This window comes from Notolepis coatsorum (assembly GCF_963971535.1).
Source record: "Notolepis coatsorum genome assembly, chromosome: 3".
Classification (NCBI taxonomy): domain Eukaryota; kingdom Metazoa; phylum Chordata; class Actinopteri; order Aulopiformes; family Paralepididae; genus Notolepis; species Notolepis coatsorum.
The window spans coordinates 37,108,237-37,180,325 of NC_140167.1; the positions used below are offsets into that span (position 1 = coordinate 37,108,237).

General features: G+C 46.3%; 2 protein-coding genes across 2 annotated transcripts; one reads left to right on the plus strand and one right to left on the minus strand.

The window, feature by feature from the left end:
• Positions 1-261: 261 nt before the first annotated feature.
• ap5m1 (adaptor related protein complex 5 subunit mu 1) lies at positions 262-16,383 on the minus strand. Its single transcript, XM_084311606.1, has 8 exons — positions 16,187-16,383; positions 15,370-16,030; positions 14,889-15,116; positions 14,380-14,519; positions 13,878-13,963; positions 4,998-5,110; positions 2,628-2,724; positions 262-2,526 (listed from the first exon to the last, which is right to left on the minus strand). The coding sequence occupies exons 1-8, from the start codon at positions 16,252-16,254 to the stop codon at positions 2,444-2,446; spliced, it is 1,476 nt and encodes a 491-aa protein (XP_084167732.1). The 5' UTR covers positions 16,255-16,383; the 3' UTR covers positions 262-2,443.
• Positions 16,384-16,474: 91 nt separating this feature from the next.
• exoc5 (exocyst complex component 5) lies at positions 16,475-33,345 on the plus strand. Its single transcript, XM_084311605.1, has 18 exons — positions 16,475-16,644; positions 17,053-17,147; positions 21,413-21,560; positions 21,735-21,929; positions 23,313-23,377; positions 23,581-23,609; positions 23,764-23,873; positions 24,179-24,223; positions 24,729-24,869; positions 24,957-25,039; positions 25,791-26,000; positions 26,882-27,029; positions 27,912-28,020; positions 29,234-29,354; positions 29,451-29,537; positions 29,883-29,991; positions 30,544-30,759; positions 31,305-33,345. The coding sequence occupies exons 1-18, from the start codon at positions 16,618-16,620 to the stop codon at positions 31,491-31,493; spliced, it is 2,127 nt and encodes a 708-aa protein (XP_084167731.1). The 5' UTR covers positions 16,475-16,617; the 3' UTR covers positions 31,494-33,345.
• Positions 33,346-72,089: the final 38,744 nt, after the last annotated feature.

Below are 72,089 nucleotides of genomic sequence, written 5' to 3' on the forward strand. Positions count from 1 at the left end.
CATGCTCCATCCACTCCTCCTCCGTGTCAAGGAGGGTTGGGCCCTTATATCATCAAGGGCTGGAATTAGCTAAGTATAGAAAATCTGACAATGCTGTTTAAAACAATAGAATATAAGACTTCATACCAGAGGCAATGACTTCAGACACGACTCGACAAAATCATAACTTGCAACTCGACTTTGACACCAAATGCCTCGTGACTTGAGCCTCATGACTTGAAACTCTCCCCAAGACAAGAATGTTAAATAATTATGCCATAAAAAGTTTAAAGCGAATCAATTTAATTTACGCGATTACAGTTCCACTTCAGACCAATCGGCCAGCCGCCAATCACTTGCGCGAGCAGAGAAGGAACTTATGGGTCATCTAAAATTAATAAACTACTAACTATTACTAACTTACTATTTAACATTTTAAATGCCATTACATTTGGAAAGAACACATTAGGACTTGTTTAGGTGACTAGAGATTTGCCTGTCTTGACTTGGGACTTGAGTGTAAATACTTGAGACTTACTTGGAACTTGCAAAACAATGACTTGGTCCCACCTCTACTTCATACATTCAAAAATCATGAAATAAAAATCAATAACCAGACTAATGTCAACTTTATCCAACACTACCACTGGGTGTCATTATTGGCCTAAGGTGAATCTGACATCTACAGTTCTGAGCATTAGTTGCAATCCTGCAACATTTATAGTGATGCAAGTAATTTAATAAGGATCATTATAAGATGGCACATTTGTAGTAGTATGGTGTAATTTTCTACTCCATCCTTAGTTTTTATTATGCATGTACTTATTAGTAAGACTAAGCATAATTCCACAAGAACATTTATTTTGTTTACAATAGAAAAGGTCCAAATGTGTGGGCGCAAGGCATTGGAGCAGAGAAGCACATTAAAACGAGTCCATCTACTTGCAGTGAGCCATTTGATCAACAAGGCAAATTGTGCCAGTGAGAGACCAGTGACTGCAGACTTCAGGAGCCAGACTGGGGTACTGATGAGATTTAGAGCAGCCTGGCTCTTAAAAAAAAAAAAAAAAAAATCTCCTTTTCCAGTTCACTAGCCACACACACTGGGTCTTAAAGCCAAATCAGCGAAGAGGGGGGGGGCAAGCCGAAAGGTCCCCGTGTCTGCCACTCCATAGAGCTACATAAATAGAAGGTGAGGGATGCCGTGTGAGCAATTGGTTCCAATTGACAGAGGATTGGTCATGGTCAGCCTTCTGGGTAGAAATCCACGTGAGAATGTAGCGTTGGACCAGCAAGGGGGGCGCAAGAGGCCAGCGGCAGACAATGGAGCACTCAGAGGAGTCTGGCCACGGTGGAATAGTGGAAGGCAATCTCCTCCTTGTTTAACCCTTCATCGGCCAGTTAGTCGCAAAACTCTCATTACACTGTAGCACCGCTATACGGCTCCTCACAGAAGACATCGCTTCAGATCATCTTGAAGGGGCCAACCTGTTGTGGGGGAAACTTCTGGGTCTGAAGGAAACTTCTGTAATGAGAAGTGCCCCATTTAAACAATGCTCACTACTCTGCTAATGGTGAATGATACAAACAATAGTAATTGATTTATGCTGCTAAATCAATTGAGAGTTAAGTGAAAGCGCCTGCCAATATCTCAAAAGGCTGCCCAACCCTTACTGTTATTGTAACGATTTCTCCCCAATTAGCCTCGTCTTGCTAGCTGATTGGAATGGGCTGCTTCATTGTCACAGAGGGCAGGTCAGTGCTCCATCTCGGTCCGGCTGGAGAGGTTGTGTTTGAAGTAGCCACTGGCTGTCAGGCAGGGAGTGGGTGGGGGTCAAAAAGGGGGGGGACCAGGGTCCCCTGCCAGTTCTCAAGAGGGGCCCTTTGTAGCCAGGACACTGGCCAGAGCAGCCTGGCCTTTCACAGCCCGGGGCCCCCCTCTCCCACAACAGCTGATGACAAGGTCCCAGCTGCTAATTATCCGGCTGATGGAGGGCCACTGAAGTGGGACTGTCAGAGCGAGGGGTGGCCCTTCTGTCTAAAGAGATGGGAGGCTATGGGGTACATTTGAGGGCGGATCAGGCCAGGAGATGAAAGAAGTTGAAAATACAGGGGCAGACTTTAACAACCAGAGGTTCTATGGAAAACATTGTACACTTGCATGCAATTTGAATGCATCAACCATACATTTTTCTCTATTAGGAAATGCTGCATAAGTGAAAAACAGTTGTACATATTATCTATACAGCGATAAGGCAAATTATTATTATTATTCTTTTTTACACCTGACATGGATGTTGTAAACATCAACTACAACTATTCTCTTTTGATGTCATTTTGAAGTACTTTGATAATTTCTCTATCAAAGCTCTCTCATTCACAGGCCCCTTGGTAACAACAGAATAGTAACACATGTATTTTACAGTATGTCACATGTATGTAGCATCTTCTCAACATGTCCACCCTACAGCTTCATATGGCCAGAGGACACTGGAGCAGAACCTGTTGAATTCCAGACGAAGTACTCTTTGGATTGAAGTTCCCGGGCTGCAGACGACACAGAAACTGAATTTAGCTCCAGCAGACATTAATGTACGCCTTGGCAACAACAGATATCTGAATTTGAACACAAAACATTAAACACTTACACGTCACAATCCGTGGCTTGGCAGAGGAATAGACCTGCACTGAATGCTGATCCACACAGCAACCGGATAGAGTCAAATCTGGCACTTTAAAATACAACTGCAAAGGAAGAATGATGGTGAGGTTAGATGAAGTGCTTGACGAGAGTTTCAGGGGATGATAATTGATAATAGTTGCTTATTGATGACATGGCCTTTCCAAGGCTTACTAAGCTACTAGCTGTTGCCTGCAAGGAAACTATAAAAGAAGGAAGGGTCATTACATCACTGAGTAGCGTGTGAACACACATTGGTGCCAAGTGTGGAAACCTTCAGTTCGGTCGACATTGAGTTCAATGGGATCAGCTATCTCCTCGTCATTTAAACAGGTAATTACCTCGGATGTCAGAATAATCTGCAATTTGTCCCATTGTTAACTAGCTAACGTTTGATATATTGGTTGATGTTATTTCCTCAGATACAGTAGCTTGTATATTTCGAATTTTAATACAGGCTACAATAGAACTGGCAAAGCATAAAGCGCTGGTATTCTGACGTGATGACCCTTCCTTCTTTTATAGTTTCCTTTGTGCCTGAAGCCTCATGCATGCCTGAAGCCTCACGAGAAGGCCTGTTTTCATGCATTGTCAGACTTCCATAAAACACTCCATAACCAAAAACAGCAGTGTCACATACTGTACCACAATATCGAGCACACATGGTGTAAAAGGTACACGTATCCATACCGAACCGTTTCAGACAGTGTGTACCGTACCGAACGGCTGTGTAGTGTACCAAACGAATACAACGGTATGTTAACCACTAACGACCGCCCACAAGGGCTATTTTTTTTCACAATCGAATATAATTATTATTATTTTATTTTTATTTATTTACAAGTCGATTATTAATTTCAATATAGAATATTTGTTGACAGCCCTACAAGTACAATTAGTTACTGCACACTACATCACCCCTGAGTGGAACATGGAAAGCCAAACTTTCCCCCACTGTACCGAAAACCCGTACCGAACCTTGACTTCAAAACCGAGGTACGTACCGAACCGTGGTTTTTGTGTACCATTACACCCCTAGCACACAGACATTATTTTTTTAAAGAATACTTCACCCAAATATTGTATTTTGTATCAATTACAACCTGTTACCCTGTGATGCCTTGAACTCCTGAAGATTCTCCTCGCATGCCTTCACGGTGAACACAGAATCACAAAAGAATGGTAGCCATATTTGATTAATTGAAGTTACTGGGGGCCAATTTTAACAACAGCAAAACTATATCAACTATACAAACTCTCAAACACATCGTGCTGTATATTCCAACTGTCATTTTTCCAGTCATATATACTCAGCATCGATGAAACTCATCCGGCAGTCACATCTCGTTACGGGACTCCCGACAGACACTATGTACATAATGGATCGCTTTCTAAACTTAATAATCGATATGATTTCGCCATTTATTGCGACATACAAACCAGAAATGGACCTAGGCGATCGGCGTCGTATAATTGGGATCTTTCACCGCCAGTCTCATTGGCCCACGGTAAGAGGAATATAACGTTATTTTCAACCCGATTGTGCGTTTCCTCGTTTGCAAACCATCTGATCAATATATCCACCCAACCTACATAAAGCATTTGCTGATGATCGGGGAATTATAAACGACCCCCCCCTTCCTCCGCGCATGATGAGGCATAATGTATACCGAATTACCGATCATATACATTTGAGTTTTTTGGTGTAGCGTGTATGGGGGGGGGGACGGCAATCGATAATCTATATAATGTGTTTGGGCCTATAACTAGCGTTTTTGGAATTACAGCAGAAAAGATTAAAAACATACTTATATTCTAAAAGGTATTAACACAACAATGTATGAATGAAAAAGTACAATGTTCCCACATCCTGAACGATAGATAATCGATGTTGAATGGGCCATAGTAATGTCAATATAGCAATAAAATGTAAAAAGTTATAGCCCTGCAAAGAAGGTAAATATCTCCATAGGCTTACAGCACTGGCAGAGAGGGGCATGAGATGGGCATAACCCCCGGCGGGCAATGTGTTAAGCAAGATGCTCCATCGTCAGAAGCTATATTTCCAACTATATTTAGACTGTATCTGGTGGCTTGTTTATTAGTCATTATCCACATTGTGCCATGGCTGTGAATTAACAAAGCAAGCAACACAAACAGTCACTCCCAAAACTCCACCTCCTTTTTGGCACAATCATTCTGGGGGTTGTACAGGTTAGCCAATAGCTTTGAGTTATGAGCACAGACAAAAATCTCGACGCAAACCCTGCTGACTCATATCCTGATTTGTGACTGTGGACAGCAGGCTATTGATTTGGCACCTCAGCAGATCACTCACTTTGATGTAAGCTGTAAGTTGTGTGCAGAGGGAGTCTGTCGGTCCAGCCAGCGGCCCCGTGAAGCTGATGCTGCCCTCCATTGTGACCTCACGAGATCTGGGAAACTTTTGGCCTTGACGGTGGACAGAAAATATGGTTGCTTCTTAAAAATAATTGAATGATAATAAATGTATTCTTATTTAAAAATATATATTTTACAGTACAAAGTGATGGTGTGTGTGTGTGTGTGTGTGTGTGTGTGTGTGTGTGTGTGTGTGTGTGTGTGTGTGTGTGTGTGTGTGTGTGTGTGAGAGTGAGAGAGAGACTACATCGCTTAGCCACTGGGATTTCCCCGGTTGTTGTGAAGGATCAGATTAAACCGAATATATATATTTATTTATATATATATATTTAATTGTATTTGTATATCGTTTGATATCCCCTGTATATTCCTTGTACAATATGCATTGAATATCCCTTTAGTCTACTAAACAGCCCATAATAGTTTCATTCTACCATTGGACGAGAACCTGGCGCCAGGTTGCCATACCCCTAGGTCCAAGTTCAATCGTGCCGCCTAACATGTCGTGGCAAGCCCCGGTTCCGCGCAGGAATATGTCGGGCGAAATACGAATGGTACTATTTGTTCATAGCGCATATATATATGGCGCAAGTAAAGTAGAACTTTCTTTTAGTCCAGTTCTTTACCCTCCAACAGAGTGACAGACGCAAAGCCTCCCCACGACGCACGTGTGGTGTAGTAAGGCCTACTTGGCCCAGAATAGGCATTGAGATATCGTGTAGATTAATAGTTGAATAGTCATAGTTTGGCACTATACCGTCGAGTTGGACGTATTCTATTAAGCTAATAATAGTCTATTTATGTATGGTGCATCGTTCGGTTAGAGTTCTAAAGTTATCAGTACCCCCATCGTTCCTGACGTTATCTGGACGCTTAACCAGGCTGAGCAGACCCCCAGTGGTGCTTGCATCCGAGGAGCTCCGGGCCAGGGCGACCGGACCTGTATATTGGATTACTCTACCCGGACGACGGCGAGCCTTCCACGGCTTGGATTATGCTTTGGGTGCTTTGATTATTCCATGGATAAAGGCCAACACTGCGGAGTGTTGGAACTACCCCCCGGAGAGGACTCCAGGTGAGACGGCGCTCTACACCAGTGAGGTCGCCTCACGTCTCTCCGTTGTGGACCGGCAGCCACCGTCCACAGAGGGTCCAGCTGTATTCGTCTGCGGACCGAGGTTCTGTGGGCACCGTGTCCAAGACTTTGGATTCTCCCAAGACACCGTCGGCCAGATGGGATACCGCCAGCGGCTTCTCTAACCCCCCCCCTCCTACTGTCTTACAACCAGCGGGACACCCCCCCCCCCCCCCCTTAGTGTATCCAGCTATAATCATTTAAGTACCATCGCTATCGTTTCCTAAATATTCCAGGTTGTATACTTACTCCCTGCGTAACCAGAGATTGGACATTCAATGTTGATTTACCTACGAATACTCATTTGCCATAAAAGTGCATATTTCATATTTCAAATCATAAATGTAATTAAGTGAACGTTGTATATACCTTTTGCTATATTAAACCTTCGATTTGGTACATTTGTGTGGATTCGTTTCATCAGGTGGGAAAGTGTTCATCATACTTATATCATGTACTGGATGGCCAGAAGTTAAAGTACAAGAGGTAGTGGTATTAAATATCATATCTAACAATACAGTCAGGGAATTGTACCCCTCAGTTACAATTGGTCCTTCGAGCCGGAGGGTAACTAGTGTAATATTAATATAGTGTTATTAATATCGAAATGGCCTATGATGAACACTCCACGAAACGATCCTCCTAACCTAGAACGCCCGCGGCGCAGACGACAGACACCTCAGTACTTAGAGGCTTACACTGTCAGTCAACTACCTAGCCTTCGACAAACGGTAAACGCGGTAAAAGTAGAAAGTAAAATTATGTCTGACCTTAACGACCCGGTTTCCCCGACCACAGAGGCCCTAGTAGGTCCTAATGTAACTGACCAAGCTCACGGTGGGGACCAGGAAGGAGCTGACATGCCTTTACCCCCCGCCACTACCCAAGAAGTAGTCCCCGAGCAGCCCCGGGAGGAAGACGACCCTACAGAGAGAGAACTCTGCACGGAAGAAGAGGAGGAGAGCGCCGAAGAAATAGAGCTCCAGGACTCCCCAACGAGTAACCCCAGGAGCGGCTCACGCAGGAGCGGCTCACCTCCACAACCGCCTTCCCCCGGCGAAGCGGAGAGGGTGCTACAACAGGCGTTCCTCGTCAGCCTGACAGCCTCTACCGAACGCGATCGACTTCAAGCGCAACAACGGAGCGAAGAAGAGCGCATACGCCTGGAGATGAGACGCCTTCAGACGGAAGAGAATATGGCAAGAGACCGGGCAGACACCCAGCGTGCCGCTGCCGGTGCCCAAAGAGACGCAGAGCGCGAACTCGCTCTCATCCAGCGCGAAGCCGAGCGCGACAGACTACAAGCCGAGCGCGACAAGCTACAAGCGCAGCTAATGGAGCAGCTGATCCGCAAGGCAACACCCTCTCCCTCCGCCAGGGGTTCAAGGAACTCGTCGAGACAACAGTCAAGGGCAGCGTCTCCTCAACGAGCAAGCGACCCTGAACTTGACCAACAGACCGAGTCTAGACCCCCCGCAGACCCCCTTCCCAGACCGGTCCAAGCGAGACCCAGCTACAAGGAAGGAGCGGCATACACTGCGGAGAAGCTAAATAAACGATTACAGGATCTGGAAGATCTGATAGAGGAAGAAGAGGGAGAGGAGGAGAACCAAGCCCGACGACAGCACAGTACTCCACCGGACCAGGAGGTCCCATACAGTCCAGGCTATACCCCCGCGGCGCTGCGCTACAGACCCCCGACTCTATTCACGGGTGAGCACGACGCACGACCAGCCCCGAGGAACAGCACCTGGACCAGCGGGCCATGGTACCCTGCCAGTACCAGCCCACAGCGAGGCGCAAGAGGGGACTCGCCCAGGAGGTCTCTCCCCCAACGCTCGCCGATGTATCAGCCATCCACGGCGTCATACAATGCCACGCCGTCATTCCCAGACTTCGCCTATGAGAGTAGAACACAGTACACGGAGCTCCGGATGTGCTTAGAGACAATGATGGTGGATGTCGCTGATGAACGCCACAAGTATGCAATACTACTGAAGCACCTGAAAGTACCGCGAGCGCACAATATAGCGCTAGCCTATGCCACCTCTTCGACACCATACACAGCGGCCCTAGCGGCGCTGGACCAGAGATATGGACGTATATGGGATTACGTAATCCAAGAGATAAGGCATATTGATTGCCTACCCCCAGCCACAGACAATCGCTCACTAGACGACCTGTCAATCAAAGTGCAGTCCCTGGTGGGGATGCTGGGAGCGCAACGGGAGAAGGGCATGCATGAGCTATACGCCAACTCTAACGTCGAGAGGATTTTGGAGAAGCTGCCACCCGCAAGACAGGAGCGCTTTAGGAGGCAGAGAGATTACCGGGACCCCAACGGCCCCGAGCCATCCCTCCTTGATCTAGCCGACTTCCTGGCGAGAGAGGTCAGCAGCTTACGACTAGATACATTCGGGCGGAGCACGCCAAGCTCCAGAGAGGGACCCAGGAGAATAAATGATGGAAGAAGATCGGTGACTGTCATGCACCAATCAGAGTCAGTACCGAGCAGTAAGAGTCACAGCACCCCCTCGAGAAAAGAGAAGTGGAAGATAGCGTGTCCCTACTGTGAGAAAAAACACTGGCTGTCACAATGTGACCTATTCACAAAGATGAATGCAGAAGAAGTGAGTCAATGGATAAAGTCCAACCGGCGCTGTTATCGATGTGCGCGGCCCCACATGGCAGCCGAATGCCGCCTAAAGAAAAGGTGCAGCCGGTGCGATGGAGCCCATCTAGATATACTACACGATAGTAACGGAAGACGGCCTACACCTGCACCACGGAGCGGCACCAAGGCAAGTGTCATGTACATTGACCCCGCCAGCAGCAGCGGAGCCCAAGTGCTCTTAAAGGTAGTCCGTGTGACATTGAGCTACCAAGATAAAGTCATGGACACCTACGCCGTCCTTGACGACGGGTCAGAGAAGACCCTTCTGCTCGCGTCCGCTGCAGCCCAGCTGGGACTGCGGGGGAGCAAGAACGAAATGACGATTCGGACAATAAGAAGAGATTTAAAGACGATAAAGGGCGAGAATGTCTCCTTCACCATCGCAGCCAACGGGCAGCCAGAGCGACGGTACAAGATTACAAATGCTTTCACCAGCCAAGAAATAGGACTATCGCAGTACACCTACCCTGTCACCAAGTTGATGGATAAATATGTGCACCTGCGCCAATTACCTATCCCGCTCATAGACGGCGCTACACCGACCCTGCTGATAGGCTCCGACCACGCAGAACTCATAGTCCCGATCGACCGGGTCCATACAGGCCCCCGAGGCTGTCCTGCAGCAGTCAAGACCCGCCTAGGGTGGACCCTACAAGGCCCCCTCGCTAAATCTCTCAACCGAACAGCAGCCACTAGCTGCTTCCACTCCAGAACGACAGAAGAAGACACCACTCTCCTGCAGCATGTTGAGAGGCTATGGACCCTAGAGACAATGCCCCTTAAGAACGAAAAGAAAGATATTCGTTCTAAAGAAGACATTTACGCCATCAACCTACTCGAGCAGGGGACAAAGAGAGTCACAGTCGGCGGAGTGATGAGATACGCAACTCCACTCCTGAGGCGAGAGGGAATGCCCACCTTTCACGCAAAGAAAGACGCCACGGAGCGCTATCTATTGAACACGGAGCGGCGCCTAGCCAAAGACCCCGCTCAAGAGAGTGTGTACCGCGCTGAGATTGAGAAGCTAATCACAGCGGGACACGTAACAAAGATTGACATTAAAGAGGCCGATCAGACGACCGAATCATGGTACGTGCCGCATCACAAGGTCCATCACAATGGCAAGGATCGCATTGTGTTTAACTGCAGCTACCAGATCGGATCCCAAAATCTGAATAAAGAGCTCTTGCCCGGTCCCACACTCGGCCCCCTCCCTACTAGGCGTGTTACTGCGCTTCCGCCAGGACAAGGTGGCTATCAGCGGGGATATCAAAGGGATGTTCTTGCAGGTGAGACTAGTAGAGGAGGACAAGCCTCTGCTGCGGTTCCTATGGAGAGAGAGGATCGGAGATGAGAACCCAGCCATCTACCAGTGGGAAGTACTCCCCTTCGGAACCACATGCAGCCCGTGCTGTGCTACATTTGCACTACAGAAACACGTCACAGAGGACCCAGCAGCAGATGAAGAGGTCCAACACAGTGTGAAGAACAGTTTCTACGTGGACAACTGTTTACAAAGCGTTTCGACTCAAGAAGAAGCCGAGGCTCTCCTAATCAAGTTACGCGCCTCCCTGATCAAAGGCGGCTTTGATCTCAGGCAGTGGGCCAGCAGTGACCCGCACGTATTGCGCAGCCTCTCCTCCGCGGACAAGGCTGCCAGCAGCGAGACCTGGATGGCGACAATCCCAGGAGAAGCCCAAGAAATGACACTAGGACTAGTCTGGCGCTTCAAAACAGACTCGCTCCACTATAGACACAAACCCTTGGCTCCAGAGCAGGGAAGGTCGACGGCGATACCGACCACCAGACGGAGTGTGTACAGAACACTCGCCAGACAATATGACCCGTTGGGATGTATTCTACCTTACACCACCAGGGCAAAGATGATTGTACGAGCACTATGGGACAAGGACCAGGGCTGGGACGACCCAATACCCGCACACCTTGCCTCAACATGGAGAGAGTGGGAGACGGAACTCCGCTCACTCCCAGGCGTCAATATACGCCGCAGCTACTTCCCATCCACAGTGAGGCCAGAGACATGCGAGATTGATCTACACGTCTTCAGCGACGCCTCCGAAGTAGCCTACGGATCGGTGGCCTACTTGCGTGCCCAAGAGAAGGGAGGAAAGATACACACTGCTTTCATCCTGGCCCGCTCAAGAATAGCCCCACGTAAGCAACAATCTATCCCACGTCTAGAGCTCTGCGCAGCCCTCGCAGGAGCGCATCTAGCCACGTTAATCCAACGTGAACTCACCATTCCGGTGCACAGAACAATCTTGTGGTCAGACTCCACGACAGTACTCACATGGATCAAGTCTGATTCATGCAGATACAAAGTCTTCGTGGGAGTCAGAGTCACCGAGATTCAAGAGTTAACCGAAGAAGCAAGCTGGCGGTATGTGGACACCAAACACAACCCAGCTGACGTCATCACCCGGGGAATGTCTCTGGATGACCTAACCCGTCGCAACATCTACAGTGACGGACCAGAATTCCTCAAGCTCCCGGAAGGAGATTGGCCTACGCCCACCCCGCGGGAAGCAAGTAACGAGGAGGCTGAGAACAAGAAACCTATGTTCTGTGGACTGAGCACTGTCGCCTCCACAGACCCCAACATAGATGACTGCATTACCCTAGAGAGTGCGCAGCAAAGAACATTCCTGCGGCACCACCCAGAGATTCAGTCCACCACTGACATGTCAGCAGCTGACTACGAAGAAGCAGAACTTCTTCTACTACAACGAGCCCAGAGAGACTCGTTCCCCGATGAGCTAGACTGTCTACAGGGAGGAAACCCCGTCCCATCAGACAGCAGACTGATTCACCTGGCACCAGAGAGTGACGCCCATAATCTCATCAGAGTGGGTGGTCGCCTGCGGAGAGCCCCCGATCTACCAGATGACATTAAGTACCCGATCGTCTTGAACAGCCGACACAAGGTCACAGAGCTGATCATAAAGAAATACGTCTCCAGTGATGTAGCAGATGTCGACCCAGTCACCCCCAACACACTCCTAATGGGGCGGCTGGACCCCGCGCTACCCCAGACAATGTACAGGCCTGAAGAAGCGAACGGCCGAAGAATGTGGAGGTACAGCCAAGTACTAGCTGACAAGTTTTGGAGCAGCTTCCTACTTCACTACCTACCGTCTCTACAGACCCGCCAGAAGTGGGTAAAAGAGAGAGACAATTTGACAGAAGGAACAGTCGTCATGATTATTGACCAGTCACTACCCAGAGCTATGTGGCCGGCTGGCCGCGTAAGCAAAGTGATCACCGGTGCCGATGGCAAGGTCCGAGCAGCTGAAGTACTCGTCCAGGGGCGCACTTACACACGTCCCGTGGCGAGGCTCATAGAACTGCCCCGACTCCCAGATACTATCGATGATGACCATGACCCCATGACTTTGTGAGTTGACTGACCCTTACAGCGGACCTTGAGTGGTAGACAGTGCGGTTAATCTGTCTCTGCTTAGCTAATTAGGTGGGACTAATTAGGGGGCGGCTGTTGTGAAGGATCAGATTAAACCGAATATATATATTTATTTATATATATATATTTAATTGTATTTGTATATCGTTTGATATCCCCTGTATATTCCTTGTACAATATGCATTGAATATCCCTTTAGTCTACTAAACAGCCCATAATAGTTTCATTCTACCATTGGACGAGAACCTGGCGCCAGGTTGCCATACCCCTAGGTCCAAGTTCAATCGTGCCGCCTAACATGTCGTGGCAAGCCCCGGTTCCGCGCAGGAATATGTCGGGCGAAATACGAATGGTACTATTTGTTCATAGCGCATATATATATGGCGCAAGTAAAGTAGAACTTTCTTTTAGTCCAGTTCTTTACCCTCCAACAGAGTGACAGACGCAAAGCCTCCCCACGACGCACGTGTGGTGTAGTAAGGCCTACTTGGCCCAGAATAGGCATTGAGATATCGTGTAGATTAATAGTTGAATAGTCATAGTTTGGCACTATACCGTCGAGTTGGACGTATTCTATTAAGCTAATAATAGTCTATTTATGTATGGTGCATCGTTCGGTTAGAGTTCTAAAGTTATCAGTACCCCCATCGTTCCTGACGTTATCTGGACGCTTAACCAGGCTGAGCAGACCCCCAGTGGTGCTTGCATCCGAGGAGCTCCGGGCCAGGGCGACCGGACCTGTATATTGGATTACACTACCCGGACGACGGCGAGCCTTCCACGGCTTGGATTATGCTTTGGGTGCTTTGATTATTCCATGGATAAAGGTCAACACTGCGGAGTGTTGGAACTACCCCCCGGAGAGGACTCCAGGTGAGACGGCGCTCTACACCAGTGAGGTCGCCTCACGTCTCTCCGTTGTGGACCGGCAGCCACCGTCCACAGAGGGTCCAGCTGTATTCGTCTGCGGACCGAGGTTCTGTGGGCACCGTGTCCAAGACTTTGGATTCTCCCAAGACACCGTCGGCCAGATGGGATACCGCCAGCGGCTTCTCTAACCCCCCCCTCCTACTGTCTTACAACCAGCGGGACACCCCCCCCCCCCCCCCCCCCTTAGTGTATCCAGCTATAATCATTTAAGTACCATCGCTATCGTTTCCTAAATATTCCAGGTTGTATACTTACTCCCTGCGTAACCAGAGATTGGACATTCAATGTTGATTTACCTACGAATACTCATTTGCCATAAAAGTGCATATTTCATATTTCAAATCATAAATGTAATTAAGTGAACGTTGTATATACCTTTTGCTATATTAAACCTTCGATTTGGTACATTTGTGTGGATTCGTTTCATCAGGTGGGAAAGTGTTCATCATACTTATATCATGTACTGGATGGCCAGAAGTTAAAGTACAAGAGGTAGTGGTATTAAATATCATATCTAACAATACAGTCAGGGAATTGTACCCCTCAGTTACACCGGTCATTAGTGTCTAATTGACATGCAATGTATAATCTAATCTCTCTATGTCAAGTTCCACATGAGGTAATGGAGGGCGAAGCCTACCGAGGACCCAGACCAGCAGGTTCTTCTCCTTGGAGACCTCTAGTTGCCCAGAGCTCACCTTTAGGTCCACGCCACCCATCTGATCCCTGTAAAGACACACACACAGAGCCCAAAGGTATACGACACATTAGGGCTGCACGATTCATCGAAAAATAAATCGCGATCTCAATTCATAGACCTATGCGATTTCATTTCAAATATATATATATATATGTTTTTTGTTTTTACTTTTTACTTTTTACTTTACTTTTACTTTCTACTTTACTGTTATGACAAGCTTTGGAATTTTGCAACGAGAGCTATACATTCTTTTGTAAGTCAAGTAAATGTCACATCGCACATGAACAGACATATCAAAGACAGACCATATACCATAACCTGTGTCCAAAGAGGACATCTCATGAAATGAATAAACACATGAATATAATAACAATAATAAAGACTATGACGAGAAAGTGTAATTCTTCCCCTAGCATGAACAGAACCTACAGTGTTGGTTTACCTATTAAAGAAGGGTAGATGTGCCTCACAATACTCAAAGCTATTCGTCACACTTTCATGAAGTTTCAGAGTCACTCCCACACGCAGATGGTTCTCTTCCTCCTTCAGCTGATAGGAACCCAAAATCGGTGGTACGGGGACCTACAGACAGACGGGACATTTTAAATCACAGCCAATCAAGAATGTTTCAAGAATCAAGAAAATTACGCAGTGAAGAGTCTTATTTCTGGCGGTCCACCACAATAGAAGAATACCTAAATAGATTTTAAACATTTCTGATTTGATGTATTCCCATCCGCATCCCTCGGCTGCTCCAGCCTGCCACCACCATAGGTAATATTATATTGTATATTCCTCTTTTACTTAGTTTTTTACTGTATGAAGCACACTCCCAGGGGCTCATACAGAACCAAGCATTTCACCGTAAAGTACATGTATTTTATTGTGACAAATAATAAACAAACATGAAAACTTAATCTAAGGACCTGTGGGGAAACCACTGTTTAATACCTGGGATGTATAGCTGCATAGTCTGAAGGGATCCAGAGGAGGGGAGAAGGGGAACTTGTAGGGGCCGGAGAAGGCCGAGCCGTCGCAGTCGTCCACACTGTTGGACGTCAGAATACTGGGGTCCAGTGAGGTCACACAGGGGTGAACCAGGATGTCCTGCAGCGGTGAGCCATTCGGGGGCAGCGTGAGGGTGACTGTCACGTTAGGGAGCACCCCCTCCACCTCACACTGGTGGCAGGGGGAGGACGAATGAGGGAAGAGATAAGAGAGCATGATCAGGCCACTCACAACATCTATTATTATTACAGTTTGAATGTATGTATCGCCTGCTTGCTGCGAGTCCTGTATGTCCTTCTACTACATCCTTGTATGTCCTCGAAATATAATTGGTGTGCCACTGCACCATGTGCCGAGGCAAATTGCAATGTTGGCAAGTGCCACAGTTACTATATGTCTTTGGCTTTACACATGGTGTACTTACTTTGCAAGTCACAGTGCCATAGACATCCCAGAGGTCCTGCCTACTGCGGTTCCCATATTGCATGGAGCGTACTATCTCTGTCAGGGCTACGTTCACTGTGGCTCGCCCCCGGTGCAGTCCCGTCTTCCAGGCCGGCTGTTTCTGGGTCCCTGCAGGAGTGGGCACTGCTAACGCAGCAGGGGTGCACAGTTGGGGGCTGTCCAGGGGAGTGCCAAGGGGACACATCTGCAGGAGGATGGAGGGCATTATGACCAAGCGAGAGGCCAGGCCCTCACTATCAGGCTTACCCCCAGAGCCACAGAGGAAGGCATGTAAGCCTGCCAGCAGTGTGAGGCCCTGGGACACAGAGAAAAGACTGGCCAGAGGTGGCCGTGGCTCAGCAGGGGCCTCCACCAGAGGCAGGCAAGCCAGGATCAGTGGCCCCTGGGAGACAGCTAACACTGGCCAGAGGATTCCTCCTCCAGGGCCCTCCACATGCAGCTCCAGGGCTGGGGAGCGCTGATGGTGGAGGCAGTCGTCCCGCAGGGCCACATAGGGTTTGTCCGAGTCCGCCAGTCCCAGCTCAGTGAGTAAGAGCTGTAACACAGTGATATCATCTGGCACCGTCACGTGTAAGGAACCTGCCAGGCTCTTTGCACGGTGCTCAACTGTAGGGAACCTCCTAGAGAAAAAGTCGTAAGAAAAAAACAAAAAGAACAGAGGCAGTGTCAGAATGAACATTGGTACAATAATAAATGGGTAAATACAGAGAATTCGAATGAAAGGGGGAGTGTATAGTCATTATACCACAGAAATACAAGACATTAGAGTTACAAACCTTGAAAAACGCACGGATACATTTTCTCCCTTCTCGTGAGAAATAATCCATAATGCACGCACACTCATTTGGTCGACAGCACTGGCGATGTGCTCAAATGACTGCTAATTCCCGGACATAGACAGTATGAGTAAAGTCATGTTGTGTAGTTGTTGCAATATTTGTTGCACAAACGTAGCTACTTCCTATTATTGTTCCATCATGTGACAGCCACAACAACCAATCACGCGCCTTGTACGCCCCACCCTGTTCTCCCGACCAGACAGGAAGCGGGACAGCGAACTAGCGCTAGGAGCTAGCTGGGAGCTAGCTGTCAACAAAGGACAAAACTGCAAAAATTCGGGAGATCGAGTTGTATGTCGGCGTTATTGCCGACTCGCAGTGCCCCAGCCTAGATTGTATTTGTCCACATCGCTGGCTGAACAGTGAACATGGCAACGACTGCTCAACTGTTCGAGGTAACGTTAATAAAATGACTGCTGCAGTAACGTTACTGGAGAAGTGCTGTGTTAGCAACCTAGCCCGTAACAACGTTTAGCTTGATATGTTTCCTTGACTTGTTACTTGTTTGTCTTCTGCGTGTGTTGAGGCTCATCGGCATCTGTCACGAAAAGCTGAGCAGCTTGTTTGCTCTGTACGGCAAACCAAGATAGCAGGTAGCTGTCGTTACCAGCTCGTTTGTTTTGGCTAACGTAAACTGTACCGTTATTGTGTTCACTTCACCGGCTGTCTAGCGTCTAGATGTGTTATTATTCTACCGTTAGCTAACGGTACCGTTTAGATGGCAAGTGTTGCTCGTTGTTTACGTGTATTAAAACGGGATCACCGGTTCGTCATCGTTGACACTTTGTTCAATTGTCGTGCAGGAGCCCTTTGATGCAGACGAGTACATCGAGAGATTGGCCTGGAGAACACCTGGGGGAGGATCTAAAGGAGGGGCTGAGGCCTTTGACCCTAAAAGGTAGTTATTATACCAGAACATTAACTTGTACTTTATTAATCCCCACAGGGAGATTATTGCTCTGCATTTTATTTTGACCCATCCTAACCACAGAGGAGCCTTGCTTGGCCACAGACAGGCACCAACTCCATTTGTAATACCAGTACCTTGGGGTCAAGGGCAATGGCAGAGGTGTACCTATCATATCTTTGGTGGGGGAGGAAATCAGAGTTCCCGGAGGAAACCCACACAAACACGGGGAGAGCATGCAGACTACACAGAAAGGCCCCGTCTTGGAGTTTGAATCTAGGGCCTTCTTGCTGTGAGGCAACTGTCAGCCGCTGCAAATCTACTATAATAACTATTTATAATGACTAATAACAAGAAATGAGCTTTCCTATAAAATCGATATATCACTGACATCTTCATTACGCCACTGACATCCACAGCACACATCTCAATTCCTCAGATCTTTATGGTAAAGAAAAGCAAGTCAACCAACTTCAACATCATGTTCCAATTCCTATCCCTGACTTTGTTGATATCCTTGAGTGCCATAGTCTCATATTAATTTATATTCAAACCCGTTTGCTACCTTACAGACAATATTCTTCACAATATTGGATATGACAATAACAATGAATGAACTGGGGATGCACCGATACCAGTACTGCTGTCAGATATCGGCCTGTATAATCTTCCCCTAAACTAAAATCTTGACACCAAAAGCGACATAACCTGACTTTAAGCAACTAGACTTTTAGTATTTTGGCACACAGAAAGATGTTAGGTATATCGTAATGGTGAAGAATTACAGTACTGTATATCTCATCAATCATTTATAATCATATAACCAAAGACCCCAAACTAATGGTCTTATTCTGTACTGTTCAGTGAAAGTAATGGATTGGACTGTACTGTACTAGGTATGAGCCTATCATTTTAAAATGTATTCAGAATTGGTGTCTGCAGTATAAAAGTAGCATCGGTGCATCCCTGTAAAAAATTTAGACCTGACATTTCTCACCTGAAGACAAGCAAACAACTTGATGTTGAACTTGATGTTGAACTAGATCAGGGGTGTCAAACTCATTTTCACAGAGGGCCACATCAGCATTATGGTTGCCCTCAAAGGGCCAAAGACCGTATAAATGTTAATGTAATGTAAAATAAATGTAGCTACTCATTTACATATTGTTAAACATGTTGTTTCTGTATTTATTACTTATTCAAGTTATACATATTGCATATGCATTTGCATAGATGTAAAAATATATGTTAGCTTATGTTATTTTAACAAATAATTTTAGTTTATCAGAACCCCATATTACTCCATCAATCAATGATCAAACCATTCAAGTAAATAACAAAGAAGAATATCATCAAATACAAGCTATGACATTAAGTTTGTTCAAAACCTTTTTGTCACAGTCAAGAGGGGCAGAACTAACACCTGTGAGCTGCAAAGAACACGTGGGACAGATGTAGCAGATGTTACAAAAACAAATGGCTGCACACAACCTTGCAGAGGCCATACATCCAACTAATGGAAGATAGTTTAATTAACTTTAATTAACAGATTGCAGAATGGGTACAGTACAGTACAGCTCAATACACACAATTGTTAAGGGGATGCAGACCAGAGAAAGACTTTCGACTTGTTTACATCAGGGTCCCCCATTTTCAATTCGTAATGAAATTGCTATTATGTGTCTGCATGAACACACAACTGTAACTGTACTCAAAAATAACAAAATAAGGGTTGTCTCAGTTCACAACTATATTGGTCAAGTTTTGGGTGGGACTTGTTTGCGTCCCTACAGCTTCTTATTCAATTGAGCGAGATGCTCGGTTATGTCACACAGCCAGCTTGCATCTGACAGTTCAGACAATATTTCTTCAACCCTTTGTTACCTATTCCGCCTGGATCTTTTTTGTATTTTGGGCTGTAAAATTGTCAAAGAATGTCTGAGGAGTAAGTGCTTTTGGCTTTTTTCCTTTGTTACTTCATCAATACCTCAGATGTTCAACACACATGTATGTGTAATAACTAAGGCTGTCAAAGCTTTATTAACGCATTAACCCACAATTATTTTAACACCGCTATTTTTTAACCCAAGATTAATGTAAAACATTTTATTTTTAATTTTTTTTATAAACTAGAGCTCTTGGGGGGGCCACATCAAATGACGTGGCGGGCCGCATTTGGCCCGCGGGCCGTGAGTTTGACACCTATGAACTAGATGTTCTGCCAATAAAAACCATACTTCTCAGATTACATAGTTGTATTTTAGTTTTGATCGTCAATGTAACTTTTTATGTCCTCCGATTTATTTATTCATTCATTCAGTTGTGCTAAATCAGACTAATACAGTGAATCCAAGGGCATGAAGATGGCCGCCTCCTGGTTTGACTTTATTCAGTTCTCCCAGCCCATAATGTAACATGCACACGATAGGCTACTTGTTCTGTTTTTCCAGCTCCCGTTCCCCATTCACTGTCAGTTGATGAAAAGAAGCTTGAACTTGGCGTCTGGGTGGCGCAGCGGTCTAAGCGCTCGTCACCAACGCAAGAGACACCGGTATCGAATCCGGCTGTCAGCGTTGCCTCCGGCTTGGCCGGCCGTCATACTGGCTCAATTGGCAGAGTCAGCGGGAGGGAAGCCAGTGGGGTGGTATTCTGGTCGTTGTAAACAGCGACTCCTACAGGTCGGTCAGGGCGCCTGCACAGCAAAGAAGGAATATGGTGAAGGTAGTGTGACCTCCCACGTGTTACACTTCACCAATGAGAGTCCGCGCTGGCAGGTGAAAAGAGGTTGCTGGCTGTCTCCTATGTGACGGAGGAAGCATCTGATAGACTTCAGGACTCCCTAGACCGACCAGTGGGGGGCACATGCGAGCAACGACCAGGAAGGGGAGGGGGGAATTGGCATAACTACTCAATTGGGATGGGAGAAAATCAGAGAAAAACAGGAGGAGAAAAAGTGGATAAAAAAAAAGAAAGAAAAGAAGCTTGAACTTGTGGGCCGCCACAGTCTAGGTAATTAATGGGAAACACTGCCACCCGCATTTCACTGTATGCCCTGGTATGTATGTGACAAATAAACCTCTTGACTCTTGAATCTTATAAATTGAAATGCTTATTTACATTTAGTCATTTAGCTGATGCTTTTATCCATTTTATGAAGCCCAATGTCTGTAGGAACTGTGACAATCGGCTTACATGTTCATATACACAAAACAAGTGATTTTAATTTAGTTTTGTGACACAAAACAAACAAAATAAGCTATAACGCTAAGTCTCAAATAGATTTTGGGTTGATATTCCATTTGAATCTGTGTGATCAACATTTATTCAGATTTATTAATTTTGTTACCAGGATCCTAATTGAAGTAATAATCCCCTGTGTGAATAATCCCCTGTGTGTGTGTGTGTGTGTGTGTGTGTGTGTGTGTGTGTGTGTGTGTGTGTGTGTGTGTGTGTGTGTGTGTGTGTGTGTGTGTGTGTGTGTGTGTGTGTGTGTGTGTGTGTGTGTGTGTGTGTGTGTGTGTGTGTGTGTGTGTAAAGAAATGTGGCCTGCTTTTAATTTCCTTTTACGTGGATTTCAACAATATTGCTTGGTCTTGTGTTTACATTGGAGGACCAACTTGTGTCTGCTAAGCACAAACGGCATACAGTACAGTAGGTCCTTAAAAAAAAAAAAAAAAAAAAAAGCCTAACTATACTGTAGATCCATCCGGTCTTTATCTACTTCCTCCACAAAACTGTCGTCCACAACCTCCTCGCAAGCTCTTATTTAAACCTCGGCGAGGAGTCGTGAGACAACCTATCTTTGGAGGCCACCATACTGTGAGTTGCCAGCCAGGGAACGAGTGTGTGTTGGGGAAGGGATGGGAGATGTCCTTAAGCTGTAGCCAGCGCCGGGGGAATTAGTCAAGAGATTATATACTCATCATTTTGGGACGTTTCCTACTCTGAAATGTGGTGCTGACTTAGAACATTTGCTCTGCTGTCCTGATGACACTTAAAATGCAGCTGACGAAGCTCCCTAGTTTTCAGAGCTCCTTAAAGTCTGGGGACCCGGGAATTAAGCGCTAACTATTAGCAGTAAGCATGGGGTCAGTGGGACAGATTTAACCCTGCATTTCCCCAATTACTGTCCCATAACTAAGGTACTATTTTTAAAAATATATATATTTCTTGGTGTGCTTTACCTTTAGTTTGTGATTGCTCCTGGTTTTGTAGACCAATGCAGAGTGGCTCATAAAGCCTCTTTGCTCTTATAGGCTACTGGAGGAGTTTGAGAACCACATTGAGGAACTGAAGCTGCTCGACGAGAAGATCCAGCGGCGGGTGGAGAAGCTTGAACATCAGTGTCACCGCGAGGCCAAGGAGTTTGCCCACAAAGTACAAGACTTGCAGAGGAGCAACCAGGTGAGATGTACTCCCCAATGCACAGTGTGTCACCTACTGCACATCCGTCATCCATCACATCGCTGGCTATCTAATGGACGACTGATGAATTCAAACCCTGTGACATACAGAGGTTTTTCTCTAATTTGTCACTCACTTACAAAGTGTAGTTTTTTTCTCTTTGTTTCCACGCAGGTCGCTTTTCAGCACTTCCAGGAGCTAGACGAGCACATCAGCTATGTGGCGACCAAGGTGTGTCACCTCGGCGACCAGCTGGAGGGGGTGAACACGCCTCGGCAGAGGGCCGTGGAGGCTCAGCGTCTCATGACCTACTTCAACGAGTTCCTAGACGGAGAGCTCCGCAGCGACGTCTTCAACAACCCAGACAAGGTCGGTAAACACCGTTCACGTACCCAACCGCGCACACTAACGTTAGTGTATGTAACCGCTAGCCACCTGGCAGCCCCTCCCACACACTGCTGGAGGTAAAGTGTGAGCGAACAGGATTACAAAGTAAACCATCCATATTAATTTGTCAAGTTTATCCCTTTAGTTGGATCCCTCAGCTAATTTGGATTAATAAACTGTCATTTGCGTTCTGACAATAGCTGGCTGATTGACTAGCATGGGTGTCAACATGCTCATGTCAGACTTAATTGCATTAATTGCAGGGTGTCTGTGAGGGAGAGTTTGTTTGCCGCCGCTGGTCCTCATCTTAGATTACAGCAAGAGGGAGCTTGAAAAGACTGGGTTTTTAGAAGGAGATAAGTGTGTGCATTTATTCCCCACCTACACGCGGGCCAAGTTGATATTAGACAAATTACCCTGAAAGTTTGATAGTGCAATATTGTAATTGGTTGTGGAGAGATCGGGATGCTCCAGATGAATTTATGTTAGTGGGAACATCATTAGTGGAAGCGGAGCGGGGAGTCTGGGAGGTCAATCCCGGCGACGAGAGCCGGAGACGGGCTAGGCTTCAGGAGAGGCGTGCGGGAATATGTGGCCAGATTCCTGTTCCTGAGCATACCTCCAGACGAGGGGGAAAGAGGAAAGCTGCGAGTGAATAGCTGAAGGGGGGGAAGGCTCTGCTAATCCTTCTGAAAGGGAGGGCTGGGCCGCCAGCGAGGAGACAAGTGCTGCTAAACCCTGACTGCAGGGAGACGGCTACATTACTTACATGGGATTTAGCTAATCTTAGCTGGGGGACAGATACTTAGAAAACCTTCGCCGAGCAGAAAGGCTGGATCCTCCTCACGGGAGCAGAGTAATGATGTTAGCTGAGGCAGGCATCTGCGGGAACAGAGGAGTTGCGGACGGCGGGCCTTTCGTAGGTCTGGGGCTTTTTCAGCCGCCGTGTATGTCAGGGGGAGGGGAGTGGGGGGTTCTCGACAGGGCCCCTTTTTTAGACAGATATCCCTGGCCGGACAGATTATTGAAGGCGATTTAGGCTCCTGTGGGATTACAGCCCATTCAGAGGAGGCATGCCAATAAAGAGTTGGATGTGCTGCTAAGTCAGGGCCGCTGCTGCTGCTGTTACCGACACTCAGGTGAGCGGCTGCTTGTTATCAGCTCCATGGCCAACATGTGGAGGCGGAGGAGGAGGAGGACGGGGGCTCTAAAATGATGATCCCCCCCCCCCAAGTGGAGACGCTGCCGGTGGGCCTACCTGCTCTCTGTTTGGATGTCCATCTCTCATGGTCCTCTCTTTTTCCCTCTCTTCTCCACATCTCTCTATGTCTCTCTCTCGCTCTCTCTCTCTCTCTCTCTCCTCAGATTAAGGAGGCTGCTGATATCATTCAGAAGCTGCATCTCATTGCCCAGGAGCTGCCGTTTGACAGGTGAGTCGGCCCTCCTGGACGCAGCTTTAGACAAGAGCGCTATCATGCATGGGAAAGGTGAGGCGCAGGGAGACGGTCTAGTCCTCACAGTGTAATCTTGTATCAAGAATGCTTCAGTGTTTCTTGAGAGAAAACATGCACGCAGGCTATACAATTCAACGTCCACTGTCTCCTTAATGAATTATTATATTCTTTCCTGACAGGTTTGCAGATGTTAAGGCAAAGATTGCAAGTGAGTCATGATATTCAAACCTATGTGCCCCCGATACTATCAGCACTTAACATTTCAGATTACAAGGACATTAGAATGCTCATCAACAACATGTGTGTGTGTGTCTGTGTGTCCATGTGTGTGTCTGTGTGTCCATGTGTGTGTGCGTGTCCAGGTAAGTACCATGACCTGGAGAGGCAGTTGATCCAGGAGTTCACGGCTGCCCAGCGCAGGGGTGAGATTGGACGTATGCGGGAGGTGGCAGCGGTCCTGCTACATTTCAAGGTGACCCAGAGACACCCAGCACTCCCCCCTCCATGCACTACATTAGATACATTTTAGTTTGAAGTACATGAAGTGTCCAGTCATTTCTGCACATTGTTTTGTTTTATCTGGTTGTACACTCGGCAGTTCTGTAAATGAGGTGGCCTCACCTCAGAGCTCACCTGAGTATAAATAAAGGTTTGAATCAATCAATTTCACGCAACATGTACTAACGTCAGTGAAATCAGTTTGTTGTCATTCTTGAGATGTCGCATCATATTTGCACAGACGGAAGTGATGCGACCTTCTGTCTCTCTGTGTAACAGGGCTATGCACACTGTGTGGACGTCTACATCAAGCAGTGTCAGGAGGTGAGGAAACACTATTCAACTTCTTAATTCATCAAATCCTTTTATATACTCCTTTCTCTGGACCAGTAACTTCCACAGGATTAAAGGGATAGTTCAGAGTTTTGAGACTCCTAACCCTATTTGCCCACTTTACCAATGCTGTTGTTGACCGGTAGAATCCTTTCTCGGCACATGCTGTTCCTCATACTACCTCCAGCTGGTTATTATAGAATAGAATAGAAATACTTTATTCATCCTGAATGAAATCTGGCACTACAAATCGCTCAGAGTAAACAGTAAACATTTAGGTAGACAAAAACAAAAAGTCACAAATAAAAATAAGCCTACGAATAAAATATGGCCCGGGATATACATTTCCTATGTTACATTATGCCCTGTGATGTAGATTTCAGTTACGTTCAGTCAACTAGCCGGAGGTGGTATGAGAAGCAGCATGGATTGTGCTGACGGAGGACTATATGGTAAATCTGAACTATCCCTTTAAACATTTTGTTTCTGTGCCCAGGGGGCGAACTTGAAAAACGACGTGTTTGAAGACACTGCGGCTCTCTGCCAGAGGGTCAACAAGCAGGTGGGAGAGGTCTTCAGCAGCCCAGAGGCCGTCATGGCCAAACTCATCCAGAACATCTTTGAGAACAAACTCCAGGTGTGTCTGCTGCTGTCCATTCCTCTGCGCCTCTCTCTGTCAGCTCTGTGTTGTTCCTGTCTGACTGACCTGCCTCTGTGTCTGCAGGCCCATGTGAGAGAGAAGCTGGACGAGACGCGGCACTCTGATGTGGAACAATACCTCAAGAACCTCTACGACCTTTACACCAAGTAATTCACCGGCTCCTCCCCTTCTCTCCCTTTTATTTTTTTTTAAAGAAAATGGTTAATTCGTCAAATACAGTGAATGCACAGGAATCGGTCTTGTTGACAATGATTGTGTGACAGTTCATCGCACAGTATTCCAAATACTATCTTATATCCTGGTTATGGTTCTGGATGGTATAAGGGTGTTTAAATAATCTCGTATATCCTGGTTATGGTTCAGGATGGTATAAGAGTGTTTAAATAATCTCTTATATCCTGGTTATGCTCTTGGATGGTATAAGGGTGTTTAATCTCTTATATCCTGGTTATGGTTTTGGATGGGATAAGGGTGTTTAAATAATCTCTTATATCCTGGTTATGGTTTTGGATGGGATAAGGGTGTTTAAATAATCTCTTATATCCTGGTTATGGTTTTGGATGGGATAAGGGTGTTTAAATACTATCTTATATCATGGTTTGGGATGGTATAAGGGTGTTTAAATACTCTTAATTACAAGCATTTCCATACCCCAGTCACTAATATCAATAGGAGTAAACTGATAATTATACGAGTTACCATGGAAAACGGAACTTAACTTTGTTAACAGGATATGATGTTTAAATGCGGCAACACGGAATACTTGAATATGCTGAATATCAACTGGATGTTGATCTGCCCGCGTGAACGCAGTCATCGGTGTAAATACATATCAACAACTTCCCGCGGTATACCCTTCATCCCGACCTTAACACGTTGTCTTTTCCTCTCCTCCAGGACCACGTCCTTGGCTGCTAAGCTGACAGAGTTCAATCTGGGCTCAGACAAGCACACCTTCCTGTCCAAGCTGATCAAGAACATCTTCTCCTCCTACCTGGAGAGCTACATCGACATGGAGAGAGAGTACCTCCGCAACCGCAGTGCCCTGATCCTGCAGCGCTACTACGACTCCAAAAACCACCAGAAACGCCCCATCGGCACTGGAAGGTGAGGATATTATAGACAAGGCGACAATTAACACGCACACACACACACACACACACACACACACACACACACACACACACACACACACACACACACACACACACAGTGGGTAGTGGTGTTGCCTCACGGGGGGTGGCTTTCTTGCCGCACCAAAAGACACTATCCTGCCTCTCTCCTTGACAAAGGTACTGGCATTACAATTGTAGTTGGTCCCCAGCGTCCGTCTGTGCCTTCCCTCTGCTCCTAAGTGGTTAGGATGCGGTCAAATGCAGAGGAATCGTTTCCCCCGCGGGGGTTAATGAAGTATATTTTAACTGGACTCCCAAGACCTTTTCAAAGAGGTCCGTGTGCAGAGACTCGGGAACATGGCAGAGTGTCTGTTCTCTCCGAGATGTGTTCCTGTGCTTCTTTATTGCACAGCAGCAATTAAGAAATGAATGTGTTTCAGCACTTGGCCTTCCTCAGCATTGTCCCTGTGCTGTAAGGCATTCTGCTCTGCATATATGAAGCATACCTGTGAGTGCGGGCAGCGCGTTTATTCTCTTAGATGTAAGTTACACCCTCAGTTCCTTTCCTCTGTTTTCATCATGTAAAGTTGAATGCATCGTTTATATATAGATACTGCAAACATCTGCTCATTTAACTTGCGATCAATTAACTTTTGATCCAGTCAATTTAAAATGTAAACAGACATTTGAGTTTATTTGCTAATGATTGAGCAGTCAATCCTAGTTATTTTGTTAATGGATTGGAAAGCATAACCCTCTCACGCCGAAAGGTTTTGAATCTTTGAATAAACCTTTGTGAATTGGTCGTCAAGCCTCCTTATTCATTAAGGTTTTAATACTAACCGTGATAATGAAGGCCATTCCTCTCTGCAGTATCCAGGAGCTGAAGGAGCGCTTCAGGCAACGTACCAACCTGCCTCTGGGCTCCAGCATCGACACCCACGGAGAGACCTTCCTCTCCCAAGAGGTGGTGGTGAACCTGCTGCAGGAGACGCGCCATGCCTTCGAGAGGTGCCACAGGGTGAGGCTACGCTGCACTCTTTATCCTCGCCGCCTCCATGTTGGCTGGCCGTGACAGGGTTAAAACATCTAAAAATATACCACTTCAAGAACCAAAATAATGATACCGTCAGGCAGAACACACTCGTCCTACTTACGCAAGGACACAGTGTCCTGGATGGGAAGCATTCTCTCATAGATTGAACTGGTCTGACACAAAGTGCCATGCCTGTGAGCCACCTGTAGGGGCAGAGTGGCTAAGAGTGGGTGAGATAGACTGACAGAGACAAATGGACACAAACACAGACGGACAGATACTACAGATATATACATACAGACACAGAGAGAAAATAACAGTTGCCAACAAAATTTGTTATGCAGTTATAGTTACAAAATTGAAATTTTCTACAATTGAGATATTATATAAAAGAAGCAGTGAAGCCAGACCAGCACTCTCAGGTTCAAAATTTAATGGCAGCCTGCTATAGGCAAGCTATAACACTGACGAAGGAATATGTAATTCCGAAACATGTTTGTTTCAGGCTGCCATTAAATTTTGAACCTGAGAGTGCTGGTCTGGCTTCACTGCTTCTTTTATATAATACTTAATGGGATTTCAGCACCCAGTGTCGTATCTTGAGAGCGCGGTCTAACTTGACATACAATTGAGATATTAAAATGACTATCAACACTCAGTGCAGTTCTCAGGAGCACTGCCTGCTTTCCCCATGCTGGCCTTGTTTTCAGCACAAGCAACCAGTGGGCAGCCAGGGAAAATAAAGCAAATGGAAGGAGGGGAGCATGAGGTTGTGTGGAGTTGAAATAAAGCGCTCTCCGTTTCCATCACTGTGTACAAAGGAAAATCCCGCTGGGCTGAGAGATTTGTTTTTGTGTCGTGACACAGCTGTCGGACCCCTCTGACCTGCCCAAGAACGCCTTCTCCATCTTCCTGCTGCTGGTGGAGCACCTGTGCCTGGAGCACATGGACTACGCCCTGGAGATAGGGCTCTCAGGTAGGTTCAGATCCGCCCTGTAGATAGGGCTCTCAGGTAGGTTCAGATACGCCCTGGAGATAGGGCTCTCAGGTAGGTTCAGATACGCCCTGGAGATAGGGCTCTCAGGTAGGTTCAGATCCGCCCTGGAGATAGGGCTCTCAGGTAGGTTCAGATCCGCCAGGAGCACGGAACCAAGAGCCCCAGGGCTTCAGATGATATCAGACAAGTGGCCCAGCAACGTAGATGATATTATATTCAAATGTATTGTCATTATACAGCACAAGTACAGTACAACGAAAAGAAGTTTGGCATCCAACCAGAGTGCAATAGTAATATACAATGTACAGGCGATTAAACTGGGTATAAAATATATTAATTGGGGCGGCTACGTGGCGTAGTGGGCAAGGCGCTCGCCACGAAATCTGGAGACGCTGGGCTCGCCTGTTCGAGCCCAGCGCTCCACATTTGCTTTCAGTTTAGCTGGTCGTCCGTACTAATACACATTGGCCGTATTAGGGGGTGGGAAACTGATGGGTGGGGATCGGGCGTTGTGGACAGCGACTCCTACAGGTCGGTTGGTGCGCCTGCGCAGTGGAATCAGGAAGTGTCGGGGGCAGCGTGAGCCTCCCACGCGTTACTCCTCACCACTGAGAGATCGAGCTGCGCAGGTGAAAAGATGCGACTGCTGTTACCTCAAGTACCGGAGGGGACTTGTGCTATGTATGACTTAGTCCACATTGCAGCCGGCTTGTGGGAGGCAAGAAACAGCGTTCGTGACAGGGGAGGGTTGAATTGGATGATACGAAATTGGGATGGGAGAAAATATAGAAAATGGGAGAAAAAGTGGATCAAAAAAATATATATATATATTAATTGGTACTACTGGGTGTAGTGCTAATCAGATGTATGTACATAGTTGTAATATTAATATGCACAGTGATACAGGTATAAAGACAGTATGGTAGTAGTCATACTGGTCAGCAGTGTAACTAGTAAGGGTAAGTATAGATATAGTGTAAAAGGTGTATGTAAAAGGATTATGTGCAGGTATGTACACACAGATGTGGATAGATATTAATGGATAGATATTAGGATTCAAATGTCCTCTAGTCGCTCTCTGCTCATTTCACCCGCTGTTTATCCGTCTCATCACTGCATCCTGTGGCATACAGCTAATGGGGATCCGTAATCAAATAAAATCCTAATAGTTCTCATTCTCCCTCCGCTACAGCGATCCCCTCAGCTGACGCCAAGAACGCCAACTTGTACTTCATGGATGTGGTCCACCAGGCCAACACTATCTTCCACCTGTTTGACAAGCAGTTCAACGACCACCTCATGCCACTCATAAGGTTCGTTATAATCATAATCCGCTCGTCACATGGACCCGTGACTTTTATTTTAGTTGGATGTGAGAATTCTTAATTTTCTTTCTCTCCCGTTTCCAGCTCCTCTCCTAAGCTGACGGAGTGTCTGCACAAGAAGAAGGAGGTCATAGAGCAGATGGAAGTGAAGCTAGACACGGGGATCGACAGGTCAGTAAGTTCATGACTGGACTACCGACCAACACATGATATAATGTGATAGTAATGTAATATATAATGTAATATAGGGGTAGCGCGGTCGGCTGGTAATCGGATTGGTTCCCGGTTTGATTCTGGCTCCTCTCAGCAGTGTTGTCGAAGGGTCCTTGAGCAATACACTTAACCCCTAACTGCTTCAGATGAGCAGGTTGGCACCTTGCATGTGGGTGAATGTGAGGCATAAATTGTAAAGCGCTTTGGAGGAAAGCGCTATATAAATGCAGTCCATTTACCATTTACGAGATTAGGTTTTGGTTTAGCATGTCTGATGTTGCGTCTTCGTCCCTACCCGCCCAGAACGCTGAACTGCATGGTGGGCCAGATGAAGCACATTCTGGCCACAGAGCAGAGGAAGACCGACTTCAGGCCCGAGGATGAGAACAACGTCATGATCCAGTACACCACGGTGAGGCGCGCAAGGCCTGGGCCTATGGACTCACATGCAAAGACAAAACGAATGAGAATACCGTGAAGGCAAAGCAGGCATTTACTGTACTTGTGTTAGTTTTGAGACTGACTGAAGACGAGGTTTATATATTGCAGAGGTTTAGTCACTGCTTTGCAGAAAGAAACAACTCGCAGGTTGCCATGGTGGCCAGCGTTCTAAAGCACCACCATGACTCCTTTCTTAAATATTCTGAAATCTATGTCGACAACTTCCTGGTTGTTGTCGGGGAAATGGGTCGTTGTCCAGACTGATTATTTCTTGAGTGAACACAGGAAGTGTTTGGATTAGAATTGGCTAGCAGTGTGGAAAAAAGAACACACTCCCAAAAAAAAGATGCCATCGGTTTGTTGCCAAATGAAAGAACGATGATGGTTGCACACTTCTCTCTGTACAAATATACAGTGACACGTTTTTGCCCATGCCTTCGTAGTGATTCAGCAGAGCCATAAGTATGTAGGGAGGTGGAACACACCTGTCGATAATTAGCATCCCCCCCCCTGCGTCCCGCAGGCCTGCTCCAAGGTGTGCGTCTACGTGAGCCGGCAGGTGGAGCGCGTGCGGAAGTCCATGGATGGAAAGAACGTGGACACGGTGCTGACGGAGCTGGGCGTGCGCTTCCACCGGCTCATCCACGAGCACCTGCAGCAGTACAGCTACAGCTCCATGGGAGGCATGCTGGCCATCTGCGACGTGGCAGAGTACCGACGCTGCGCCAAGGACTTCAGGGTGAGGGGGGTCACAGGCACGAGACGGAGGGACCACAGGGCACGGTGACGCCGAACTTGAGTCACACGAGTAAAAAAAAATATATTAAAAAAAAAAGGATCACACTAGAGTAAAAACTGTTGGCGTATGATATCCTGTGAAGAGCCTTGAACACGTGCGGCCAGTCGGGTCTCGGCTGAAGAGATTCTTAGTTGACGGTCATAGCATTTTGTTGACTAATCTGTTTAAACCTGTAAACCCACATTATTGTCCCTCTCCAAAGAAATGTAGTTATGTAGAAGGACTTGATTACCACAGCATATTTGTGGATATTGGTCGTACCAGAGATTGTAATTTTCCAGTAATAACCAATGACAAAATTCATTCCGTATTAATACAAAATAAATACCATAATGATAAACATTAATAGAAAAGAAAAAAATACCCTATTAATAAGTCAAATAATCGACCAATAGGGTGCAGCCCTTGTCGCTAGCTAATCTGCTTGGTGAGTAACTTTCAGAACCCTGTATGTCAAAGCACCACGTTCTCCGTTTCTCCCGCAGGTCCTCCTGGTGCTGCAGCTCTTCGACACGCTCCACGCCCTCTGTAACCTGCTGGTCGTCGCCCCCGACAACCTGAAGCAGGTCTGCTCGGGGGAGCAGCTGACCAACCTGGACCGGAACCTCCTGCACGCCTTCGTTCAGCTCCGGGTGGACTACCGCTCGTCCAGACTGGGCCGCCACTTCAGTTAATGACCGAGTTAGTTAGCGACTCGCTCGCTGCCCTCCGTCCAATCACACTAGCCCCCCCTCCTCCCCCATGCTTTCAGAAGACGCACCTTGGAGCCGCCCATTCCCTGCTTCAAAGAATGCACCTTCCATACTGGGCGGACTCCCTGACCCCCCCCCCGCACATTGACTTTCCCCCAGGATTGCTTTGTCCATCATTAGACAGTAAGACCAGTAAAACCACCACCTCCTTTCAATCTGGGATTATGTGCATTTTACCTTTTTGATTATTGTTTTTAGTTTTTTTTGCTCCAAACACAGAGAAATTCAAATGTCTGTTGACTGAGCCATTTGTTTGTTTGTTTATTTAGTTTTTAAATACTAATCCAACACCAATCCATGTGACATTTTTGACATATTATCGATAAATGGACGAGATTGATTTCAGTGCTTTTGACTGTAAACGGAGAGAAAAAAAACTTTTGATTGTGCCAAATATCTAAATCTATTCTGTGGCTGCACAGATGTGACTGAGAAGCTGCTGTAAAGGGAAGGTTAGACTGTAACTCAAGCCCTGTGGTAACACAGAGCCGCTGGGAACAACTTACCCCTCATAAAGAGACCAAGAGGAACCCACACTGACTCTTGACTCAACATCTCGACCCAGGCATGAGATGCATACAAGAGCCGTGTCTGGCTGAAGAGAGAGACGGACACATGACCGCCTCTCTTTAAACCCCTTGACCTCTGACCTCGGAGCAGAGGCGAAGGGATCACCGCCGAGAGCCGCGACGTGAGCTGTAAGCGGGGGCTGAGAACCACTCGGAGAGGGGTCTGGGTGGTCCGCCGTAGGCCCAGGTGACCGGTTGGGATGGGTCAGTGGGTATCTGTCACTGTAATTGCACAGATCAACACCTGCTCATCCAGAGGTGCTCCGGTGCACCCAGCGCTCTCCCGCCGGTGACCAGGATCAGCCACGTTTTCCGGGTCGGAGCGCATTGAGATGTTGACCCCCGCTGATAAAAGGAGATAAACTTGAGCGGACGTCTTCACACACGGCTTACATAGGGAGGTGCAGTGTCACCGTCTCTCCGCGCTGAAGCAAGGAGGCCGTAACGTCATCGTGTAACCCCGATGCCTGAAACTGTCTGCTATGCTAAAGCTGATCCCAGTGTACCGCTGTTTACCTTAATCAACGATTCATTAAAAAAAAAATAGTTTAAAAAAAAAGTTGTGTTTTTACTATAGTCCCCCCCTTTTTTTTTACCAGTATCGTTCACAAAAGGGGAGCCGTGTGAGTTGAAAGTTAGCAAAGTGACTTGAGCTGAAAGGATGACTTGGATTGACTGGCTCTTCGCTCCAGTGTCACTTGGAAGTGAGATGGAACAGTCATCATCCCCCTCCTTCTGTTGGAAGTCATCTGGTATTCATAGGGATTCTTGCCACCAAAGTAAAAGTTATTTTCTGAGACTCCAGGAAGAGAGAGAGAGAGAGCGGAGGGGGATTAGATATGTCCTGGTTGATGAAATGTGTGCAGTAGTCATGGACTGGAGGAGAGTGGGCGAGATAGAGACGGCTGAGAGCTCAGTCCAGCTCCGCCTGGCTGGTGTTGTGTAGAAGGTACACACTGTGCTGTGCAAAGTCAAACAACATAATTAATTAGGCTAATATTAATATTATCAATGCCACATGAATTCAATTCTCTCCGCCCTAATCACAACTGGGTAGCTTGTAAAAATTATTTTGTTAGGCCCTGATGCAAACACTGGGCCTTTTCCAAACATTCGAAAACTATTTGTTTTTGCGGCGATTAATGTGTGCAGCGCAGGAAGGGGTCGGGGGAGCGGAGCCCGGCCGGGACGATAACTGGTGTGGAGACGGAGGCAGAGGCGCAGCCGGGGCCCCCAGGGACCCTGGAGCCCGGGCAGAGGGGGGAGGGGGAGGGATGTGGTTTTTAGGGGGCTGTTTGAGCAGGTGGAGGAGATTAACAATACTGTCAACACTGGAGCGCCGGATAAGACTGTCCTCTCTTACTCGTCATCCGGCGCACCGTTTGAGCAGCTCTCGCCTACGACACATTCAGACGTATAAAGACACACAGGGGTGTCTGGGGAGAAGGAGGGAGGCTTGTCCGGGCTTGAACTGACCGCCGGTGTTTTGTGTTCGACTACAGTCTGTTCAAACGGGTTGTCCGCGACCATTGTCCCTCCGCAGGAGTCTCACTTTATCTACTTCCATCCATAAATACTATTTCCACCCGAAACTTGATAAGCTGCACGCTTTCCTGCGGTCATTCAGATGCAAGACTGCAACTTTTTCCGTTATATTGATCCATCATAGTGATCCATATTGAATTAGTCACACACCTGTCAACTCACAATGCTCAAGAAGATATTGGCGTTGCGTACACGGGTATGGTATCATCTCTTTCAAGTACAGATCTTTTAATTGTCAAATATATGTGAATTGTCTCAGCTGTTCCAACACCTATAGAATCATCACCTCGCGCCACTCGGACCGCTCCTTGTTTCACCCCTCCCTCCGGCGGTCTCTTGTCACCCGTATCCCTGTCTGCCTCTCTTCCGCCAGATTACCGAGCATCATTCCCTGTTTGTCGACTAACTACAAACCCAGCTAGTCCTCCAGCGTCCCACAAATCCCTGCTCTCAGCACATCACTCCCCCTCGACTATGCCGGCCCTCCCTCAGACTCCTGGAGCACTGACAATAAAGCATTACAGCAGTCAATCCATGTCAACAACAGCTTTGCTTAATTCCTGCTAAACACGTTTAAGCTAAATCTTCACCTAATGATGCATAATGATTAGCACTTGCTCTTTTTAGTCTGCTGGCGGCTTGTATCAATTTCGCTGGTTTATTTTACCCGCCATCGGGAAGATGACTCAGGTTGTGGAGCTACAGCAGGCGGCCTGGGAGGGTATTAAAGGATCCTCTCTATTGAAATTAGTCAGGTAATTATCACCCACATTACACAGCGTTTTGTATTCACGCGGCACGCCTCAATCGACTTTCCTGCATAGGAATCTGATTACTGATACCAGGTACATGTAAAGTTCACTGGCTCATGTCAATTTTAAACAGGATAATGTACTGTATTCTAGTTGTTGAATAACAAACCAAAAAAAAACAAGGTGGCAGCCATGTAGCAAGATGCATGAATCCATTCTGTAGTAGTACTGTGGAGAATGGTGTGTACTGAAACAGGATGGGACAACGACATCCACAGACTACACTTGAGGTCCCTTCCAGAGCTGTTCTCTAGGATATCTCTCTATGTGAAAGTCGTGGGGCAGGCACACAGCCAGGCACTCTGATGCGAATGCAGATGTTGCCCCGGCTTTGACCTCCTGCCCATATCGGTGCCACGGCCAAAATGGCACCGGGTGCCATGCCACCTTCAGTCTTGGGCAGCCTGGAACTGCACTGAGCAGGATGTGAGCAGTGCCAAGTCTCTCCTCTCCTTTTGCGCGCTCTCCTCGTTGTGAAGGCCCGGTCTGCTGAGGCTAAACGGAGCCCTCCTTTGATTCATATAATCATACACACCACCAGCCTTTTGATGACGCTAAACCAATGTGCTGTTCTTCACCCCCCACCCCCCAACCACACCCCCTCATCCTCTCTTTCTCTGCCATAAAAAACTCTATTAATACTCTGCCATTGTGGAGCGTTTTTCCGGAGCCGTTTCCTGGCTCTCTGCCGGTGCTGTGCTTCGCTCTTGGCCGGGCTCGTCTGTTTGACTGCTCCGCAGGAACAGACTGGCACTCTAGCTGAGGGCTCCAGGCTCTGCTCGCACAATCCACTAAACATGCCTCTGTGTGTAGGATCCACACGCTTTTCCCCACTAGAAATACGCACTGTAGTCGAGAGTACCGCTTTGCAAATGTTGTAAAAAAAAGTATTTGTATATCAATTGTACATGAAATACATACTGATATACAGCCATGCATTCATCTGTACATACATGCAGATTGAACAGATCATGTATACATATGGAGCCTATATAGTACATTATTACAGTTATTCTTTGGTATTTTCTACCAGTCATGTATAAATATAGAGCAGGATAGAAAGCAACAGAGTCAGATGGGCGAGGTGTCCATTCACAGGGGTAAACATTAAACAAACATCTGTTACATCTGTAGGGCCCCATGGCCCTCCTGACCCACTGATGTTGAACCAAGCCTGCACGCTTGCCAGAGAGAAACAAATGAGGTCTCTCTCTCTATCTCCTCCGCCAAAGATGAAACACTACATCACCAAAGCATGTGTATTTTGTCTAATCAAGCATTGGCCTCGGGGTACAGTGGATGTAAATGAATAGTGCTAGGCGCTAGCATGTGCCAGCCTCTTATTTCTGTTCAGACTTGACTGGCTGTGCCGCTTGATGATGATGAAGCGGTGCAGTGAGGAGCTGACACAGGTAGGGGGCACTAGTGCTCCAGTGTTGCTCTCCTTCCCCCCGTCGAGCTTCTCTCTTCCTCAGAGCCGCTCACAATGGGTTTCTGCCTGAGGGGGGAAATGTTGCTTTTTTAGGTCTGTAAGCCCATATCCCTTAATCCCCAACCATGATTGACAATCATGATTTAGGGTATATGGTGTCCCGTTCTAATCCACGAGCAATGATTTCATTTGCATACCTTCTGTGCGTGGCCTCATTTTGGAGGAAACGGCTGCCTTTGTAAGTGATACAGAATGAGAGAGAGAGAGGGGAGAGAGAAAAAGCTAAAGAGTGCACGATAGAGAATAAGGAGAAGAGAGAGAATGGATGGGAGAATTTTTATTTTTTTTTGCCAGAAGGAAGATGATAGCAGTCTTCGTGCTTAACCAAACCCCTATATGCCTGTCCTCTCCAGCACTTCCCACTGACACAGAGATTCATACACAAACAAACAAACTGGCACACGTGTGCACACACACACGCATGCATATTATAGTACACACATAGGCTACACACTCACAAGCACACAAATATAGAGGGATATGAGTGAGACCCAGGACTATGTGGATATGCTTTGAGACACACAGGGGGGACATGGAAGAACACACAGAGATGCTCCCTCACACGTTGCAAAACTAAATTGGTATTTGCTCATTTTATAACCAAGTCAGGCTTAATTATAATCATGGGAGTTTGGGAGTTACCGTATAATCTCTGGAAGGTATTAAGAATTACCCAGAGCACACCACAGCAAAAAAGAAACAAATACAAATACGAACAATTATTTCCCAGTCATAACACCCAAGGGAGCGCGATTCAAATAATGTTCAGTGTTTTGGTACTGTATGCCCGCGGAGAGCAATCATCCTCCTCCCACTCTCTCTACTCCAGATGTAGTACAGAAGTGAAACGTTGGATAAAAAAAGGTCATTAAGGTCACGCCTGTAGACAGAGAAGTACAAGTTAAATGACATTTTTATCCTTCGATATGATCTATCACTGGATATGAATATTATAGATTTAGTGTAAGTATACAGTAGGATGACTTTCATTACCATAGAGAGGTCTGTTGTTGTTTACAAAAGGTAACCTTAAGTGTTGATTTACTTTAGTTGTTGGTAAATTTGTGAAAAGATAAATAATTCATTTATTTGAAACGCCAACGAGTTTAAAACCACAAATGACACCCTTGTTATCCTTTATAATAATGATGTATTAAGTAATGATGTATTATAATATAAACTTTATTATAATGATTCATTAAAACTAAATTGATTTATTATAACATTATCTTTTAATTTCAGCTTCCGTTTATTTGGTCATTTCTACTACTGGAACCAGCTATTTTAAATAATAAAGTATTATTTTTTATTATGTTTTTGAGCCATATTACTCATAAAACACATTTATAAAAAAGAAATATATATATATATATATATATTGTTATTACTGCAATAAAACATGAACAAGAATATATATATATATATATATATATATATCAGTGGCGGCTGCTGACCCAAATTCTTTGTGAAACAACCACCCAACCAACTATATATAACTATATATACACCCCCCCCCCCCCCACTATATATAGTTTTATATTATTACAACACAGAGTTACCAATGTATACTTTTAAATCTTTTACAAATCACGTCACATTGAAATATTCAAATAACAATAGCATTTGTCATTGAACATGGAAATGTCAAACATTCATAATCTCCATTCATCTATCCTCGAATCCCACGAGACAAAGTCATAAAAAAGGTTATCAAGCGTCTACAACAGCAGGGATAGATAGCGAGGTATCCTCTTTTTTTCCTCCTGAATAAGCACCCCCCCCCCTCCCCTCCGACTGGCTGACTGACTGAGCCTGGCCAGGTCTCTGTGACAGAGGACTTCCCTTTGGAACGCTAACAGTCTGATAATCTCCTCTTATCTTCAGTGTGTTTAGTGCCCGGTTAACAGGCTGTCTGCTTGATGGGTGTCTGTCCACGCCTTTGCCGTGGGGGAACTACAGTCACTGTAAACCTAAAGACAGCGGGTGCAGAGACTAGGTACTGTGTGAGGACCAGGAGTGACCGGGAGGCGTGGGGCAAGTACACACATGAAAATGAAATAGTAACAAACGACAACAAAAAAGAAAGAAAAACGTGTTTTGTAGACACTTTTATTGCTATAATGGTTCGATCATATTATAAAGCATGTGTTGATTTACTGATGATAGTAATTGTGAAGCCCTTGTGGAGGCAATATGTAAGTGAGAGTGTAAGATAAACACTGGCTAACCTACACAATATTTTCAATTACAATAATCTCTCTTTGAAAAGTGTATTTTGTCTTTTTGAAAGGGGTGATAGTCTGCTACCATCCCTACAGCCTCTACCTGAAGCCTACCATGAGCCTTTCTGAGCCCTGTAGCCTGGTCTGTCCACGGCATGTCAATGTGGGAGGTGGTAGGATTAGTAGGCCTGAGGGTGTGTACTTTAACACCATCCAACCACCTCCCACCACTCTACCATCAGCCCTATTTACTGGGTCCGGCCTAATTGATTCCCCTCTTCTTACCTCCTTCATTTTGTTATTAAGTGTGCGGGAGAGGGGCGAGAAAGCTCCTCTCTCTCCCATTTTCAGAAATTATACTCTTGTACTTGATCCAGCTAACAGGATTTTCTTAAATTACTTTATAAAAGACCATCTTTAACTTTCTTCTTTCTCTCTCTATCCATTCATTAGCAGGTCTGCCTCGAGGCCTGCTCACATCAATTTCCTGGGTTAAAGTTACAAAGTTAGGCGGCTCAGCTCCGCGCTCCGCTCACGGTGGTTTGTGGACGAGAGGGGGCGGTAGGGGCGGGGGAGGGGGGTGGGGGTGGAATGATTAATTTCTGAAGTATTAGAAAAATAAAGAGATTGAATTAAGAGTATTGGTCCTCTGTTATCCAGCATGGCTAGCCTCAGGGACTTGCTGTGGTGGAGGACATTATGCAAATGCCTCTTGCTCTCTCTCTCCTTTTTCTGCTATCTTTCTCTCTTCCACCCTCCCTCCCTCCCTCTTTAGTTTTCTTTCTCTCTCCTGCAGTCAATCTCACTCCTATAATCTTCCTCTCTCTCTCTAATCTTTATCAGTCGGCAGAGACAGAGACAGAGAGAAGCCCGGGAAAAAGACAGCTGTCAAGTGTGTCTCCTGTCAACACAGTTCTTCCTCTCTCTTTCTCTCTCTCTCTCTCTCTCTCTCTCTCTCTCTCTTGAAGTGTTGATTGCATTCCCAAAATCTCCAAGACCAAATGAGAGGGAAAGATGAAGGACGCAAGACGCCTTTGAGTCAAGGTTATGGTTTACTCCCAGAGTCCTCTCACTTTCACACAAATAAAAACTCTGGCTGTTACCACATCACCTATCCTCCCTGTATTGACCTCTAACGTGCACAGTTAAGTGTATGAAATACAGTATTAATATTCCACAAGACAACTATAGACAGTTCAAAGATGTACTAAGACTGTGTAGAATCAACCACGTACAATTACATGGAATAAGCACATAGTTTAGTGGTTGAGCCTACAATGTGCTCAATGCCGGACTGTGCTAAATGATGTGCTTATTGTTATGTTCTTAACCGGATATTATAGAATGATGTCAACACAGTTTCATACTTGAGCTCAGCTCTTTTAATCACATGTGCCACACACACTGACAATGTGTGCATTCCCCCAAAACCCCTCTTCCTGTCGTAAACCCAGAAACACATAAAACTGTACTGTTATACATAACATTTCCCCCTCCCCCTGCAGGGTGCGAACCATGGGGGAGCTGGGGGAGCCATGGCTCCCCTATATGAGACATCAGCCCCCCTGAAAACATGATTTGTGAATTTTTGGGGGGTCTCTAAAATACTGACAATAAATGCTATTTTTGCCATGCATTTCAAATTTTTCTGTAATTTTTGTAATTTTCTTATTTTCATGTATAATAATAAAATTAGGCTATTTTGATGTATGATTAATGATTTGCGCACTAATTCACCGTAATAGACAATAGCATAAATATATGGGGTTGCGGCACTGCAGATATACCCTACTCGTAATAGATGGCATGCTATTCTTGCGTTTACCATTCGGAGCGTGGCGGCGCTGCGGGGACTACTGTGACATGCAGATTTTGAGAATTGGGCAGATCTTCACCATCAGGTGGGTGGCGATCATGTTGCATTTGCCTACTATAATAATGTTAGACTCGATGTGTTTGGTCGTGGACTTGTTGTTCGGTATTGGTTCATCCGTGTGTTTATGTGTAAATAGGACTGTTGTGTGTGAATTTTAGTGTTGGATCAGAGGGGTTAATCTGAGTATGTGTATTTCAATATGTGCATCTTCATCATGCATGCAGACCTGTGTGGTGTGGACTATGTGTGGTTCTGTAACGTTACTCATACCTATAGCCTATGTCAGCAAGCGTCACAGTAAAGTCCTCCCTGTGAGGCACGCACAGCGCTGGGCTTGCTGGAGGCCTAGGGCAAGGGTCCCGAGGCTGTGGACCCCCTGGAGCCTGTGGTAGTCATCGAGACGGCTGCATTACTAGCCCACATGGTTGCACATGTTGTCTGTTTGACTATTGGGTTCTGTGGAGTCATGTCCGATGCAGGAAAGTCTGGTACCCTCTGAAGGCTTGCATGCCAGCGAGAAGTGCTGTCTGAAAAGTGCACCCCTGGGCCAGATGTGCACCTATGCCATGCTTTAATGAACCTCTCTACCCCTTCATTGCCTGAGGATGGTAGTAGGCTGTGTGGATATTTTTGTTTGTTACCTCTGAGGAAGGAGGAGAACTCTGTTGAGGTCATCTGCCGTCCATTGTCTATGGTAATAGAAAGCGCCACACACTTAGGTTTAGGTTTACTTTATTTGTTCAAGGGGGACAGTGTATATTAATAAAACATTTTACTAATGTAAATGCACCCAATTTTAGCCAAAAGGCTAATTTCCATTGGCAGTCCCCCTGCCAGAAGGTACAGGCTAAAATCCTGTGTAAAAAAGGGTTAGCAATACAAACATAATAAAATCAAGATAAATAACATTAGAATAAAAACACAAACAAAGGCACATAGAACATACGATAGGGATACAGGGCACAATACAGTCATGGACACAAGGACAGAGCACATCATGACATATTAGAAGACCCAGGCATAGACAAACGCACCATATCCACACACACACACACTTGTTTTATACACCTGCTTTTATCTCATCACGCTCTTATTGATATTGATAGATATGATTTAATTGAATTTTATCATGTGCTTATTTTTTATTCATGATGCAGACATAACGTGAAACAACTGAATGAGAACTGTCAATGTCTGTATACTGTATACATTCCCAACAGGGCAAACATCAGGCCATTTTGAGTGCTGGTCACACACCTACATATGTCCAGTTGAAGGTGTTCCCATGAGTGGGATGGCCATGGGAAGGGCTGCAAGGGAGTTGGGACAGGCATTCCTGTCTTACCACTGAGGAGGCATGCTTCACAGTCAAGGCTTTCAATATCCCGGTCAATACCTGCCCACCATACCAGGTCAAGGCATCTTTATTTCAGCTTTACAATGCCCAAATTACCTTTGTGTGCTTGATAGCATGTGTGCAGGCAGAGCACTCAGGACCACAGTGCAGCATCCTCTGGAGACACACACATCTCCCCCGCCTGCCGCATCCCTGGTGAATGGCACGAGCACCTCTGGTATTTTTGTTGACCATCCTGTGTGTATGTAGGTGCGGAGGGTGGACAGTATGGGGTCTCTCCTCCATGGAAACAGCTGTGTGGAGATGAGGATAGAACATTTGGATAAGCTCTGGTTCCGTGTCAGTGGAAGGAGCTGTGGGAGGTGGAACATCAATGGAGCAGGAGAGAAGATCAGTGACCACATTGTCCTTTCCTGGAGTGGACTTGAGGTCATAGTCTGAGGCATTCTCCCCGCCTGTACAAGCGGAGGGGCTTATGACCTGTGCCGGAGGCCGACAGCAGCATGGTGAGGGCCTGGTGGTCAGTCTGTAGGGAGAAGTGATGCCCATTGAGGTAATAAATAATGCCATCTTTCATCCCACACACAGACCCTCTTGTTCACCAACAGAGTAATATTGCCCGTGGGTGTCAGGGTCCGTGAGGCAAATGTGACAATCACATCACAAGTAACAATGGTGAGGTTTTCAGGGTTGAAATGGGAGAGCATGGGAGGTGAGGTGAGTTCCATGGCTCCTCCTTTTTGAGGAGCTGGCGAGGAGGTACTATCGTCTCTGAATATTGCGGCAGGAACCAAAATGAATAGGTTGTCATGTGAAGGAATGATACCACCTCATTGATGGACAGCATCAACATTATACTGGAGGGGTGCCACACCCTCTACTGTCAGGCAGAACCCCACAAAGTTGATACAAAAGAGCACTTGTCTCCATTTAGGGTGAGTTTGTTCTCCAAGAGGGCTGTGAACACTCTGTGGAGACACTCTTCATGGGTCTGCATGTCCAGTGCATGTACTACTATGTCACTCCAGAGATGGATGAGGACTGTAGACATAACTTTCTGAAAGCAGCTAGGAGTGGAGCTTAGGCCAAACAGCATGCATGTGTATCTGAACACACCGTCAGGTCTCTGCTCGCAGGGTGGAGGGCACCTGAAGATATCCCTGGCGTAGGTCAAGTTGTGAAAACTGTCGAGCCGTAGAATTGAGCAGTCAAGTCCTCAGAGGTGGGCAGAGGGTATCTATCTGGAATCACTGTTTTGTTTTCCTGGCACACAATTGGCTCAATAATGCCTGCTTCCAATTGTGAAGGTAGTTCTTTGGAAATGGCATCCTTCGGGGCAAGATGAATCCTCCGCAAAGGCCGTATAATGGGAACGTTAGTTCACCGTTCTAGTTCAACAGGGGCGGATGACTGAAGGCTGTGAGGCAGCCGAGTCCTTGGAAGGGCACTGGCCATTTCTGCTGCCATAAGCAAGTTATTTGGCAGATGGCTTGTCTGCTGTTATCATGCACACTGAATCCCTAAGCTTCAATAGGTTGGCACTGCCCCTTTGTGGCGTTGAATGGGAAGAAATGCAGGTGTTTGGAGCCACACTGTACTGGGATGTGGACTATAGCAAAATGTCTATCTTAGACTCATTATAGGCAGTGAAAAGGATGGAGAGTGGGTTGCAGTTGCAGTTGAGGGAAAGATGAAGTACTCAGATTAATCAGAGATGCATCTGCAGCTGTATCAACTAACAAAGGAAGGCTTGTCCCATCTGTCTGCGCCATGCAGGTTTCAAAGGTCACATGGATAGAGACAGTCCGGATCACATTGTACTCGTTTTTGACTGGCACTGCCCTGGTTCGTGCGTGTTGAGTGACATGTGTAGACCTACACACCTTGGCAAAGTGATTGGGCTTAAGACAGTTTCTGCATGTGTGCCCCCTAGCCAGGCAATTTGGAGACCTTGTACCGTATGAGTTGGATCCACAATTACTGCAGGCTCGGCTGCTCTGGCTTTGAGTAATTTGTATGGGAACCGCATCAGTGCCCCCCCCCCCCCCCACTCTTCAGGGGAGGGGCCAGCCTGTGCGCAAAGTGGCCCGGAGCTGCTGTGTGAGAGTAGTTGTCCGAGTCGTTCTGTCTGCCAGCATAGTGGAGCACTCTAAAGCCACTTCGACTTGCACTGTAACAGTAACAGCTTGCTCTAGTGTCAAATTGTCTGCTTCCAAAAGCAGCTTTTCCCTGGTTTTATCACACAGTATCCCTTCAATGATCATGTAGAATCTGGACCTGCGGTATCCTATAATTGCAAGATCTCTCAGATTAGTCGCATACTCTTGGTTAGACTCACCGGGCCGCTGGAGTAATTTTGTGCAGCTTGTAACATCGGAGAATTTCCTGTTGGTTACGGTGAAGTGAGCAGGTTGGAGGGCAACTGCATCCTGGAACATACCAGCGTCACAAGGGTTCTGAGAATTCTTTGCCTCTCCCTATGTACAGTAGGCAGTGACAGGGCAGAGTCACCTTCCGCTTGTCAGAAATGTCAGCAAAGTTCTTAGCTTCCAGATAGTTTGTAAAATGATCCTGCCAACTACCCCATGGAATGGACAGCTCATCGGGCACTGGGAGGAACGGTGGTTGGGGGGGTAGGGTCAGCTAAACTCACCCAGCCTTGCTGCCAATGTTATGTTCTTAACTGAATATTATATAATGATGTTGTTCACACAGTAGCATACTTGAGCTCCGCTCTTTTAGTCTTTTATGTGCTGCACACACTGGTGATACGCGCACAACCTCCAAAACCCCTTCTCTTGTCGTAAACCGCACAGCACACCCTACTGTACCCTCATACATTAGAACACTTATTCCAGGGGGCGGCTGATTGGCGCAGTGGGCAAGGCGCTTGCCTCTAACGCAGGAGACACTGGGTTCGAGCCCAGCTCTCGGCATTGCTACCGGCTGGCCGGTCGTTCATACTAACACAATTGGCAAGTGTTAGAGGGTGGGAAAGCCGGTGGGTGGGGATTTGACATTGTGGACAGCGACTCCTACAGGTCGGTTTGGTGACGCCGGTGCAACGGAAGCAGGAAGTGACGGGGGCAGCGTGAGCCTCCCACGCGTTACTCCTCGCCACTGAGAGTTCGAGCTGCTGCGGCGAAAAGATGCGACAGGCTGCCTCCTCGTGTACCGGAGGGGACACGTGATGCAAGGCTTCTGTCCTCACTACAACCGACCTGTGGGAGGCATATGTGGGAGTTCTTTATGCAGATGATTCAACATTGTATTACGCTGCACCATCATGCAATGTACTTAATGAAGTTTTGAGCAGAGAACTTAAAGTTGTGCATGACTGGGTAGTATGTAATAGACTTGTCCTTAATATCTGCAAGACTAAATGTATTGTGCTGGGAACAAGGCACAGGTTATCTACAAATCCAAAGCTTAATTTAAACTTGTGTAATTCGGCAGTTCAACAAGTTGAAAGTACTAAACTCCTTGGAGTGATGCTGGATTGCACTCTGTCTTGGTCTCAGCATATTAATTATATTGTTTTAAAAATGGGAAGAGCAATTGGTATTTCCAGGAAATGTGCTTCTTTTGTTGCCCGTCCCCTTTTATGTCAGATAGTGCAAAGTTTAGTTTTATGTCATCTTGACTATTGCTCTGCGATGTGGTCATCTGCCGCCAGTGGTGACCTCAGGAAGCTCCAGGTGGTCCAGAACAGGGCAGCACGGTTGGTACTGGGCTGCTCACTAAGGTCTAATGTGAGTCGTATGCATGCCCGCCTCTCTTGGCTTAACGTTGAAAATAGATTGTCTTTTAATATACTTGTGCTGTTCAAGTTGGTCATGAGCAGTAAAACTCCTGTTTTTATACATAATCAGATTGTTTTTAGTAATACTGTGAACGAGCATTACACTAGAGGTTCCAGTAGTGGGCAGCTTGAATTGCTAGGTCCTAGAACCAGCGCTTTGGGGAGAACTTTTATTTTTAGAGCATTAACTCTTTGGAATGGCCTGCCTCGGAACCTCTGCTGCATTTACAGTAGATTCACTTTTTTCTTTTTTCTTTTTTCCACTTTTTCCTCCCATTTTTCTATATTTTCCTCCCATCCCAATTTCGTATCATCCAATTCAACCCTCCCCTGTCACCGACGCTGTTTCTTGCCTCCCACAAGCCGGCTGCAATGTGGACTAAGTCATACATAGCACAAGTCCCCTCCGGTACTTGAGGTAACAGCAGTCGCATCTTTTCACCTGCGCAGCTCGATCTCTCAGTGGCGAGGAGTAACGCGTGGGAGGCTCACGCTGCCCCCGATACTTCCTGATTCTACTGCGCAGGCGCACCAACCAACCTGTAGGAGTCGCTGTCCACAACGCCCGATCCCCACCCATCAGTTTCCCACCCCCTAATACGGCCAATGTGTATTAGTACGGACGACCAGCTAAACTGAAAGCAAATGTGGAGCGCTGGGCTCGAACTGACGAGCCCAGCGTCTCCAGCATTTCGTGGCGAGCGTCTTGCCCACTACGCCACGTAGCCGCCCACAGTAGATTCACTTTTAAAAATAATCTTAAATAGTTTTTTAATTGTTTTTAACACTGTAAAGTAATTTTTTTGTTTTTGTTTTACACTAATGTAATTTTAGCTATCTTAATTGTTACAGTAGTTTCATTATGCATTGTGTGTACTGACTTTTAATAATTTTGTTTTTGCAATAGTGATTGTTTTTGTATGTTTTTTTGTGTGTGGACCCCAGGAAGACTAGCTGTTTGCTATCGCACCAGCTAATGGGGATCCCTAATAAAATAAAATCAAATCAAAGTCTAGCAACGTTCAAGACGGGAGGGAAGAATTGGATACACGAAATTGGGCTGGGAGAAAAATAGAAAACGGGGAGAAAAAGTGGATAAAAGAAAAGAACACTTATTCCACATAATTACCTGTGTGTTTCTGTTCTCACCATCTCGAAAAGTATTGCCATGAAATTTGTTGTGCACATTCATGACCCCGATTGGAAGAAACCCATTGATTTTGGTGAGCCCATGACCTTGAGGTCAGACTACAATAGACATTTTAAATACAGTTTATAGACCTTCTTAATGAGCCTCTAGAATCCTGGTAACCTTACATCCTTCATATCATCTTCCTGTTACACTATTGCGTGACCCCAAACAAAATCCATAGAAACAACTCAGATAGTCTGAGCTGATAAGTAAAACTTTGGTCAATATTGATGTTAATTTACGAAGCCAGGCGTACACTAGTAAATAGCAGGCTGATGAGCCCCCTTGTCCAGTTAATTACAGCTCCATTAGAAGATGATGGACCAGGCTGGTTGATAAGGGGAGGACGGCCAAGGGGGAGGAGAGACAGAGGAGGAGGAGGAGGAGGAGGAGGAGGAGGAGGAGGAGGAGGAGGAGGAGGAGGAGGAGGGCAGCTGGGCGAGGTCTCAGTAACAAGGCCAGTAATTGTACAGCAGGAGAGAGGAGGAGAGGAGGTTCCCATGCAGCAGCAATGGCATCCCGTGGCAGTCGTGCACAGCGCTAGGGAAGAACAGACAAGGTTGATGTTGGCAAATATTAGCCTTGTGTAGGATGTGGGTGTATTCTCTTTGCTCATTGCATATTCAAAGGCAGATGTTCCTGTGGCGGAGGAGGAGGAGGAGGAGGAGGAGGAGGAGGAGGAGGAGGAGGAGGAGGAGGAGGAGGAGGAGGAGGAGGAGGAGGAGGAGGAGGGCGGGCGGCCGATTGAAAGGACCTGGGACGGCAGAGTTGCTCTCGGAGGAGCAAGTAATTGGCCCCTCGGCGGTGGCGGTGACAGAGAGAGGCACCCCCCCCCCCCCCCCCACTCATCCCCCCTCCTTCCCCTTCTCTCGTCTCCTCCGCCTGCGCTCCCTCTCTGGCCACATCTGATAAAGGTAAACGTGTAGCAAATTTGTCGTTTGATGAGGGAGGATTTCCACAAACAGAGCTGACATGATGAGCCTGTGATCTGCCTGTATAAGAGTCAGCAGGGGCCCGTGCAGGCAGAGATCTCAATCCTCCCTCTTCCCCCTCTCCCTCTCTGTCTTTCTTTCTCTCTCTCACACACACACACACTCACACACACATACACGTGCTCTTGGCTGTGTGCGCATGGAGCCTCAGTAATTGCCGCCTGCCATCCATATCTCTCCTCTTCTCTCTGTCTCTGAGTCCCTCGCTCCGACGCTGTCTATCTCTCCTCCTCAGAGACATCCTCTCCTTCTCTCCGCTCCTTCTTTTCTCCATCAAATAAAGGCCCTGGCCCTCGCCTCGGCATCACACTCCCATGTCTGACTCACTCACTTATCTCCGGGCGCCATGCCTGCAGACTGTTCTATTATCCATACTCACCTAGCCCCCCCCCCCCCCACACACACGCATACGCTTCTGCGAAAAATTCTCCAATATTTCCAAATGCCATATTGACAAGTGAAAGGGGTTATTAATGGCCAAGGGCTCATCCACAGACAAATGGGTGGAGTGATAAAGTTGCAACATGCTCAGTTGATAGCACCACGGGTAGTGACGTTAATACAGGGGTTTGTGACGTTTTTATTTTGTGCACCTCTATATCAGATGGACCCAGAGGGACTTAAAGCTAAATGAAGTTTAGTGATATGGGGGTCTTCATCCAGGCTCCTCAACCAGAAACTGATTTAAATTACCATGTTCATTTTCACCACCCATAACCCCTTCATATGCTCTCTTTCAAAGTGATCACGAGACTCTCAAGATCATAAAAAACCCATATTTTTCATCGTGCCTCACCTCCAGTAATTGCTCTGCACTCATCTGTTAACACCCCCCCCCCCCCCCTCTCTCTCTCTCAGCCAGCCAGCCAGCCCCTCTCTCTTCTGCTCTCCATCTGATCTGAGGGGGAGTCACTGGGTTTGAGTTCCTCTACTGCGGGCTAATGGCCCTGCCTCTGCCCAGTCCCATGACTCTAATCCTGGGACTGAGGACCAAAAGCTACAGCTCTGCCCGGCGCTGCCTGCTCAATACCCCTCTGTCTTTAAGGCTGAATGGCCTCTACTAGTCTTTGTTAACCCTTTAGCACAACCATTTTCCCCTTATGTGCACATATAGCATGGCACTGCCAGGGTTAGGGGTTAAATTCCCCATACTAAAAATGTATGCACTCACTGTAACGTGCTTTGGATAAAAGCGTCCACCAAATGGCTTATGTTGTTAACGCTGTAGCCAGTGCAGTAGAGAGGCCACAGGGAGAATTTCATCGCAATGTGAACTCCATTTCAGAATTCAGAACCCTGACATGCACACTTACTCCACAGGGAGAGCGTCCCAAGACTGTTTATCGGCACCCTGGAACGTCATTAGAAAGAGGCTCTTCTGCCTGGGAGAGGTCCTGTGTGTGTGTGTGTGCGTGTGTGTGTGTGTGTGTGTGTGTGTGTGTGTGTGTCTGTTTATGGGTTGACTCAGAGGAGGGCTGAACTTTGTTAATGGAGTGTTTCTGTGTGCAAGTCACTCAGCTTTGAAAGCCAAGCCCCCTGGGTGAGGACTCCGAAGCACAGGAATCAGACATGCACAATCAGTTCCACTCCTTAAATCTCCTTTAGAATCATATCTATTTAAACAGCCTCTTCCTTAATTTATTTCTCTATCAGTTAGTGGGTTGTGATCTGGCGAAGTGCTTTCGGGAATAGGAGTCACCGCTGAATGGTGAAATGGAGAAGTTTCCTCCCTCTCTTTCTCCCTCTCTCTTTTCACTCTTTTTCTGCTCCCTGTCTGATTCTCTCGCACACTCTCACTCTCCCTATCTTTCCCCTTCTGCCCTCACCATCCATTTAGGCAGTGCCTCTGACTAATTTGCCCATCACGCTTGCTGTCTGGTCGTTTACGGTTGAAGATGTTTTGACGTGTCTCTCGGCTCACTCTCTCTCTCTCCACTGGCACTGTCTCCGCTATGATTAAGAATATTCTGATAATAAGCAAATGCCAAGAGTCACTGAACGGTTAAGCATACAGAGTAGCACAGATGTGCAAGTGTTTCTCTTCCTCCTCCACTTCTGTGGAAAAATGTTCAGAGAGAGCTTGCACGCTCTGTCTATTCAACCCAGGGAAGGTCCAGAAAGACAGAATAATTTTTCAGCATGAACAAAGGTATTTTACTGAGAGCATTCTTGCACCTAAATGGGTAAGAACTTGATTCTCTAGGGTCATCTACTGATTCAGATCAGTGACTGGCCAATACAACGGTATCTCTTGATTGATTACACACACATTACGCCTCGCCTGTGACGTGAAAATGGGGAATTGGGTGGAGTGAGCCTGGACCTGAGGATATATGGAGTGTGCCTGGCCGTGGTTAGTGTGGATGTGGGGCCTCGTGCATGTACCCACGTGGCTCTGCTGGAGGCCTTGTGAGAGCACAGAGTCAGCGGCTCGCTTCGGAGGTCACTCTGTATGACTCTTCCCACAATCCCCTTGGAGAGGGGGATAAAAAAGGCGTCATTGACAGGAAGAATGTGCCGGGCCACCACAGCCTGGCCCTTTCACAGTCCTCCACCTCCACAGACCTCCACCCACCAGACTCACCAAGTGATTAGTTGGGGATTAAAATATTTGCTGTGCAAATAGCTGCCTTGGCTGTCTGACCCAACACCGTAGTTCAAAGACATGGGCTTAACCAAGCCTTCTCTTTACTTGACAAACCACTGAGACATCCTCAGACCACACCCTTTTCATGTTATGAGTCATTTATTGCCTCTGACCATTCGGAGGGCGACAGGGAGGGAGGTCTTGATGCGGACTGAGAGGTTAGAATCTTTCGGTTTTAGTGTAAGTCGATGTCTATGTCTCTGGGCCCGTAATGCTGAACAGGCCTCCACATCATGTGAAGTGCTATGAAGCATACATGGATCCTGTGGCCCATTGACAGAGAGGTAACTAGAAAGGTTTGCTCAGGGGTATCTAGGTAGTGTAGAGGTAAAAGCACTACATCAATTCCCAGTAGCGGTAATTCCAGCTTGGCCAGACGTTCCAACAAACACAATTGGCAGTGTTCATGGGTGGGAAGCCGGTGGGGTATGAGTCCTGGTCGTTGCTTTAACGACTGCTACTGGTGTCTGGGGGAGATAGCATGAATGTGTTACGCTTTCCCAGTCAAACTTCTCACTGTCAAGTGAAAAGAAGTTGCTGGCGACTCCACATCGTAGGAGACACGTGGTAACACAGTATCCCCCCCCCCCTGACGAACGGCACCTGACGTTCACCTGGGTGCCTCAGGGTGTAGTTGACGGAAGTCTCTAATAAGACTATGGTCTAAAATGTCCCTCTGAGGCACCCAGGATCGTTCCTCCACACCGTACCAAAACATTTAAACCCCCTACCCCTCCGCCGGCAACCAACGATCCTCCACACCGTGTAGACCGTTTGTCCATCAATGATGCAGGGCAGAGGGACAGAAGGAACTGGCGGAGACATGGGCGAGGTAAGGAAGGGTTTTAGGAGTGATACGTGGAACGTTGGGTGAGCCCGCATGGAGGTCGGGAGTAGCAGCCTGTACACCACCGGGTTCACCCGCCGCACCACCTTAAATGGACCCACAAACCGGGGGGGCCAATTTCCTGGACTCGACCCGGAGGGGAAGGTCCCGGGTCGAGAGCCAGACCTTCTGTCCCGGACGGAAGATCGGAGCCGGACGGCACTTGCGGTTGGCCTGATGCTGGGACCTGACTGAAGCCCTCTGAAGCGCCGCCCGAACCCGCCTCCAGGTCCGGCGACAGCGACGAACGTGAGCCTGGACGGAGGGCACCTCTGCCTCCTTCTCCTAATCTGGAAACAGGGGGGGTTGATAGCCATATTGGCACTGAAATGGGGACAGACCAGTGGATGAGCATAGGAGGGTGTTGTGGGCATACTCTGCCCACGCCACTCGCTAACTCCACGTAGCCAGATTGCCGGAGACGTAGCACCTCAGCACACCCTCCAGATCCTGGTTGACACGCTCCGTCTGCCCGTTGGACTACAGGCTGACGGAGGCGCAGAGACTGGTCGCATGCGCCCTCCAGAACCTGGAGGCGAACTGGGGACCCTGATCAGAGACCATGTCCTGGGGAAGCCTGTGCACCCGAAAAACGTGCTGCACCATAAGGTCAGCTGTCTCCCGGGCTGAGGGGAGTTTGGGGAGGGCGATGAAATGTTGATGGTAGTGAGACCATCGGAGGGCGGGAGACCTGAGATGAAATCTAGAGAGATGTGAGACCAAGGCCGTTTGGGGATAGGAAGAGGCCGGAGAAGCCCCGCTGCGGGGCGGCGAGAGGTCTTACTGTGCGCACACACAGGGCAGGCTGCCACAAAGGTATGTGTATCCCCTCCGCTGTGGGCCACCAGAACCTCCTGCGGATGAAATCCAAGGTGCTGGCAGCCCCGGGGTGACCGGTGAGGGATGACGCATGCGCCCATTGCAACAGCCGTGAGCGCACAGCCTTGGGTACATACAGCCTCCCCGGGGGCCCTCCCCCAGGATCAGGCTCCCGTCCCAGCGCTGATCTCACCACTCTATCTATCCCCCACGACATGGGAGCGACAATAAGGGCCTCTGGGATGATCGGGTGGGGTTTCTCCTCTTGGTCCGTTGGATCGAAATGTCGGGAGAGAGTGTCCGGTTTGACGTTCTTGGACCCTGGCCGAAAGGAGATGGAGAAGTGGAAGCGAGTAAAAACTAAGGCCCACCTGGCTTGGTGTGCGTTAAGTCGCTTAGCCCCCTGAATGTACGCCAGGTTCTGGTCGGTCCATACTATAAAGGGTTGTGCAGCCCCCTCCAACCATTGCCTCCACTCCTCCAATGGTAATTTGATGGCCAACAACTCATGATTCCCCACGTCGTAGTTGCGTTCAGCTGGGGACAGGCGGCGTGGGAAAAAAGTGCAAGGATGCACTTTCCCGTCCTTTAACCTCTCTTAACATGCGCCCCCAAAAGTGGCCATTTTAGTTTTCGTTTTTGAGGACTGCATACTTTTTTTGCAAACCAAAACAACAAGTTTGCTCAAGTTTTTCTGTAGTAGTTAGTAGTCCAGAGGTAGTATTTCCCCAGAATGTCTGGAGGCTTAATAATCTCCCGAGATCCATAGCCTGAAGCCTTATGTAGTACATGTCCAAAATCCATTCAGAAATGAGTGATTAGGAGTGATTTTGGTAAACTGTGTACAAAAGAAAAACTCTTTTATCATAGACTTCAATTCATTCTGCTGTTTTTCTCTTCCAGTTTTCGCTTGTTAGTTTTTCACCTAGATCCCTGATTCATACATCCCCAGGTGGGGTATCATTGGAAAGCCACACTCATGGGCTACAACCCTCCATAATCATTTTCAAGATCGCCAAATGATTGACGGAACTAGAGCCCCAAGAGTCGGGAGTGGTATTTTGCGCAATACCGTGTACTTTGCACAAGCCTCAAATACCGGCATGTAACTCGAGAACCGCTGAGCGGATTTTGACGGATTTTGTCGCTATCGACAGGCAACAAATAAGCCTTCAATTCGATATATATATTGTATTACAAAATATGTACACCCGAGCCACTAGTGGTCGCCAAAGTGCCGGTGGGCAAATCGTCCTAAAAAGGTGGGCCTTTGCATGTTAAGAGGTTTTAAGCATCTCTGAGAGAGCACCCCCCCCCCACAACCGCGACATCGGAGGCATCCACTTTTTTCTTTTTTTTTTATTATCCTTTTTCCACTTCTTTTTCTGTTTTTCTCCCCTCCCAATGTTAGTCGTTATGCCAATTCCCAATCCCCTTCCTGGTCGTTGCGCACTCTACCCCCTACTATCGGTCTGGGAGGGTGGAGACTATCACATGCTTCCTCCGACACATGTGTACCCAGCCCACCACTTCTTTTCACCTGGCAGCGCGGACTCTCACTGGGAGAGTGTAACGTGTGGAAGGTCACACTACCTCCCTCCAGATCCTTCCCTCGCTGTGCAGGCGCCCCGACCGAACTGTAGGAGTCGCTGTTTACAACGACCCAAACCCACCCACCGGCTTCCCTCCCGCTGACTCTGCCAATCGAGCCAGTATGACGGCCGACCAAGCCGGAGGCAATGCTGACAGCCGGATTCGATACCAGTGTCTCTTGCGTTGGTGACGAGCGCTTAGTCCACTGCGCCACCCAGCCGCCATGGAGGCATCCACTTCTACCAGAAATGGAACCTCCAAATCTGGGTGGACTAAGACAGGGGCGGAGGTGAACTCGGTGTTTAAGGTCACGGAAGGCGTTCTCTGCCCATGGAGACCAGTCAAATCCTGGCAGCGAAACCTTAGTGAGGGCAGCCAGGGCGCTAAAATTGCATATAAACCGCCTATAAAAATGTGCGAATCCTAGGAAGCATTGTAACTGTTTGAGTGAAGACGAACAAGGCCAGTCTAAAACTGCACTCACCTTGGCCGGATCGTGCAAATCGCCCCTCGTCAACACGAACATGTTGTTGGTGCTGTGTTATCTCCTTGGAAAAAATAAGGATGTCATCCAGACACACAAAGACTGACACCCCTATCAAATCCCGCAGCACATTCACCAGGGCCTGGAAGACTGCCGGTGCATTAGCCAGGCCAAAGGGCATGACCAGATATTCATAATGGCCATTATGTGTATTGAAGGTCTTCCACTCATCCCCCTCCCTAATCCTGACCAAATTGTAGGCGTTACGCAGGGCTAACTTGGAGAACACCTGAGCCCCCTGCAAAGACTCAAAGCCGTGAGAGGAAGGGGAAAGCGGTTTTTAACGCACACACTATTTAACCCACGATAGTCTATGCAGGGGCGCTGTCCTCCGTCTTTCTTAGCCACAAAGAAGAAGCCTGCGCCAGCGGGTGAGGTGGAAGGACATATATGGCCCACAGCTAGTGCATCTTCAATGTAGCTATTCATAGACACTGTCTCCGGACGAGAGAGGGAGAACAGCCGCCCCTGAGGTGGTGAGGTTCCCGGCAATAGATCTATTGCGCAGTCATATGATCTATGGGGAGGCAATGCCTTAGCACAGGTTTTACTAAAGACCTCTCCTAGGTCCCAATAAGTGGTGGGCACCCCTGTCAGTTCGGGACTGGGAAGAGAAGAGGGGCTGCAGACCCAACTGCTAGCTTGGGCTGTGAGGGAAATGGGAGTATGGTGGGTGAACCCTCGATGGAGACTGGCAGGGAGCCCTTCTCCAGCGAGAGCCTACCTGTCGACCAGTTAATGCTGGGATTATTAGCCGCCAATCAAGGGTGACCTAGTACAATAGGGCACGCTGGTGAGGTAACGATAACATTTTTTATTTGTTCCCACTGTCCCCCTCTCACTTGAAGACGCACTAGCGTCGTGCGGTGCGTAATGGTACCTGTACCTAAGGGTCGGCCGTCTAGAGCCTGGACGGGGACCGGTTCCTTTAACTCCTCTAACGGAACTTCCCACCCCCAGGCTAAGCCATCATCCATCAAATTACCCGCTGCTCCCGAGTCAACCAACGCCTGTATCTGTCTGATACAATGCCCCCACCGTATACTGACATCAAACATTCTTCGTGGGTCGTTAACCCCAGAGGATAAATCCATACCCGCTAGTACCCCTCCCGATACTAACAGGCTGCCCCGTTTCCCGAGGTCCCTGGACAGGTGGCATAGCGGTGACCGCTACGTCCACAACGGAAGCAGCGTCTCTCCTCCAGCCGCCGCCGCCTCTCAACGCTGGAGAGCTGTGCTGCACCTACAGTCGTTGCATGGGTTTGTCGGTTGTGTTCCCTTCCGGGAACCAGTTAATTGTCTCTCTGCTGGGAGGAAGCCGGAACGGTGTACTCTGTAATGAGTCTCTCTCTCGTGATCACTCTCGGCGACAATTGTCCACTCGCACCGCGAGCGCTACAATCCCGTCCAACCGCTCCGGGAGCTCCCGGAGAGCCAGTTCATCCTTCATTCTCTCCAAGAGCCCCTGAGCAAAGATAATGACTACGGCCCTCTCCTCCCGACCCGCCTCCTTCGCTACGGTGCGAAATTCGATGGCATAGTCAGCCACCGAACGATTTCCCTGGCGACATGCCGTGAGCCGTCGACCGGCCTCGTGCACCGATATCACCCGGGAGGTGTCGAAAATCTTGCGTAACTCCCAGGTAAATAAGGTGATGTTGGTACATGCCTGCGATTGACTCTCCCACTCTGCCGTGGCCCAGGAAAAGGCGCGGCCCGTAAACCGTGTTATGATGTGTACACTATAAAAAATAAATGTTTTTTCACGGGAAATTCACTGTATTATTTTACAGATTACTTTTGTTTTTCTACTTTAAGTTTAAATGCCATACAAATACAGTAAATTACCTTTGATCAAAATATTAATCATTAAATAAAGGTTCTAATCTGTAAATTTATTTGATTTTACTGTAATTTGACAGTAAGTATTTGGCAACCATTGATGCCAAACATTTACCGTTTTCTTGCAGCTTTTTTGCTTACAGTGTAGGCCACTCGGGACTGCTCGGTGGGAAATGTCAGAGGCTGCAGATTGTAGATTAGGGAGCACTGGATGAGGAATTCTCTGCAGCCCTCTACCCCCATTGTAGCACTCTGGAGGAGGAAGCCGAGGCTCCAGAGTCGTCATCTGCGCCGGAGGAGACACCGCTCCTACTGCTGTCGATGCCGCTGGTGACGAATAGTTGGCCTGGGCGTTCGTGAGGTTGGTGACGGTGGAGGTGAGGCGCTGAATCTCGGTGATCATCGCCTCTGGGTGCTCTCCTGGAGGGCTACCTTCGCTCCCTGTGTTGTCAGCACCGTCCGAATCTGTTCTGCCTCTGCTGGGTCCAGAGTGGTGAGTCGATCTGTTACGAGGTGGTAGGTGTGTAGGACCCAGGTGCAGTGCAGAACGGATAAGACGAGAGGCAGGTGTTGGTTTTCAAACAAAAGGTACTCTTTTATTTAGAGTATAAAAAGGGTATGCGCAGATGAGGGCGTATAAATAAAAGGGGAGATACATCTGTCTCCAAAAACACGTTAGACCACAAACACATAAACTTCTCTGTACAATAAATGTGGAAAGGGGAGAAAACGATGTCTCCCAAACACGTTGCAAAAGAAATACGTCGGGCGACGGTGCTGCATATGCACACAATAAAGTCTTACAAGCGATAAGGAACAGACTTATTCTCCATGGCAGGAGCGATAAGTATTACTCACATAGGCACTACTCACGGTAGTCTGTTGATCGACTCACAGTGTCTGTAGTAACACGGAAGAGCATATACCGCTTAACTAGACACACCAGGTGCCAATGAATGCAATTAGGGCAGAGAGACAGGTCAATCACCACCAGGTAACGCTATAGGGCTTTGCTCCCTGAGGAGAGCAAAACCCCAAACGTTACAGGTATAGTCTACACACCCTCCCCAGACCAACAGAGAACATGGGGAATTGGCATAACGACTAGATTAGGGAGAAAATGGGAGAAAAAGGCAAATAAGAAAGTGTGCTCAGTAGAGCATAAATCTCCACCAGGCATTATGTCTATATTTTTATTCCTATGCCTACAGTGAATAGTTGAAGTGTTTATACACATTTCGGGAGGAGGCTTGTAACACCAATGTCGCAGTGCTCACCCCTATCCCTCGCTTCTGCTTCTCTCTTTCTAGGAACCTCTCCCACACCTCGCCAGGGGTCAGTACCTGGCCACGCCACCTGTTCAGTCATACAGCCCCTCCCTGGCCGTGCTGCTGGCTGCTTGCTGCTTGCCATTGTTCTTCATCTCACACGTTATCCCCTTTAAACCCCCCCCCCCCCCCCCCTTTTTTTTTCATATTCCCTGTCATTCATTTCTTAATGGCTGGAACCCGCAAAATAAGTTCCTTTCATATCCTTATCAAACTATTTATTTATTTATTTAAGTCATAATTTTTCTTCCTAGGTTGTATCCCTAAGCTAAGTGAATTCATATCATTAAACGATGCACACAACTGCCTAACTCTCTCCTTGTCATGATCTGTCTGCAATGGAAGGACCCTCCTCCCAGATTAGGCTGAGGTCCTTCATACTCTCTTCTTCAATGTTTCATCTATAGCGACCATTTATGTAGGGTGAGAGGTCAAATTACGTTTTACGGGAGGATTATATGTTTTGTTAACTAACCTAATTTTAAGAGCCACATTACTAACACTAAATGACCGGATGTCATTGACCTGATGTGTAATGCTAACGGTTCCAGGCTATTTTTGGCTAGCTAGAAAGCAGCCAAAATACATCACCTGTGACAGGTCTATTCCCCTCTTGTGTTGACGTGTGCTGTTCACTCAATCACTTGTATTACGCTGCCACCTGATGTAGTAGTAGTAGTAGTAGTAGTAGTAGTAGTAGTAGTAGTAGTAGTAGTAGTAGTAGTAGTAGTAGTAGTAGTAGTAGTAGTAGTAGTAGTAGTAGTAGTAGTAGTAGTTTTATTCAGTCATCATCTCACACAATACAATATGCACAATAATGTCTATGTAGATAGAAAGTAATCCCAAATGGCAAATTAGCACTCGATTGGCTACAGGACTGGTACTGAAAAGGTCTTGGATCACCAAAATCACAAGAGATCCATGTTCATATAGTCATAATTGTGCACAAACACACACAGACAGATACACCGGACGCGTGTAGCCTTTTTACAACGCATCCGCGTTTCCGGCGCTCTGATTGGCCACGTCATGTGACATGTGCGCCCAATAGCGTGTTTGCCCATTTCCACGTCGAAAAGCCTGCAAACTACCTGGCGTTATATCGCCATGCTCTAAGACAAACTCTAACCTTAACCAACTTCGAAATTAGTGCCTAAGCTTAACCGGCGAAAGAACTTGCCGTCACGCTCTAAGACAAACTCTAACCTTAACCAACTTCGAAGAGTGCCTAAGCTTAACCAGTGTAGAAACTTGCCGTCCCACGATTGGCGCTCATGTCACATGACCTGGCCAATCGGAGCGCAAAACGGGAACCCGGAAACGGCGATGCGTTGTAAAAAGGCTTCAAGCACACCGGACCAATTACATGATCTCCTCTAGGCTGCCACCTGGTGGAGATAAAACATAGAAGTCCCCATGGGGTAAAAAATGCATAGGCCTACAGTGGATTATTATAGGTAACCTCATACTGGTTGATGAAAAAGACAAAACCTTGTGACACTAAAGAGGAATACAGCTACATTTCAGCATTCATGAAGAATGCCATTCCTTGCATTGCAAGATTTATACAGTAATTAATTTAGCCTCTTTCAACAAATTGCATATCTTGAAATATGTTTGACACATTTGTATACAAGTTAAAACCCTTGCTAAGACTGCCACTTTTTGCAGTGTATTCATGAATATCCCAATGGTCTTCCATATCCAAAAAGAAAGAAAGAAAGTGTATTCATTCATTCAAACCTTTATTTATACTTGTGAAAGCACGGAGGGTTCCCTCATTTACAGTGATGACAAGTTAACAAAGAACACAAATATCATAACAGTTAGGAATTACAATGAATTACAATTACAATTATTACAATGATGGATTAAAAACAATTACCTGATTCAGTACGTAACAGTAGGTCAAGTGCAATGCCTTTAAACTCCATGACTGACGGGAATGCTACAAGCTTTAGAGTCTGTTGCAGGGTATTCCATGCATGGAGCATCGTAGGAGAAGGCAGACTTTCCAAGCTCAGACCGAACTCGAGGCACCCTAAGCACAAACCGATCATTCGAACGAGTTTGGTAGGTGACAGCACTCCAGACCAACAAAGATGTAATATAAGGTGGAAGTTTGCCAATAATTGTTTTGTAGATAAAAAGATACCCATGATAACTACGTTGCAACGAAAGAGATGGCCAGCCTACCTTCTCATACAAAAGACAATGGTGAATATATTTGTCACCCGTAATAAATCACAGTGCAGATTGATTGATTGAATGAAAGTGGACAGAGAGTGGATTACTAATAAATGACATCAGCGACCATTTACCAGTTTTTACAGTTTATGACAACAACTACACAGAAAACAAGCAGGACAATAAACTACAATTTAAACGAGTAAGGACTGAAGAATCAATGAACGCTTTCAAAAATGATTTGCTACTACAAAATTGGGAGATAGTATATAAAGAGGAAGACACTGATAAAGCATATGAAACATTCTTATCTATATTTAACTTATTATATCACAAACATTGTCCAATAAAAGAATATAGCAGTAAACATAAACACTCAGACAGCCCATGGATCACAAGGGGATTACAGAATGCATGTAAAAAGAAAAATACACTATATAGAGAATTTATAAAACATAGAACTAAAGAGGCAGAAAATAAATATAAGAAATATAAAAATAAGTTAACTAATATTATGAGAAGATGTAAGAAGGATCATTATAGTAGAATATTAGATAACAACAAATATAATATTAAAGGTGTTTGGAATATATTAAATGGTATCAGGAATGGATCAAGATAAATAAACTATCCTCAGTATTTTATGGAAAATGATCAAACTATTAGCAATATGGATGATGTGGTTAACAACTTTAATACATTTTTTGTAAATATTGGACCAGAATTAGCGGGAAAAATCCCAGATCCAGTGACTCCTGAAGACATAAAAGACAATTATATTGAAAGAAATTCTAGTTCAATGTTTCTGGAAGCGGTAGATGAAAATGAAACTATATGTAGAAGGGTGGATTATCCCTGCTTATGGGAGTAGTGATACACAGCCACCTGGTAGCAGGATACAATAGAGTGGATCTATCTGTACCCCCGTCTTTGGCCCGGAACGTTGTTCTGGAGGGCGTGCAGCAGGAGTGGATGGGGCCCAGGATTTACTAACCTGGGGGGTGGTACTCTGGTCTTCCTCGCCTTCCAAGGCGGTCAGCAGTAGCTCCCCACACACTCTCACTTCCCCCAGTACCTCCGTCAGCCCTCCCACACCCGGTGACTGTCAGTTCAATAGTTATATTGGGCTTCCCTTTAAGCAGTGCCCTTCCTTGACCACCTGTATAGACCCTCAATGAATATGCTTGAATAGCATATGATCAGAAATAGACACACACACCGTGCTCCCATTTACATCTACTTTATATAAGCCTGGTCAATTATCAGTTACAAGTTGTACTTTATGTGGTTCATATGGCATGTATTCATAAACGGCACCGGGTGCTCTCACTTGTATTGTAGGGGAACACTATTCCCAACATAGGCACCTCGTGCTCAATACATTAATAATAAACCCCGCTTAGATTAGGGAAGACTCAGGCACAAGGTAAGTAGTTCAATGGGAATTCAAGAACGTCACAGTAATGCACAAATACAAAAGAAATCATTTAAATGTGGGCCCACGTTACCAAATAAAACCTACTCTAAAGCCGGCTTATAATGTTTGGAGTACCCCTAGACACTGGTCGTTAATGTTCGCTCGAATGGATACTGTGGTGGGCACACGAGGTACCGTTGTACTTAGCCAAGATGGCGGACCCACTCTCATAACCTCTCGTCTGGGTGACAAGATGGCGTCGGGCGATCCCGCAAGCACAGCCAGCGGGCTGGGGTAGACAGCATGGGCAGTGGTGAAACTGGAGGAGCGTGCTGTGTTGTGGCGACCTCTGCTGGTGGGGAGAGGTGTCCTCTGCGGCGTCGATGAGACGTCCACTGCGGGCTGCTGTCTGGGCTGGCGCGCTCTAAACTGTTTGGCTACCTTAAACACAGCTAAACTGTGGGTCTTAGTGAACCCTCCTGCTATCGTCTGTAGTACTAACGCAACGTGGCTGTATGCACCACCGGTCTTCAGCGCCGCGCGCCCGGTAGTATACTTGAGTCAATATAGCCGTTAGCAGCATGCTAATACACCGCACACACTGCTACTATAACACGTTATCTATGGACATTGGTCCTTCTTTCCGTATCGCTTACTCACACACTTCACTATCGCTTGTACTTCTAGGATAACACGTTATCTAGCAAGTACTCTCTATCACCCGTCGCTCTCCAACGGGGCTCTTCAACATCACTCTTCCAACGGGGCTCTTCCTGAGCACACGCCCGTTGCGACCGTTCATGTCCGAGTTCACTGTCAAAGAGGACTTCCTGGTGCTCCGCCCTCCAGGTAATCATCTCTTGCTCGTTGCTTCTCTCTCCTCCGCTCCACCTGCCACCACTGCCACCACTGCCCCCTGCTGGCAACCGCAACTGATCCCACTATAGGACCACTCCAGAAAGGGAGAAAGATGCTTCAATGTTATGTTAGTGATCCATATCGAAGCCGGAGAAAGAGTAGCACCTCGCATCATTAGTAGTCCGGCGAGATATCAAAAGGAACACTGTTTATCACACTTTATACACACACAGGGGAAGTAACAGTTAGTCAGCACTTCTGAATACTTAGCAGAATATTCAGGATGCTACATATAGAAACTACTAATAAATGTAAAAACAAGACATCTACAGACAGTAATGAAATAGATATGAAAATAGTAAAAAATTTCATTAGTGGGATTTCAAAACCACTCACGCACATCTGCAATTTATCATTCAAAACTGGTCGATTTCCGAATAAAATGAAAATAGCAAAAGTCATACCACTGTTCAAGACTGGAGATAAACACCACTTCACAAATTATAGGCCTGTTTCTCTACTTCCTCAGTTTTAAAAAATATTAGAAAAACTCCATAGCCATAGCACCTGAGGAAGCAGAAGCGAAACGCGTTGTGCAATAAAAAAGCTAAAACCAGTCCTGAGGAGTGTGCGGTCCCTTCTTTCTTTTGAAGGTATTCTTCTTTTAGTTTTATATATCTCTCTTGTGCTGACCTGCACCTCCAGTCGGGGTCCAACTATGTGCATGAGTCTTATTTAGTTTAATATATATATATATATATGTGTACTGTTCCTCAAAAGCCAATATACTGTAAAATCGAAAAGGTCAACCTCACATTTATTGTTAATGAAGTATTAACAGAGGGACATTTCTTTCCTTTCTTTTTTTCCCCAAAAGTTTCCACATAAAGTGGTGGATGAAGGGGAGGTGAGGAGACGTTGCCAAGTACATTATTGCCCCCTCAGGGTCCAACAACATCCCCCCCGAGGCCTTACACCACTCAGCAAATTAAGAGCTGGGTCTGTGGCTAGCGCCTTCCACCCTCTGCACCCTCCACCCCTTGACAGAACAATGCAACCTGTGCTGCCACCACGGTGCATTCATCTCAGCTCTACGCCTGGTCTTGTTATTCCTTTATTATGATCCCTGGGCCTAGGAACTCAGGGGGCTAATATTGTTTTGCTTCCGACAGTCATTTGGCACAGAGTGTTCTTAATTTCTCGTACCCCCCCCCCCCCCCTGCCCCCCCTTTTCCGTCCTACCTTTCCTTTGTGTCCCATAAGGGTGGGGGCAGACAAGGCACGTCGGCTGAAATGCAAAGGTTTAATTACTTTTTGTTGAATTAATTAAGGAGGAAAAATGTTGTGGTTGGGGAACAAAAGTGAGGCTGGCTAGAGGCGGTGGTCTGGGATGGGCGCGGAGCGCGGGGCACAGGGAAAGCGTCACAGCAGCATGCCAGGCTCAAGGGATTTAATTTAGAGTGGGTCTCCTGGAGGGCCCGTCTTCCCGAGCCCTGGGCCCCACACGGGCCACTCAGAGGGCCTTATTGATACTGGGCTCATGGCCATCCATCACTGTCACAGCACAGGCACACTGGGGAGAGAGAGTCATGGAGAAAATTGTCTACGAACAGGTCGAAAAGTACCTGGTGGAAAAAAATCTAATCTACGAATTCCAATCTGGCTTCAGAACGTCCCACTCCACTGGCACATGCCTTCTCTATTTGAACGACCACATCAAACAAGAGGTGGACGCGGGCAAATACTGCGGCATGGTCATGCTGGACCTACAAAAGGCCTTCGACACTGTCAATCACTCCATTCTGATTGACAAGCTAAAAGCAATTGATAGTTTATCAGTGAGCTGGATGCAATCCTACCTGGAGGGGAGAGAGCAGATGGTGGAGGTAAACGGTACCCTATCCCCCCCCCCTCACAGTGAGCTGTAGTGTTCCACAAGGAAGCATACTAGGACCGCTACTGTTCCTAATTTATGCAAATGACATGTCGTCAGCCTGTGACTGCAACTTGTTCCTGTTTGCGGATGACTCAGCCCTGCTGGTCTCTGACAAGAACAAGTTGCAGGTTGAAAAAACCCTCAGCTCGGAACTAGGCAAAATCTGCATATGGCTCGCTGATAACAAACTATCATTACACATGGGCAAAACAGAGTCCATTCTCTTCGGTTCAAATAACAAACTCAGCAAGACCGACGGCTTCTCAGTTACAGTGGGGGACAATATTGTCACAAGGAAAGACGAAATTACCTACCTGGGTTCCATCCTAGAGGCAAATCTTTCCTGTGACAAAATGGCATCCAATGTAATAAAAAAAAGTCAACCAACAAACTAGATTCTTGTACCGGATCTCCTCTCTGGTAAACAAGAATACCCTGAAGACTCTGGCAGGAGCACTCATTCAAGGGTACTACGACTATGCTTGCACCTCATGGTACCAAAGCACCTCAAAGGCGCTAAAAACAAGATTACAAACATCACAAAACAAACTGGTACAGCAACTTGCAATGGGCCTGGTCTACAAGATACACTATACGACTAAGGTACCCATGTACATGTCAAAATACTTCCCAAAGGTCAGTGAATACCACAACCACTACACCAGAGGAAGCTCAACAAATCATGTTAAACCCAGATTCGGCTCAAACAAAGGACTAAACACGTTTTGCAATTATCAATGTGGAATCCCTACCCACATTCAAAACCGATCTTAAAGAGCACCTACGGGAGGCTGCAATTCGAAATGCCCAAACCCCCCACCACCTCCTAATAGACAGTCTCCTCCCCACCGCATGTATATATTCTCTCCTCGCCGTATGTATATTTCTCTCCCACCCACCCACCCCCTCCAAATATACAGTCTCCACCCCACCGTATGTATATTTCTCTCCCACCCACCCACCCCCTCCTAATGTACAGTCCCCTCCCCATCATATGTATATACTCTGTCAGAATCTATGGGTAACAGTACTGTATATTTGAATACCGTTCATGTCACAAATGTAACAGTACTAAATACCTGTATGTCCCTATGCCATAAATGTCATGTATGTTGTGTATGTCATAAATGTCGATATGAATTGAAAATGGGGGACCCTGATGTAAACAAGACAAACGTCTTTCTCTGGTCTGCATCCCCTTAACAATTGTGTGTATTGAGCCGTACTGTATTGTACCCATTCTGCAATCTGTTAAATAAAGTTTTCATTCATTCATTCATTCAGACTGTATCAACACTATTGGCCTGTGTGGAATCTAGACGTCAATGTCTGTAGGATATATAGGTGCTTTGATGGGAAATATTACTCAAGGATTCATGTATGTTCTTTCTATAGCCTTGAACACATCGGAACAATGGACAAATCTCTCCCAGAGATAGAAAAACCAAATAAAAGAATGTCATTGCGATGTGCAGCCTGGAGCTGCTCCATTAACAATGAGTTGAGAGAGAATGTAGATAAATAGAATATAGTCCTGACACCCAAATAACACATATTTTTTTGGGTTGTCACTAAACCGATAAACCTGTTCCACCCGACGGGACCGGATCCGGTCCCAAAACGGCATCTGATCATAAATCAATATTTTTCAGAGTGATGCAAAAAAATTGGCGATTTTAAAATCAAACGTATTCAAGTATTAACATGACTAACATGTCATAAAAGCATGTAGAATGTATATTATCATCAATACGTTAGTTTAGCAATAGGTTAAAAGTGCCATTAGATAGTTTTACTTTCTCGATTTGCTGAAGTCCATTCCAAGACGGCGACCATTTTGAAATATTTTAACCATGGGAATTGTAGTATGCATAGCTGTGGATCAGCGTTGGAATTATTCCGAACTACACTTCCTGGCAAGTTCTATGGGGGTTCAAAGTTCAGCGTTCTGAATGAATTATGTCAATAACTGTTATTATTCGGGATAATAAGCCACAAAATCTCAAAATGTCTCCTCTCTATTGTTAGCATGTATCAACAATTAGATCTGAAATTAGTTTCAAAATGGTTGCACTGTGGTGAAAATAAAGAAATACAGTAAATTACAGTATGAATGAAAACTTTATTTAACAGATTGCAGAATGGGTACAATACAGTACGGCTCAAGATAGTAGATATCATTATCTGTTCTTATGCACGCCTGGTGATACTAAATCCAAATTGAACTCGGGCATTTGAAAGATAATATATGTATATATATATAAATGTGCGAATTGGCTATAATAAGGTAATTTATAAGCATCATATTCTATATTCTATAATAATATTTCAAATTGCATTGGTCCGGATGGGAGAATTCAGTACTGTATCTACAGAACCTCCGATTTAATCATCTTCCCTTTATTAATTTCCTTCGATTTCTTTTACACATGATCTCAAGAGGGTACTGAACGAGATCAGTGGCAGTTTTTTAAGTTTGGTCATTATTATCATGGTGTTATTCACTGTCAAAGATGCAAAGAAAAATCATAATTCATATTCTCCTTTGTTGCATCACAATTTAAGCAAGCCTAGTAATAGACACAATATTTCTGTGCATACATTCCCTGAGGTCCATAGATGTCCCTATACCAAGAATATGCAAATGGACCTTGTAGAAGTGGAGCAATATTCCATTTACCTAGGTATATATTTTAGGCGAAAATATTCCACAGGTGGAACAGGTTAAGACCAATACATGAAGAAGCCGTCATGGTCTTTTTGTGTTATCACAAAGGGTTGGAGTTTGAACACTGTTGGAACAGTTTCCATAAAGCATACAGCCGTAATAAGTTATCATAGCGTACAAGCCATCAGCAGCTCTTGGAACAGGCTTGTAAAGATGTTATTTCCCATTATGAAACAGCCCCATCATCACAGTTGTAATTTAATTGGGATATTGATGAACTATTACACCTGATTAGCCTTAATGTATTAAGTATAACTTAACATTGTAACACCAGTGATGGGTGGAGAAAGGCAGAGTAGGGGGCTGAGAGGTTCAGTCAGCACCTAAAATGGTGCCGTGTGTTTAATTCATGGTTTTGGGCCCTGTCCAGACCTTTCAGGGCTGCTGCCGCTGCTCTGAGCGCTGATCTGAATCCATCCCCTCTGTTATCCACTCTTTCCTCTCCATTCTCATTCCTTTTGGAGAAAAGGCTCTCTCTTTGCTACTGATGTCTGGCCAGATTTAGTTTCCAGTCTCTATTTTTGTCCCTGATCACCACAGAGTAGAATAGGCTATAGATGCTAAGATAACCACACCCTGTGTTGTTGTTGTTGTCGTTGTCGTTGTTGTTGTTGTTGTAGCATTTTTGTGTGTGTTTGTGTGCTTGTAGCAAAGGGGGGGGGGGGGGGGGCATTGTTTGAATACTACATCCAAAGTGTGCATGACGGCAATATCACCAAATTAGATGCCTCTAATCCTCCAGGAATATGAATTAGCCTGGAATGAATCAGGCCTCAGATGAGTAGGTGTTTTGAGGAAAAGACAGACACTGCTATGACACAAGCTGTCGCCAGTAAACGACAATATCACACAACAAAAGCACAAACAAATCGGGAAAGCGAGTGAGCCTGCCAGGGGTATGTGCCAGTGGAGATCTGAAACAGTACATTCGCTGAAACAAACGAAAAGATAGCGACATTGTTATCGAACAAGGATTTTTCTTCTCTTTTTTTATCACCATTTTGGCTTGATGTGGGCAAAATATGACAATAGGCAAGGCTTTTGCTTTTCGCCGTGCATATGTTTGCCTAATGTCTAATTTGTTTTGAGGATAGCTATCAACCTTAACTCATTCAGCGCCGTTCACGCATATATACGTGTTTGTCCGCCAATCGAATAACGGCAACCACGTGTGTATATATATACGTTATTGGATCGTTATTTCTTTTATTCACTATTTCCATTCATAAATCATCCAGGAAGACTGTGGTACCATATGCAATGTGTCTGAGATCGCAAAGGTCCAATATCGCCACCTGGTGGTATGCAGCCGATGTTGCACTTCCTTTGTGACTCTGTGTATGTGGCTGTGTATCATTGAAATTTCTCCGGGCGGAGTTTCCGAGTAGCCTGATCGGAGGGGTATACCCTATCGCATTGAATCGCTTTCGGGACGCTGTGGGGGGTTATGGCGTGGGCCAAATGGACATACGATCTAGCAGATGGCAATCAAATAATTGGAACATTCTTTTTCGAATCTCATCGGCCACAGGTAAGAGCAATTTAACGTCAATTTCAGCTTGGTTGTGCATTGTTTTCATAGCCATTGCCCTGATCAGCGTATGCTGTTGTACTAACAAATGCCGTTATTGACAATCAATTAATCAGAAACGACCCCCCCCCCCTTTCATGCATGCATGATGGAACCTAATATACCGATCATATTTGAATTTGTAATTGTACCTAGTAGAGCCATTGTAGAGCCTGCGGAATAATGAAAAACCCTCACCACCCTACCAACAGCCTGTTCAAGCTGCTGCGTCAGGCAAACGCCTGCGAACACCAGCAACTAGGACAGAGAGACTTCGGCTCAGCTTCTTCCCCCAGGCCATCAGAGTCTTGAACACTGAACTCTCCACACACAAGCACACATGAGCACACCACACACACAACCGCTAGCGGACTGACCATCGGGCGCACCGGGAGTTTTCCCGGTGGCCTGGCAGACTGGCATGGCCTGGCCCTGTCAGACTGGCAATGTTTTTTTATTTTATTTATTTGTATATTATATTATTTTGTTGCCCGCAGTCAGGCCACTGAAATCCGAAGCAGGCCACGGTCAGTATAAGTGTTTCTAGTTGCACGGAGATGTGCTCTCTAATACCGGTATACGTTCGTTCCGCAGGCAGGAATGAGTTAACTTGTCTGTTGTCACCCAGCGCGAGGCAGCGCAGCGCGGGCATGTCAGATGGATGTTTGTAGCTAGATAACCCTCCGTGGAGCACTGCTTTGGGTGGTGCAGAGAGGGAAAGACACACACAAACAAAGGCACTAGTCAGAGATGCTGCTAAATGTTTTTTTTAGCAGTCCTTTTATCATCTATTTGACTCGAAGAAGACTTGGAACTAGCGATTGAGACCAGGCATAAACTCGTAAAGAAAGAAAGCATAAAGATTAAGAAATTGAGAAGTTGGGTCATTTTCCTATTGACTTATATAGTATACAATCAGAATTCTTTTTGCAGCTGTTGACTGTATAAATGGGCGAGTTATATACAAATGCACCCCCTGCAGTTGTTATGAACAGTGAAATTAGCTATAGACAGTGTTGGTTGCTGTAATTAAACTAATTACAATTTAACTTTTTTCTTATTTCTGCTCATTGAATAGTAAATTCCAGATGTTTTTGTTTTTAGTTCAAGAGTTTTAAAAGAGGGGGCGGCTAGGTGGTGCAGTGGGCAAGGCGCTCACCACCAATGCAAGAGACGCTGGGTTCGAGCCCAGCTCTCCGCATTGCTTTCAGCTTGGCTGGTCGTTCATACTAATACATTTGGCAGTATTAGGGGGTGGGAAGCTGATGGGTGGGGATCGGACGTTGTGGACAGCGACTCCTACAGGTCGGTTGGTGCGCCTGCGCAGTAGAATCAGGAAGTGACGGGGGCGGCGTGCCCTCCAAACGCAGACCCCCGACGCTGAAAGATCGCGCTGTGCAGGTGAAAAGATGCGACGGCTGCTACCTCGAGTACCGGAGGGGACTCGTGCAATGTATGGCTTCGTCCACATTACAGCCGACTTGTGGGAGGCATGGCCTAACAGCGTTCGAGACAGGGGAGGGTAGAATTGGACGATATGAAATTGGGGATGGGAGAAAAATAGAAAATGGGAGAAAAAGTAGATACAAAAAAGAGTTTTAAAAGAGAGTAAAGGATTTGCCCATCACCTTTCCACAGAGTTCACACACTAATATGAAGCACTCTTCTTTAAATAATGTTTGCTGTGATTTGAAGCTTTTCTACAGTTGCATGTTTTGTTTTTGTTTTAACTTTTTCCTGTTATACTTGCAGTTATGTAGGCAATGTTGAATTCTATTATAGTGAACAAATAGGTAACATGTAACGTCATATTAGCATTCCTACCCAAGAATAAATAAAGTTATCCAAAAACAAATTAATTTAATTCATTCATTTGTTTATTTCAATTGAGACACTAATGGAAACAAATAAAAAGATAAACATTTAAAATAAAACAGCAACATGTAAGAAACATTGTAAACATTGTAAGGTCACTACGTCAGGGAGGAACTAATCAACTGTATCTGTTGGTTTTAACATGTTCTTTGTTGTCGTAACACACGGCGGCTCTGTAGCTACAACTTAAGCTAGACATTTCACACAAAGCTGACCACTTCTCCAAATAAGGCAAAAATGAATGAATGAATGGAAAAGATGAAGTTGTGGGATGCATGCAGCAGGCGCGGCACATCTAAGGTAAGGGACAATAATAATGTTGTTGTTTAAAACTGCCGCCGTGCAGCGTCAGGCATTGGGCTGTGTTGGCACTTTCTTCGTCTGTTAACTTACCATGGTGATTGATCTGATCTGTGGTCTGTGCTGCCCTGCTAAACTGTGAGTTGTTCAGCAAACTTAACAGTCGAGTCATTCCTGCTCGTTAATTTGCGCCCCCCCTCCCTTTTCGTTTTATTTCCCCCCCTCAGCATCCCGTTATAAATGCGTTCCGCGGCTATGATTATATTCTGTTGGCCTGGCCTGGCCTGGCCTGCCTGAGTCAAATTCCCGGTAGGAATTATGGTCCCAGTCCGCGACTGCACACAACACACACACACTGTATACGCTCCAGTGGAGGCTGCTGACCAAATTTTTAGGTGAAGCACAAATTATTATATTATATATTAAATTATATTTTTTAAACATCCCCAACGCTGCAACACCCCCATTTCTCCCAGGTGTCAGGCTCCTCATTCGCTTCCATTCATTTTGGGGACCATGTTTAAATATCATCCTTCTGAAGTATAAACAAACTATACTGCTGTGACGATTTCAATAAAACAGACCTTTCTGAGTCAATGGTATGCAGTGGCGTTGCGCAATATGTCAGGGCCCCCCCGCAGGGCAGACCACTCCCCTAAATCAAACCAAGCAGACCATGGCTCGGCGGCCCGATCAAACCAAGCAGACCATGGCTCGGCGGCCCGATCAAACCAAGCAGACCATGGCTCGGCGGCCCGATCAAACCAAGCAGACCATGTACAGTATACAGTGGCTAATATACTATCAATACTACTATTGAATATACATACACTATTCATTTCATTTACACTATACATTTCATCAAACCAGCATGTCATGTCTCCTTTAACTGTGGGTGAAAAGAGGGAGAACTACAATGACTACATTAACCAGAATGCCTGGCAATGTTTACTTCCTCCTCCACAGAGGCACTAGATCAGCCGTGCATCTGCAACGTACGCTAGCCTAGCCACAACATTCTTTCATTTACACTAACACAGTGCACATGCAAATATTATCTGCAGGCTGCATTAGCAGCCAGCAGCCAACGTGATACATTACATTGTGTTTATATGTGACATAGCCAAGTTAACAATGTTTCAATCCCTTAATCAAGTCTCTAAACAATTCGGCTAGCTAACGTTAGCCATTAGCAAAGAACGCTAGCCTAGCCACAAGCTAGCGGCAACATTCATTCATTTACACTAACACAGTGCACATGCAAATATTATCTGCAGGCTGCATTAGCAGCCAGCAGCCAACGTGATACATTACATTGTGTTTATTATGTGACATAGCCAAGTTAACAACGTTTCAATCCCTTAATCAAGTCTCTAAACAATTCGGCTAGCTAACGTTAGCCATTAGCAAAGAACGCTAGCCTAGCCACAAGCTAGCGGCAACATTCATTCATTTACACTAACACAGTGCACATGCAAATATTATCTGCAGGCTGCATTAGCAGCCAGCAGCCAACGTGATACATTACATTGTGTTTATTATGTGACATAGCCAAGTTAACAACGTTTCAATCCCTTAATCAAGTCTCTAAACAATTCGGCTAGCTAACGTTAGCCATTAGCAAAGAACGCTAGCCTAGCCACAAGCTAGCGGCAACATTCATTCATTTACACTAACACAGTGCAAATGCAAATATTATCTGCAGGCTGCATTAACAGCCAGCAGCCAACGTGATACATTACATTGTGTTTATATGTGACATAGCCAAGTTAACAACGTTTCAATCCCTTAATCAAGTCTCTAAACAATTCGGCTAGCTAACGTTAGCCATTAGCAAAGAACGCTAGCCTAGCCACAAGCTAGCGGCAACATTCATTCATTTACACTAACACAGTGCAAATGCAAATATTATCTGCAGGCTGCATTAGCAGCCAGCAGCCAACGTGATACATTACATTGTGTTTATATGTGACATAGCCAAGTTAACAACGTTTCAATCCCTTAATCAAGTCTCTAAACAATTCGGCTAGCTAACGTTAGCCATTAGCAAAGAACGCTAGCCTAGCCACAAGCTAGCGGCAACATTCATTAATTTACACTAACACAGTGCACATGCAAATATTATCT

What these genes read in the sequence shown, in the direction of transcription:
- ap5m1 (XM_084311606.1), bottom strand. Translation starts at nt 16,254, where the DNA reads ATGAGTGTGCGTGCATTATGGATTATTTCTCACGAGAAGGGAGAAAAT. An exon ending in TATGCAGCTATACATCCCAG is followed by an intron (nt 14,520 to 14,888) that starts GTATTAAACAGT and finishes GTCTGTCTGTAG; the next exon opens with GTCCCCGTACCACCGATTTT. An exon ending in CCTGCTGGTCTGGGTCCTCG is followed by an intron (nt 5,111 to 13,877) that starts GTAGGCTTCGCC and finishes TCCACCGTCAAG; the next exon opens with GCCAAAAGTTTCCCAGATCT.
- exoc5 (XM_084311605.1), top strand. Translation starts at nt 16,618, where the DNA reads ATGGCAACGACTGCTCAACTGTTCGAG. An exon ending in TGTTAAGGCAAAGATTGCAA is followed by an intron (nt 23,610 to 23,763) that starts GTGAGTCATGAT and finishes GTGCGTGTCCAG; the next exon opens with GTAAGTACCATGACCTGGAG. An exon ending in CACCTCATGCCACTCATAAG is followed by an intron (nt 29,355 to 29,450) that starts GTTCGTTATAAT and finishes TCCCGTTTCCAG; the next exon opens with CTCCTCTCCTAAGCTGACGG.